Source organism: Lycium barbarum, chromosome 6 (assembly GCF_019175385.1).
Source record: "Lycium barbarum isolate Lr01 chromosome 6, ASM1917538v2, whole genome shotgun sequence".
NCBI lineage: Eukaryota > Viridiplantae > Streptophyta > Magnoliopsida > Solanales > Solanaceae > Lycium > Lycium barbarum.
In genome coordinates, this window is record NC_083342.1 from 116,604,745 (window position 1) to 116,676,833 (window position 72,089).

General features: G+C 35.2%; 5 protein-coding genes across 21 annotated transcripts; 1 reads left to right on the forward strand and 4 right to left on the reverse strand.

Moving 5' to 3' along the window:
- Positions 1-5,467: 5,467 nt before the first annotated feature.
- On the forward strand, positions 5,468-12,552 carry LOC132645744 (uncharacterized). The gene is made up of 6 exons (XM_060362907.1): positions 5,468-5,748; positions 5,822-5,881; positions 10,309-10,421; positions 10,876-10,944; positions 11,906-11,957; positions 12,074-12,552. Exons 1-6 carry the CDS (start codon positions 5,530-5,532, stop codon positions 12,206-12,208), a joined length of 648 nt encoding a protein of 215 aa, XP_060218890.1. The 5' UTR covers positions 5,468-5,529; the 3' UTR covers positions 12,209-12,552.
- On the reverse strand, positions 12,544-13,385 carry LOC132645745 (transcription repressor OFP17-like). The gene has a single exon (XM_060362908.1). The coding sequence runs from the start codon at positions 13,114-13,116 to the stop codon at positions 12,544-12,546; it is 573 nt and encodes a 190-aa protein (XP_060218891.1). The 5' UTR covers positions 13,117-13,385.
- A 542-nt stretch (positions 13,386-13,927) lies between these two features.
- On the reverse strand, positions 13,928-29,372 carry LOC132645746 (uncharacterized). 13 transcript variants are annotated; one of them, XM_060362912.1, is made up of 20 exons: positions 28,425-29,372; positions 26,579-27,133; positions 26,305-26,478; positions 24,280-26,229; positions 24,060-24,176; positions 23,747-23,929; positions 23,575-23,637; positions 22,086-22,157; positions 21,646-21,906; positions 21,370-21,489; positions 19,174-19,233; positions 17,661-17,701; positions 17,398-17,475; positions 17,212-17,296; positions 16,150-16,308; positions 15,783-15,858; positions 15,512-15,614; positions 15,197-15,380; positions 14,577-15,018; positions 13,928-14,466 (listed from the first exon to the last, which is right to left on the reverse strand). In XM_060362912.1, exons 1-15 carry the CDS (start codon positions 29,271-29,273, stop codon positions 16,174-16,176), a joined length of 4,743 nt encoding a protein of 1,580 aa, XP_060218895.1. In that variant the 5' UTR covers positions 29,274-29,372; the 3' UTR covers positions 13,928-14,466; positions 14,577-15,018; positions 15,197-15,380; positions 15,512-15,614; positions 15,783-15,858; positions 16,150-16,173. The 13 variants fall into 13 exon arrangements, with proteins under 13 accessions (XP_060218895.1, XP_060218894.1, XP_060218892.1 ...); XM_060362911.1 differs by having other exon boundaries at positions 15,208-15,385; XM_060362909.1 differs by having other exon boundaries at positions 15,197-15,385.
- A 1,685-nt stretch (positions 29,373-31,057) lies between these two features.
- On the reverse strand, positions 31,058-46,805 carry LOC132645747 (uncharacterized). 5 transcript variants are annotated; one of them, XM_060362925.1, is made up of 3 exons: positions 46,241-46,381; positions 44,245-44,300; positions 31,058-32,689 (listed from the first exon to the last, which is right to left on the reverse strand). In XM_060362925.1, exons 2-3 carry the CDS (start codon positions 44,296-44,298, stop codon positions 31,286-31,288), a joined length of 1,458 nt encoding a protein of 485 aa, XP_060218908.1. In that variant the 5' UTR covers positions 44,299-44,300; positions 46,241-46,381; the 3' UTR covers positions 31,058-31,285. The 5 variants fall into 5 exon arrangements, with proteins under 5 accessions (XP_060218908.1, XP_060218907.1, XP_060218909.1 ...); XM_060362924.1 differs by having other exon boundaries at positions 44,194-44,300; XM_060362926.1 differs by lacking the exon at positions 46,241-46,381 and adding an exon at positions 45,970-46,202.
- Positions 46,806-63,418: 16,613 nt separating this feature from the next.
- Positions 63,419-65,100, reverse strand: LOC132645749 (zinc finger protein ZAT9-like). Its single transcript, XM_060362928.1, has one exon. The coding sequence runs from the start codon at positions 64,625-64,627 to the stop codon at positions 63,653-63,655; it is 975 nt and encodes a 324-aa protein (XP_060218911.1). The 5' UTR covers positions 64,628-65,100; the 3' UTR covers positions 63,419-63,652.
- Between the last annotated feature and the right edge of the window lie 6,989 nt (positions 65,101-72,089).

Below are 72,089 nucleotides of genomic sequence, written 5' to 3' on the forward strand. Positions count from 1 at the left end.
TAATGTGCACTTTTCTTACAGATAGTCTCTGATCTTAATTGTACCATTTCTTTTGTCAGATTGATTGTACCATTATTAGTAAGTATATTCGAGCCAAGCTAGAAATTAACACTTCTTCAATACCAACATTGAACAAGTGCTATTTATTCTTTCTATTTTTCTTGTAGTAGGCGGACATGATCCGGTTGAGATTTGAAAAGAAAAAAAAAATAGAAGTTGAAATTGAAATTAAAAATGTGTTTAAACATAAAACTAAATTTGAAATTTCTGAGTGAAACTTGAAAACTCCTAAAAATTATTTTTCAAACTTAAAATTCCATGTATCAAGTTTCTAGTTGAAATAATAGTCCAATTTAAGAAACATACAATTATTTGATAACTCTAATCTCTATATATTATTTCAAATTTTGGAACCAAAATCTATGGACAGAGAGGGTCGTAAAAGCTTATCCGCACCCGTTACATTGAACAAGTGCAATCATCAAAATACATCTTCATGTACACTCTTATCACTGAATCATAGTATTTAATTAATGCAATCCGCACTCACATATTTAAAAATTATTTTATCGACGTGTGATGTCGCCAATAGGTAATGGCAACTGCGCAACGAATGACTCCCAATTATTTTGTCAACATGAGTTTTTGGCTAATTGATTCCACTAGGACTTCTAGTTTGTTTTGGAAAAAATATGCGAAGCCCAAATAAACTAAAAGTAAAATGTGCAAAGTTTAATGAGAAAATTATTGTGACATCTTAGCTTAGGAAGAAAGTCCCACATCGGCATAACACAGGAGAGGTGTTGAGTATATAAGTAATCATGCCTTACCTCCTAGTGACGTGTTTTAAAGTCGTGCCGGCTTAGGCCCAAAGCGGACAATATCACTAGTGGGCTGGACTGTTACAGATAGTATCAGAGCCACTCCTGTGTCAGCCTTGTCAATGGTGGGCCAGAGTTCAACTGGGTTTAGGCAAATCCTGAGTAGACGGGGCAAACCTAAGTGCTGAGTTTAGGCAAATCCCATGCGGTGGGGCAAACCTCAGCGAGGACGCTGAGTCCATAAGAGGGGGTGTATGTGACACCCCATCTTAGGAAGAAAGTCCCACTTCGTACATGTCATCAACCTCGATCTCTCTTTAGTCACTTTCTCTCCTTCATCTCTCTCTTTCTCCTCTCTCCTTCGTCTCTTTCTTTCTCTCCTTTTTCTCTCTCACCATAAGATCAAGTCTCTCTACATTTTTTTTTACTGTCGATGGCCGGAATTCACAACGGAAGTTTAAATCTTGTATTATATGTTTCTTTTTTTTTTTCTCTATATATATATATATATTGGAAGACATCTTAGATACTTGGGCGTTCATCTCTGTTTCTTTTTTACATATGATTGTTAATTCATATTTGTAGCTATTAACTTCTTCTTCTTTTTTCCTTTTAATTTCAGCAAATAGCGATAAAAGAACTCCAACTAATTGAATATTTCTTTTGTAGAACGGGAAAATCTTTTCAATTTTACGTAATCATTTACCAATTATTTTAGATCTGGAAATCTATCTTAGGAAATAGATTGATGACGATTGAACTTGGTTCGAACCGATTCAAACAACTGATAAATTGATGAAGATCACTTGGTTCACCATTAATTTCATGTCAACATAGTTATACATTGTTATTCATGATTATACAAAACATATACATAAGGGTGTATATGAAATGAATCATAATATATACAAGTCCATATACACAATTTACATCATATTATACATTGTCATTCGTGATTATACAAAATATATACATAATTCATACATTGCATATACAATGTATATATAATATATAAGGGTGTATACGAAATGTATGAATGTGTATATGCACTATTATGTATCATATTATACAGATTTCAAAAATGAAAAATAAAAGAATGAATAGAAATCCATGGTAGCTCGGGAAAGAAGTTAAAAACAATAATATTAAAATAGATTTGGCTTCATTAAACTTGATATAAACATATATTGACTATTCTAGATGTAAAATTTTATTGGGTTATGGACATTGCAAACTGTTTGCTCTGAATGTACATATGTGTAAGTATCCCAAGTTTAATTTGATAACCCAGCCCAAAGGCTAACACAAAAAAGAGCTATATTATAGGGAACAAATCTTCACTTTCTTAGTAACCTTTCAAACATTTTTTCTAATTTGTAAGTGCATCTAATGTAAATGTTTTGTATTGATCGCCTCCGTTTCCTTGCTTTTTGTTAATATACATTTTTGTATGCAGAACTTCAATCACATCTTGTAAAATAGTAATATGATGAGTCAACATGTCTCCAATTTCCTTATTTCTAGATCTAGTAAAAAAGATTCTCTTCGAGCCATATTTTGATCAGCCCCAAAGTTCATAACACCACCAGCAACAAGTTCAATTCGTCGATCAGTCTCTGTGTCAGCACCATAGACTAATCAAAGTTTGGTGCTGACATAGAGAGTGATCAGGGAACTGAACTTGTTGTTGGTGACGTTATGAACTTTGAGGCCGATCAAAATTTGTCTCGAAGTTTTTTTTTTTTTATTGGATCTGAAAATAAGAAAATTGCAAACATGTGGACTCATCATATTACTAACCAGGAGGCTCGTAAGTTGGCGCATGTGTCCTCATCGATGATCGTCTCCCATTTGCCGGAGGGTGTGGCAGAGCGAAAATATGGTACGGAGGGTGTGGCAGAGCGAAAAAATGGTAAGGCATAGGACGGAGGGAAGGTGGTTGAAAGGCAGTGATTGGGAGGTGGAAAATAGGAGTGTATTATGGTGTTTGCAGATTAGAAAAAAGACATTCGAGACCTGTCTTCTAACTCTTTGGTTAGAAGAAAGGAACTGGAGAAAAAAGTCGAATACTGCTATAGGAAAAACTACTGCAGTAGAAAACTTGGGAACTATGTCTACTTTATATAGTGTAAATAATTTCTATATAAATAAAAAGGATTTAATTATTATAGTAAGTTGTTTACCTTACTTTCCAAGTTCCCGAATTATGATTATTTAAATAGCATCGTAAGTAATTTAATTTGATATTATAAAAATATAAGGAAAGAATATGATGAGATTAATAGCCTTCATCAATGATTCTTAAACAAAGATTTCAAATCCAAATCACAAGACTGAAAAGTTTTTTAGTAAAATAGTGTTTTCCCTTTAATATGACCTGAATTGAACCACAATAAAGTGAAACATGCACTTATATCTTAAATTTGGATACTGCTTTATATAAGTAACTTACGACCTCTGCAAGTGAGTAATTAAGAAAATCGGACTTTATTTTAATATTTTTAATTAAAAGTATCTTTGACTTAAAATTTATGAGAGCAAACATTTTGAGCTAATTGTACATTTTTTTATACACAACGAAATATTTAAACCAATTTTTTTTGGTAATGAAAATTCTCAATTTCTCATCTTCAATTATTAAATAAATAATTCTAATGAAAATATTTTATTTGCGATTTAAATATTTAATCAATTATAGATTCCGTTTATATGCATAACGTGAAAATATATTTTATCCAATAAAGTTATAAAAGCATTATTACATCAATTTACTCAAGTCTTTCACAGATCACTTAACTAGTATTAAAACTCTCCTAATTTTATGCTCTGTCAAGAAATTATACATGAGAAAGAGGAAAAGAGACACGTGAGCCTTACTAATTTTTTTATTGATTTTTATTTTCAATTTAATTTCTTAGCATCCAGTCTTCAAAACTGAAGGTTGTTACACAGTTTCATATTGTATTACTCCTATATTGTGTTGTTAATTATTATGAGGTATATTCCTGCATTTCATTCAGATGAGTTGAACAATTCATCTGATTGTTTACATTTGGCAATTGTCTGCTCCTGGATTAAACATAAGAGCCCAATTGTGTCTTTCTTTGAATTGGTTCATTTGTTAGTGTCCACTTGAATACATTATTTGAATAGATTGTATTTGTTACATAATGTCACACATCAACAAAATAAACTTATAATAATATTAAAAAAATTAAACTATAGCGTAAAGTTATAATTAAAAAAAAAGGTAATGTAAAAGACAAATTATGATTATTAAATAATAAGTAAGCGCAAAATGAAAAAAGAAAACTTAACGACGCGACCACCAAATTCATCAGTACATAAAATAGTAAGTACTCTCTCACTATATCAATTTATGTGATACACTTTCATATTTAATCTTTCTAAAAAAGAATGATACATTTTATTATGTAGAAATAATTTAATTTTAAACTTTCTCTTTTACCCTTAATGAAATGATTTACAGCCACACAAATATCTATGACTTATTTTACACCACAAATTTCAAAAGTCTGTCTTTCTTTCTTAAACTCCGTACATAGTCAAACTATAAACACATAAATCGGGACGGAGAGAGTACTTCCATTGTTACATAAGGATATGATATATTAAAGTAAGACACCTAAAGGATGTGATGCAGCAGATTTCCCTTAACCAGAGATTTGAGTTTGAGCCTTGAGTATGAAAAATTCTTGGTAAGAAGCGCTTTTCCCCAAATGAAGCCTACGTGGCGCGAATATGCATATAGCTAGGCTTCAATGCGGATACCGAACACCGAGTGCAAAACCCAAAAAAAAAAAAAGTTAACAATCAAAATAAATATCACAATACATTTAAAATAACAATACAATTGTGTTTTTTTTCCCCACATACAATTGTATTTAAAATTAGAAAAACAGAAAAGGGCCAATAAACCACCTTACTATTGAAAAAGGGTCAAATATGCCCCTCGTAATACTATTGGATCAAATATACCCTCCCTCATTAAAATTGTCCAAGGTGTACATCTTTATCATACGTGACACTGATATTTAATGGGTGGATGTCACGTAACATTACCACCTCATCACCCTTAACCCATTTTGCTCCTCCCCGCTTCCATCACTAAGTTCAGTATTGTTCTCTCTCAGCTTTAGTCACCATTGAAGAATAATATAGTGCCAATGGTGACAGAGAGGAAGGAAATTTTATAGCCTGTTTGGCCAAGCTTATTTTTTCTCCAAAAGTATTTTATTTTTTTAATAAGTGCTTATTTTAAAAAAAGTGAGGTGTTTGACCAAGCTTTTGAGAGAAAATAAGTTCTTTTGGGGAGTAACAGAAGCAGTTTTTCAGAAGCTAAAAAGAATAGCTTTTATCCAAAAACACTTTTTTGAAAAGTACTTTGTGAAGAATACACTTAGAAGCACTTTTTAAAAGCTTGGTCAAACACTAATTACTGCTCAAAAATACTTTTTAAATTAATTGGCTAAACACAAACTACTTTTAACCAAAAATATTTTTTTAAAAAATAAGTTATTTTTATAAGCTTAGCCAAACAGGCTACTAGGGGTGAAAATTGGGAGGAGGGATATATTTATTCCAATAGTATAACGGGTATATTTGAACCGGGGGGCATATTTTACCCTTGTTCCAATACGTAAGAAAAATATGGTTAGATTTGTTTGGCAGCCGAAATTATCTTAAAATGGCACATGTATTAGGAGCAGCGGTAATGTGGCCGGCGGGTAACAAGTGTATAGGATTAAGTTCAAAAGTAGAGTCAATAGTATTATCAATCCCCCCAAATGCAGTACGAAGAAAGATGGATCCAAGGTGGAGAGGAGGTTTCAGTCTTGGTGTGGATTTGGGCCTTGCTCGAACTGGGCTTGCCCTCAGTAAAGGCTTCAATTTTCGACCCTTAACGGTAGGTAACACCCAAATTTCATCCCCCAAAGTTTGATACACGTACAAAGTGAAACGACTTTGGATTTTGTCAGGTATTGGAGTTGAGAGGACAGAAACTTGAGCTTCGAATTATTGATATTGCCCTAAAACAGGTTTCTTTCCATTTTAGTTAAACACTCTACCCTCCTCACACCGGGTTCTTGTTATTCTTATGAGTAATTTTGCTAGTTTTAAATATTTAGCTGTTTTTTTTACTGGCTATGTTGATATTTTCAGACACAGCAAATTTTTATGGCAATTTATCAATTGGGTATTGATAATATGTGTGATTTTGTTTTTCTTTTAGTTAAGAATTAAACTGATATCCCAGCATTTGGAAGTTTCTTTCTATGAGTGTGGTTTTGGTGGGAAGCGTTAAGAATTCATCACCAACTTAATGAATATCTAAGATATTTTGTGAAGAATCTAGAACAATTAAGGAGTTGTAGAGAATAGGGAGAAGCACTCTAGAAAAAAATATTTAGGAATATTCTAGACAAAGTTGTAAATAGAGGTGGTCATTTGAGTTGTAAGCAAGAAAGTTACAAGTGAGAAGTGAGAAGTGTGAGAGCTAGTAAGAAATAGTAGAGAGAAACAAAGAGAGTTGCTAGAGTGAGTGCAAAAAAAAAATTAGTGTAAGACCGAAGTTGGTCCTTACTTTGAAATAATAAAATTCAAGTTGTGCCCGACTATTGTGCCTGACGATACTCAACAGGAAGTGGATGAGTTTATAATTGGACTGATATCCCAACATTTTACATTTTAGCTTTTACTAGTATATGTACCTGCGCGATCTGCGGATTGTTTCATATAAAAAAGATACAAGATGTGTGAACTAAAGTAAAGAACCTGAAGCACTTCTTATTGAACAATATTTGCTACAGCAAAATTATTCATGATCTTTAAGACTACAAATTTAATATTTAGGACTCTACAATATATGCAATAGAAGGACAACCTGTGAAAAGTTTGATTTTATCCACTAAAGAAAAACAAATACTAAAGTGTAGAAATTCACCAACAAATCATTTTCACTTCAAACTTCATCCTTCATGTTGAATAGGATTCTAAGTAGTTGCAATTGGATTATTCTTTTCACACCAACTCACATGAACTTGCCTGCTTTCTCTGCCTTGGCTATTATTCCAGAAAGTTAACTATCTATCATAAGTAAATTTTCCCATGGATGATCATGGGCGGAGCCACCTTAGGCGAAGGGTGGTCAGGTGCACAACTTTGACGGAAAATTATGCGGTGTACAGAGGTTAAATGTTAGCTATTATGAGTATATGTATTTAATTTTGCACCCTTAATACAAGTGAAAAAAAATTGCACATCCTTCACCAAATTTCTGGCTCCGCCACTGTGGATGATAGATGTGCATGGTGCAACAATAATTATCAACATGACCAAGCAAACTCTTTACTTACTAAAGAGCAAGCTTACATAAATTATTGAAGAAGCCAATTTAAAAGTTACGTAGGCACAATTACGGACAACTCTTTTCCCTTACAATTATACTTAAGAATTTTCTTACACAACAAACAGCAGCATCTGGTTATGCACTTCATTATCCCTTCTTTTCATATCAAAGAGTTGGACAAGCATGGATCCCTTCTCTTTTATTTTTGTAATTAGAATGCTTGCCATTGAACATCCTTACTGCAAGGATGTAACTATTATCAACCAAAGTGATAAAAAGAACATGGTTATGCACTTCATGAGAATTGCACTGCAGTAATATTGTTGCCTTTCATAGACAGTGGCTGAAAGGGAGAAACTTATTTCTAGAACGAAGTTGCCCAAGTCTAATTCCAGAATAAGAGAACAAAACTCATTTTAAAAAAAAAATAATCAGAAAATAGGATATGTGCGACAGAGAAGAAAGCTGAGAAAATTCGCACTGGTTATTTTTCTTAATTGGATGTCATAATGTCAATGAATTTCACACAGAAAATACTTTCTCACTCTATACAACACAAGTTTGTTGTATATAGTTAAGAAAAATTTATAAAGTTGAGCTATTTGTTTAAGAGTCTTACCAGCAGTCTTTTGAAGTGAAAAGGTACAAAGCTCATATAACACAGGCATCTTAATTTAAAGTTTAAATGATCAGAAAAGGTCAGGATTTGTCTTCATTAAGGATTTACTGAAGTTTCTCTAGTGGTTACATGCACGTTGTAGTTATTTTTTCAATACCTGAGGAAGAACTAAAAACAGTTGTGAAAGTTAATTCCAAGTTGCATCACCAACTACATCCTCAACTCCATTAGGAATAACTTTAACATTAGTTTTTAGACCTGCAACTAAAATCTCAAGTCAGAGTTGGTGATATCTTTACGATGAATTCATATAGAAAATAATAACATATGGTAGTTGTGGCATCAGCTGCAATTGCATCTTCCACTAAAATTTACCCTTAGGTCTTAATTGGAATCATAGCATTATTTCTGTAGCTAATGAAGAAACACATACGCCAAAAAAAAAAAAAAAAAAGAGAGAGGGAGAGATAGAGAGAAGAGAATAAATCCAAATAGAAAGTCAGATCACAGATTAGGGAGGTTATGGAGGACTCAGATTAGGGTAGAAGGCTAGTAGGTAGTCGCAGTTTTGATATATAGTCTATTGTCATTTGATGCTTGCTACTATGTGTTGTTTCTTGTACTTCAATTATCTTATTTATCTGTGGTAGCTACTGCTTCCTTTTTCTCAGACTGCTCTATCATGACTTGTTCGCTTTCTTTAGTTTCATTTTCATTTTGCTTTGAACTGCTTGTGCTTATCTGACCTTTTCTTATGTTTTCTCTTGAGCCGAGGGTCTTCTGGAAACAGCCTCCTTATCTTCCGAGATAGGGGTAAGGTCTGCGTACACTTTACCCTCCCCAGATCCCACATTGTGGGATTTCACTGGGTATGTTATTGTTGTTGTAAAGTCAGATCACAAGTAATCGTATATGCAACTGAAATATATTTTAACTTCCTAAATCGATGGTTGTAATCTGATTTCATCATCTAGCATCTAAATTGTCGCTCTACGCAATTATTAAAGTGAAATCCTCAACCAAAATTATTTAAAAGAAAAGATACTTAAAGTTGTGATACTTCTCTTCTGAATACCATGATTTCTATATGTTGTTGGAGTTGCGTGTTCTTCATTTCCTCATTCTTGAAGCCCACTGTTAAGGGATAGAACCAGCCACCTTCCTTCAGATGCATGCAACACATTTGTTGTTCATGAACATTACTATTGCAAGTAGTTTTCAATTTTGTTAAGGTGATAGTCACAGCTTGGTTTATGCTAAAAGTGATACATTATATCCTACTTTTTTAGTGAAAGCAAAGTTGGACTGACAATATCAAACTGCAGTTGAACCGCATTCAACCAAATTATACACATTTTAAATGAATTTTTTGGACACAATCATAAATAACACACATTGTTCACTAATGTTGTCCAGTAGAAAAAAGTAATGGATGCAAAAACTTTGAGCAAAAAAAGAAGCAACCCAAAGGTGAATAGTACCAGTTTCAAAAAAAAAAAACAAAAAAACTGGTGATTAGAAACAAAAGAAGTATAGCAAAAAATTACCAAAAGAACTTACCAACACAAACGGCTAAGGTGAATACCAGTGGAAGAAGGTGATGAAATATTGAGACTAAGAAAAGAAAATTAATACAGAAATGAAATTGAGAAAGAGGAGAGAAAGTGGAGAAAGCGGAGAGAAGGAATAACAGAGAGAGGAATAAGAATCGTAGAACCCGAAGAAAAGAATGGTAACTGACAATTGGGTCAGTTATCAAATTCTCAACGTGTGGAAACTAAAAACACGATTAAAACTGTCCTCTCTCTCTTTTTTAAACTATATAAAAAAAAAAAATTCCTAAATTTTTGTAGTTTTATTTTGAGCAGTGCAGATAGCTTTAATTTTTCATTGAACGTGGTTTGGAAGAGGTGAAATCGTGGGCATGGGATACTTATTTAACTGTTTTGCTGAGTAATTTGCTCAATTTTTATTTAACTGTTGCAGTTTTGTAATTTTTTAATTTTATATTTTTACATTTTGATTTTTGTGGTGATGACACTTGTCATCTTTTCCTTCTTTTGCCTGTCCTATTCTATGTAGATAGATTTTGTATTTTTAATTCCTTATTTTTATGGGGATGACACTTGTCATCATATCCTTGTTTTGCCTCTCCTATTATACATAGATAGATAGGAGATAATATGATTTGTTATGGATCAGTATATGAGTATTAGCTCATGTATTAAAAGTTTTCCTTTCTGAAATTCTTGTCCAATCAAATATGCCAGACAAATTGGAATGTTTAGTTGTCAAGGTTAATATTTCCACACAGCTTCATTATGTTTAATGTAGAATGATTTAATTTTTATGGTAATTAATCAGCTGGTTTCAATGTGATTTATCTTGGATATGATTTAGTTATTCTTTCATTTTTTATTTTTATTTTTTTGTTAAGAATTAAATTGATAGTGCAGTAATTGGAGTTTTTCATGAGTGTGGTTTTGTTGGGAAGATAGGAAGTGGATGAGTTTATAATTGGACTGCCTTTGTCAAGTGATGGAAAGGAAACTCCACAATCTAACAAAGTTAGAAGTGTTGCTGGTAGGCTTGCTGTTCGAGCTGCTGAGAGGTACCAATTATTTAGCATTCTCAATCTATTTTTACCTATCCAAAAAAAAAAAAAAAAAAAACTATTATTGTCATCACCTGTGACCTTATGGAAGTTCTGAAGATTATGTGTCAAGTTGCTTGAAAATGAATATTCTAGAAAATTCTTGTGGGGGTCTGATGGTTGAACTGTCAGAGACATGTTTGTTTATTATGCTTTACTAACCAAAACTGATCTGATAATTACACTCTAGGGCTACTAGTTGACTTACTATTTTCATAAACCTTTGAGCTAGTATGCTTTGGATTTATTTACCAATTTCTTTTTGATAAGTTGGTTTTACAAATTATTGACGCTAAATTCAACTCTGCACTTATCTATAGTTATTCTCTTGTGACATGTTTAAATTCATTTTGAAAGTGGTGAGGGACCTTGCCATGATCTGTGATCTTCTTTATCAATGCTGTCCTTTTAGGGGCTGGAGAGTATATCTGCAGGAAGAGTATGGGACAACAATTGAGGCCATGAGCTACATGGTTGATAGGTAACAGGTTTTCTAAACTTGTCCCTATATTATTACATGTGTTATGAGGAAGCAAGTAATTCTCTTTCATTGTATTTCAAGTAGTTCTTATGCAAGTAAATATCTAGGATCACAAGGAGGAATCATGATCTCATTTTGGGAATGAATGAAGTTTGTCTACTTGTCTTGCTAATAAATTGATTGTCAAATGTATAAGAGAAGAGAAGGTATCTTTTAAACAGTCTGTTACCAGAAGTTATCCTAAAGTGGGAGAAACGTCTGTTAGTATTTAGATCTTTTCACCTTTTCACCCATTTGAAGCAAGACAAATTAACTAGTTAGGAGTTGGAATGAAGATCATGCCACGGTCCTTATCAAAAAAAATAAAAAATCATGCCACTGTCCTAATCCCAGTAAACAGAAAAAACTATGAGATTCTTTCTCATATGTACTGCTGAGAGGATGCAAGTAATCGATGGAATAGTTGAGGTGTGCAGAAATTAGCTGTAAAAAAAGAAAAAGGACAAAAAGAAAGCTTAAAGGTTAAACCTTTATGCTAATCTAACGGAAATATCTGTTGGTACTAGATTCACACCCCCTTCTTTATGGTCATTTAACCATTTATAATAAGATACAAATTCTTAGAATGTAAAAGCTTTTTTCTTGGTGACAATATAGGGCCATGATAGCATGCTAGTCCCGCGGGGTTGATCAATTAATGCAGAATGAACTTGGATCAATTTATGATTAGATCTAACTTACCTCGGAGCTTGTATTGCCAATACAAGCAAATTCAGAAACATTAGCAACTAGCATGTGCCTTGTATTTGTTTTAATTGGTAACTAAAGTATGTTAGTGAAGGTTTGCACAAATAGGATGCTAGTGTGGTTCATGATGGGGCACATCAGACAAAGATACATATTTTTTGATATCATAATATTATAAAAATTATTCCAAATGAACAGCATCAACATTTTTTAGGGGCCTCGGAAAATCTGCTCGTGAAGGGAAACAGGACGCCTATGCTGCTGCTGTATGTATTCAGTTCAACTCATCTTCTTTTTTGTACTTCTCCCTTGCATGTTTTTCACGTAAGACTAAAAATAGTAAACCTAGGATTAAGAAATAAGCTTTATTGTATAATTGCAGATGGTGCTTGAGAGATACTTTTTAGAGTCAGGTCAAAGAATCGAGCTAGTGTTACCCAAGCAGTTGGATCTGCAGGAGAGGCTCAAGAAGGGATGTTCCAAGGATGCTGATTATTTTACGGATGAATCTGATTAGTTGATAATTTGCAACCCTTTCAGGAACCCCCAAGGATACTGATTATTCCAAGGATGCTGATTATTTTACAGATGAATTTGATTAGTTGATAATTTGCAACCCTTTCAGGAACCCCCAACAACTTCCTAGTTGTAGGAAAGAAGGTTGAATGGATCATTACAGTGATTGTGATAGCTCTAAGCCACTTGAATAGTACTTACCCTGTTATATATTTTAAAAATATCTTGCTCCTGTATATAATGTTCGAGAGAAGAGCATTCATGTGTCTTTGTTCGAGCAAAATAGGTGTAAGTGTAAAGACATGAGTTGTGCTCAAACAATAAGATAAAACAATTTCATTGTAAGAGTCTCTTTGGGGTGTTACTGTCGTCATCGTAGCTGTTGGAAAATAAATCCCTGCATAGCTCTCCATAGAATCTGCACACAAGTTCGATGAAGACGGGGCTTTTGAGATTCTTCCAACAGTATAACAATTCTTCCAGATCTGCCAAATCCCTCATTTTCCCCTCTTCCACAACCATCTCCATCAGATAATTCTCAAAGCTCCTGCATGAGTCTTCCACATCATCCTGAACTAACACTTCTTTTTTAGTTGCTGCACTCAATCTCACGTAAGCTGGGGTGAGGGGTGATGGAAATGGTGCTCTGTGATGTTCTACTTCTGAGAAACTCTTGAGCTCCATGACTTGGTCCTCCTCTCTCCCTCTTCTTCTTAGCAAACGGAAAACTGACTGAATCTGTGGACCTCGGTTTCTAGGGGTGCTTCTATCAGTCTCATGTACTGAACGTCGAAACTTGAGTCTTCTTATAAAGAGGGGCTTTCTGAGTCTAAACTTGAACAACCTTAGTATTTTCTTGCATGGATTGGAAAGCTTGCATTTTAAGGGACCAAAAGCTTTCACTTTCATTGTTGGAACCTTTATGGTTGGAGAAAGAGTGCGGATAAAGCAAAAAACTTGAAATGATTGTTGGTATCTTTCTTTGTGGAGAGTTATGGCCTGCTGATGTTCTGAGAAAAATGTTCGTTTGTTGAAAGGTTGGTGTGGTTGATGGTAGAAGGTACCCCCTTTTCTAAGGTGGCAAATGATGAGTTGTGGGCTACACGTTTCATATTGAACTAAAGGTGGTATGCATGAAAGAAATGTCTTCAACACTCTTGCTACATCTCTCCTATGGTTTGTTAATAGCTTAACGTCACCTGCTATATTTGGTCGTCTATGAGCTAATAATTGTTTATATTAAAAGATATACCATATGAAATATTGGACCAACACTTGATGGTGTACCCCGAAGTAAGACATCGAGGAGTTCCCACTATTTGAGGTTGAAAGATGAGTAAATAAAGTGAAAGTAGGACAAATGAGAGTACAATCTGGAGTAGCTGTTTTTTTTCGTTTAAAAAAACAAAAACTTGTGAAAGAAAGAATATGACAAAATCTCAAACGCATCATTAAGGCAACATCAAATGATTAAAAAGATATCAGATTTCAGAAAGTTTGGAGTGGGTGAAATTCCTATAGATTAATAAGTCTAATCATAACGTGCCTATCAGATACCTGGAAAGACTTAACAAATTTACAGCTCTCGATCCGTATGATTGAATCATTAAAAATGAATAAATACGTGATAAGAAATCAACTAGGAAAATAAGCTCAAGGCGAGTGAGAGAACAAACGGACATCACGAACGTGCACAGGTATAAGAAGAACATTGCTTACCTAGAAAGAATTAAAATATCTAGTTATTGTTTCATACGATTTATTTGAATGAGTGCTGTTATATAACAGATACCAGGGTATTGTTACATTATTTTCAATGAAGAGACACCACAAAAATACAACTATGGCTATAGGTCAAACTAGTTGAGATTGATTTTGGACGCATTTCAGTCCAAAGAGAATATCAAGAGTTCATCTTTTTAAGCATAGAAAGCACCAGCTCAGCTTAATTTTTATCACCATAAATGGACAAAGGTATGAGTAAACTATCAAATTAATGTTAAAATACAGAAATTCCTCTCCTTTTTTGTCTTTCTTACTTTTGTAGACAATTAAAATTTGGCCTCGATCTTCTTGCACAAATGAAGGATTCCTTCTTGCAACTGCATGGCCACAAAGTGAAACCACTTTAGAACACTTTTCTGTGTGAGCATACTTTAACCAGCATCAGCCGCCCTCCTGAAGTAAGGTATCTTCAATACGAAGATGCTTAACCCATCAGGAGAAGCTAAAAGCTTACTTTTCCTATTGACTGCGAGCCTGCTCAAAGCATTAGATGAACTCAGGTATCAGACATGACTTGTAATGGTGATTATACAGGGTCAAAGTTATCATTTGCCTAAGCCTGGGTGGGTAGAATTATCCGGTACCTGAGCTGGTGGAGGATAGCAGGTACTTGGTGAAACAGTTGAGGTGCGCGCAAGAAGGCCTAGCTACCACTGTTATCAAGAGGGCGCGGACACCACCATTTCTTCACATGGTATCAGAGCCAGACCCATCCTAACTCTTGGTTTACCTGATATTGGCTCCCCTAGATGTCCATAGGGGGGTCTTAAGAGTCTCACATCGGTGTGGGATGGGGTTGTTTGCCTATGATCTTGAACAATCCTCACCTCCTTTTAGAGTTGAGTTAGGCCTAAGGTCCATTTCTTAACATGGAGGTTGAGTGAGAAATGGCATAGTGCGTCAGAATGTCCATTCAATTCTTGCAAGCATCCGAATAATGCATGAGAGTAGAAACATCTCAGAACCCAAGGACTGAGCAAGTAGAGTGGTATTGCACTCCAAATCTTATGAGCCATGATTCATCGACTAAAGAAGAAATAAAAAAGAATGTTAGAAAAGAAAATAGAAACAAAACTTACTAGACTTTTCAAAAATCTCTTTTAAGTAGCAAATTTTGTCTCGTTAGATCTAGTAGTGCACAATTCGATACCACGATTCTAGTTTGGTGAAAATCAAAATTGTAATGAGCGAAGAGTTTTCTAACCGTGGAATTACTTTCAAGACAAACCAGGTAACAACAAATTGTCTCCAACATGTTAATGCGGTCATGTTACACTGACATGGTCGAGTTCAGACCATGCTTGATTATATTGAATGGAGGACCTCTTTAACTGTTCCTTGGTTCTGACATCCAGTGGAAGTTGGTCCCATTTTTTAAAGGCAGAATCCTAATCTATATTTATAATACCAAACAATTTAATCACAATTTGCTAGAAGTCAGCAGCATAAATTTGAAAACCAAACCTGCAAATGCAAAAACTAAATATGCAAGCAACTGTAGGGCAAAAGAAGATCTTACCCAATCACGGTAGAAAGAACGGCTGTAGAATTTATTGCAACTCTGGTAGAGGCGGTTGCAAGTTGAGATTGACCTTTGAGTCTTTGATAGTGATAACAATAAGCTGATATCAAACAGATGCACACAAAGAACTGAGACTGAGTCTTTGATAGTTATAAAAGAAACAAGAAGCTAATGGGAAACAGAAGGAAAGAAAAGGTTAAATCCATTCACTTTACAGTGAACGAGTACAACATCAAACAAAACACCATGTAATATTTACATTTATTACCTAACTTATGAAGGCCCAAACTTCAATGTTTAGCATAATGGCTTTGCTTGTCACTGGTTTTCATGGAGATGCTTTTCTGATAAAATAATCAAAAATATATTAAGAAAAGGTAAAATCGCCCGTATACAGGAAGAAACACACCTCTTTGATACTTTCATGGAGATAGTTACGCAATAACTTAATAAATGAACATTCTTTTTAGAAGCGTTTTTTCTTTTCTTACAACCTAGTCTTTATCAGTTTAAGAACTTTAACCCTATGCAAGAAATCATTTCAATCTAAGAGGATAGAAAAAGATACAAGAAGATATCATATTGAAAACTATACATGTATTTATTGTTGAGCAGAAGATAAGAGCTTAACATACCTTCAAGATGCAAAACTTCTGATATTAAGACATCTCAGAAACCACAATGCTCGGGATAATTCTTGGGAGCAGCTTAACTTGTGGCGCTGTATTTGATTCATCGTTGTTAGGAAGAGAAGGTATCTCATTTTCCAAAGTAGAATAAGCATCTGCAAATGCCTACAGAAAGTAACTTTTATTAAAATAGTTATATGCAGCCAATATTCAATGATTATAATTTTTAATGAAAAGTCTAATTGGTTCAGTAGCAACTTCAGTCCAAATAACAAATTGCAACTCAGGAACCAACTTCATCCATATGTCAAACAAGATGCAGCCAAACTTTAGAGAATACCAAAAGTTTTTTTTTTTTTTTTTTTAATGTTTTTTTTTGAGAGAATACCAAAAAGTTTGTTACTTCAGGCTATATATTACTAAATGAAAAGCAGCCACTCAATTTTAAAGAACAAAGTATTTTTAGCTGAACGTCACATATTTGAGGGCATAAGAGGAATTAATGCTTTGAATTTTAACTGACGTATGCTACCTTTTCAATAGAAGCATATCCCATGACATTTGAGAGACGTCCCAAGAACTTTCTGATTCAAGCTTTTACGTATGCAAATTACCCTCAAAGTAAAGGATGTATTGTGTCAAGATTGAAACTTAAACAACTTGGTAGAATGGCGGAATAAAGCAAACTAATAGAAGGGCGCCACCAAGAGTGGAGCCCAATGCTTAGTTCTTGCATCAAAAGCTCCTACTTTAATCTACGGGTGATTGAGGGATGTCTGATTAATTCGTTGACCAACACGTCCCCGACTCCCCCCTGCTAGCCAGCCTGGAAGGAATCCTTTGCTGCCTCTTAGGAGATTCAAATACATTCAACACACAGGATATTTTATCCTATGATTTTTAAAGCTAAGAAACCTTATGTATAACAAGTTTTCCACTTTTACCCGACCCGCAAGTTTTTCTAGTTCTACTAACATTGTGATGATGGATTTATATTTCGTGCTTATTATCCATATTTCACAACAAAAATATTTTCTCAAAAATTTGATGCAAAGCTTTCCAACTAACCTTGATGCATTGGTGTATGCGAAAGCAGTTCCGCCCCACATTATTGGTCGGGTACAGAGGATCATCAATGCAAATTGGATCAATGCTACAAAATAAGACCAGGGAATAAAAGGAAGGAAAATCATCCCAAAACAGAGCAAAATATTTGCAAGAAACAAAATCAGGAGGTTCAACAAGATGCCACACCTGCACCCTCGTTCTCTATTTATGTATAGGCCGCTTCCCTGTATTGAGACACGTATTTGACGAGGATCAAACACATTCCTGGGGACAAAAAGAAGGCTTTACATCTGCAGTACCCTTTTTGCATTTTTTTCTTTTGAGGGAAGCAGGGGTATCGTAGTCGTTTGGACTTTAATTTAAACTAAAAATGTGTGGCCGCTTGTAAGAAGGAAAACATTAGATGAAAGTTAATGAAGGAAATATGTCTTCAAACTGCTCAAACTCACCCAAAGAAGTAGAAAAAATCCATCAGGAGGCTCCCCAAGTTCTACAAAATAAGATCAATGAAAGTTACTCTCGGTAACTCTGATGCATCAAAAGAAAAAAATAAATGAAGCTTGGTTCTCATGAAATGAAACAAAATTAACTTCTTTGATAGAGGCACTGCAGCATTTAACAAGCTCATCAAGTATAAAATTGTAGGAGCACCCCTATCATATTGCTATGAAATTGGAAAGGCATGAGCCTCTGTGCAAGGCTATCCTATTAACCTGCACGGACCAATGCTGTACAAGCATTGAGCAGGAGGTTGGATTTTTCAATCTTACGTTGAGTATACTAGCAGTCAAGTTCTACATCTTTTGAGAGAAAGATTGGGCTTGTTCATTCAGGTACGATGTCATGAATTATTTTATAGTTATGTAGGTAAGCCAACAGATAGGCTCTCATATATTCATATTTCTCTAACATCTAATTTCTAAAACGAGGCAAAAGAACTAATATGCAACATCAGGAAAGAAATTTAAAATGAGACAAGCAGCTCAAAGATGATATAAACCTCCATGTAATAACTCAGAAAGGTAGTCCATTCCACAAGGCTCTCACAGTGCATCAGACATGCACCTTAAGTTTCTGCTATTTGAACATATCTTCCCCAGATTCCCAAAGAGAAACCATGTTGCACCAAGACTAATCATTATCTCATGCTGACTGGTAGATAACATCTTTAAGTGTGATTTCCAGCCCTCCAGTTTCCGTAATGCCATTGAGTATTTTATTGAAGTTAAAAAGGTTAACCTCAATTTACCCAAAAAAAAAAAAAAGGTCAACCTCCTCACCTAAGCCCTCCTTTTTACCTTGCTACATGAGAAAAAAAAAACGGAATTCACCCGCTCACTATGTCCAATAATTAATCTCTCACACTTATAACCCCCATATGAGAAACTCAGCTGGCTGGGTTGTCCTGCTGTAGAGAAATGACTCGTTTCGCTTCATTCTTCACTGTTGGTGTTTACGGATGATATACAAATGTCCCTATTTTAAATCCACCATTTAGATTTTGTCTCTACTTTGAAAGCCGTGCGAATATAGCCCTTGCGAAAAACCTTCCGGACAACCTCAGACTCGAGTCTAATGTTTGCTCATATATTGGTCACCCTTACAGACAAAACAGCTGTTGTCTAATGTTTGCAATAACGTACAAATTTTAAACCATGGTCTAATGTTTTCTCATAAGATTTTCAGTTTGCTCAAAAAGGGATAACCGACGAAAATTTCACGGTGTTTACCCAGGAAATCATCTTATGTTATATTGCAGGTTCTTCTATAGTGTGAAAGGTCCTATGAATGTTTTCATCACAATATGTGCAACCCAATAACAAAAATAATGGAGACATCATCACAATCTACATTGAACATTTCATGCTTACTGATGACACCATTAACAGCAAAAACAGGGGTCAACGCCATAAAAAATTATAGGCAAAAAATAAAACAAGAAAGGGAAGAATTCGATCATACTTGGTCAATTGGTCGACTGTGATGATGTTCATGCTGCAAAAACCGTGTGATCAATAGTACCTATTAAATGGTGAAGACATTTAAGAGACGTTCAAACACATTAACATAAAGAGAGAATGAAACCAAGGAAGCAAAACCCTAAGGTAAGAATGCCAAGAATTGGAAGACAACTGAATAAGTTTCACTATTTCACTTTTGCTTGAAACGAATGGGTGAAAAGTTTCACAGATAACAAGATTTAATATATAATGGCCACAATGCAGATATTTCCACTTCCCAACAAACCACAACATTTCTGTTCGAACTTGTGTTAGACTCATACACCACTGTTTGCCCCTTAGTTATAAGGTGTTTGGAGACTCAAATGGTAGTCTAAGCCATAACAAGTTTTCTCCAGCCTGACTGAAGGAACCCAGCTTTTACTTGATGCCTACTTGTTCTGGTCTTCTGCTAAAGACTGCTACAGAATTAAAAGGAGGAACTGATACGCAATGTGACCTCATTCAACAACTGAAAGATGATGAATCAAGATAGGGAACTCTATGGAAACTCCAGTCCGTATTTCATGCAATATAGTCTAGGTTCTAGAACTTCATCAAAATGCTAGTTAGCAAAAGTCCACTCATCTCTAAATGGATAAATCAAAACTTCCACCCCGAATTTCTAATTACATGTAAATCAAGGCAGGGACATTTAATCTTCACCAGTAGAAATAGAATGAACCAATGTGAGCATAAATATACCCTATGCTGGGTGGAATAGCAAAGGAAGAGAAAGGAGGGAAAATGTAGTAAAAATAAAGAGAAAGTCAAGGAGATTTGTCCTTTTTCCTATGCATGGTTTGGGTTTAAAACAAGAATGGAAAGGAAAATTGTTTAACTTTTTGTTGTCATTGACTAAAATTTTGGCAAAGAGGAAAATAGTACTCTCTTATTTTCATCCTTAATTGTTACAGCACCAAAGCAAGAGAGAGGAGAAAACTCTTTAAGCTGTCCCTTTCTTTCTCTTCCCTTCTCTAGCTTCCACGCAAAGCATAAAAGTAGCTGCCCAACCTCCATCCTTTGCTTGGTTTTGAGTTGAAACAAGAATGGAGAGTAAAATTGTAGGACTTTTTTGTCATTGATTAAAATTTTGGGTCAAGATGAAAATGATTCTCTTATTTTCATTCCCTAATTTCTACAGCACCCAAGCAAGAGAAAGAGAACTCTTTTTTTTTTTGATGAAGAGAACTCTTTAATCATCCATTTCTCCTCCTTTTCTCTGCTTTCTAAGCAAAGGAGTAACCGGAAAATCTCCTTCTTTGGCCTCAACTGCCCTCACTAATCCGCACATAATGGAGTGTCAAGAAGGGATTGAAGCAGCTTAGCAAAGAGGTCAGTGCAGGGAATGAGTAGAGGGCAGTTAAAAAAAATAGGTGCACTGTATATTGACCATTCATGAATCATAACATTGGATACACTCCTATTAAAGACATGTGTCCCGATCTCTTCAGCATCATCTCTTCCAAAGACGCTGTTATCTCAGATTTCAGAGAAGAGCATGGTTGGCTTATCACTTTAAAGAGGAACTTAAATGATTGGGAATCGGATAGATAACTAAGCCTTTTGAACTTACTCAGCAGCACTCCCCCAGCCTCTTCTTCATCTGATTGTGAGGTAAATCAAAGGGCACCTTCTCTTTAAAGTCATGCTACTCAATTTCTACTCAAGTTTCATCTCAGAACACTCCCTGGCCATGGAAATTCATATGGAAAGGCGTGGCTCCACTTAAGGTCAAAAGTTTCTCTCGGTTGGAGTCCAAAGAGGCATGTCTCACACAAAGCAACCTTCAAAGAAGAGGTACGCAGCTACGCAACAGCTGTGTACTATGTGAAGAGGACAACATCCATCGATTCCATCATTGTAAATTTACTGATATTTGGAACATTATGCTCAACATATTTGGCATTATTTGGTGTATGCCCAAAACAACCCTACAGTTTTTGCAAGGATGGCATAGAGCAGTATGGAAGAGTGATGTATTTAAGCATGACCAAAAGAACAAAGCTTGAATATCAAGTGAGAAACAAGTACATAGACATCGGAAACACTTTTATGTAACTGTAAGGATCATTGCTTCCTTCGTGTTAAGCAAAATACTTCCTTTCAAAGTTAAACTAAATACTCTAGGAAATATTTTGATGATAGGAAAGCTTACTAGACAATATGAACTTAAACCGCCTGAATATGACTGGTCAAGACTGCGATCAGCTAGGAACTGTTTTAGTACCAAAGCAAGAGGTGTGGCAGCAGGAAACTGTTCTGTGAGCTCTTTTACCTATCATCGACAAAGGAAACACGTGATAAGATAAATCTACATGCATAACTGATTGACAGGCTCGACATAATAAAATTTCAAAGTGATAAAGATTGGGAGAATATAGTTCTGAATTTGATCCCACAAGTATTCAGATGCAATCTCTCCAAGTCTTACCAGCTCTGTGGTCTGTAATCCTGTATGTGAAGGCGATTTGAAACTAATATCAAGTCGAACTGCTTTTACATCCTTCGCACATTCATTCACCTTAGACCACTGTGGTGAAGATGAGGAATCCGAACAAGTCGAATCAGCCTGAAAAGTATTGCTTTCTTCAACAGTCAACTGAGTTGGTTCAGCTTTTGGTGTTTGTAAATTTGACAGAGCCGATGAAATGAGATCATGTGGAACTTCCACCACAAGCCTTATAATTGGTATCTGTAAAAAAATGGAAGCAACATAGCATGGAACAATGACCAAGGAGATCAAAGAACGACAAAAGGTATTTTTTTTGTGATAAAATAGAGAAGGCAAAAGGTAATATGGTTAACATAAAGAAGAACACTAAGCTGATGAGAACCCAGAAGGAAAAAGATTTTGGATTTCAGAGACATTACAGCAGTATTTTCCACGATCTTCAGAGAATCATTTTTTACCCACTCCTGGTTAGCCAGATATCTAGCTGCATGCTGCAAAGTGCTCTATGTCAGCAACAAGAAGCTCCATTTAGAATAAACTATATTTGTACCAAATTGGACAACCAAGGGTAAAACAAATACAATGTTCTTGTCTGGTTCTGTGTTTTTTTTTTTTTTTTTTTTTAAAAAAAACAATCCTCTGTCTGTCCCATTTTATGCAAAACATTTTTCTTTTAGTTTGTCCCAAAAAGAATGACACATTTCTCTTTTCTGAAACTATTTAATCTTAACATCCCTATTTCAACTTAATGTCTTGTTGGGACCCACATGATATAAAAGTTCTCACCACCACTCATTTAAGAGGATAATTTTGGTATTATGCATATATTTGATTACATGTCAGTCTCTTTTTTTTTTTGGACATAGAAAAAATAAAGAAGACTTTTGACATGACTCTTTACGCAGTCGGACACGCATAAAATGGGATGGAGTGAGTAACTTTTTCTGGCCATGAAAGGAAAATTAGTTAGTATAAGCATGAGATGGATCAACATAAAGCAAAATCGATAAATAGGATTTATAAAGCAGATTGATTTGAAATTGAGGCATAATTGATTGACTCATTTTATTTTATTTGTTAGGAAGCGCTCCCAATTTACAAGTGAAAAAGTTGTGACTTTGATTCCCTTCAAATGGCACCAACCATCTATAACATGGAATCTCAGGATCAACAAAAATTTACAAAAAACAATAACACCCGACTTTGTACAAAATAGTTTGCGCTCCTTCAACGACGCTCTTATTTCTCTCTCCAGATAATCAATATATGAGGTAGAGGGTAGAGGGACTACTTTCCACGCTCTACTTTTCCTTCTCTTCCTTTTGAAAGCCACACTAGGTAGTGATCTTCGACCAACCTCTTGCACATATAAGTACGTACTTTTGAACCTCAGGTTTAGAATGAATCTACAAGACCCCGGGGGTGGGGGGGGGTGGGGTGTGGTTCCAAAACTTGGGGCAAGCACTCGACAAGCAGATCATATTGACTTCTACGCAAAATTCATCAACGTGAGGGTTGAGGAGGGATGGTTAATTCACAATCAAATCATATTACCAGAAACTATTGGTGAGAGACAAGACAAGACAAGCTTCCTACTCTTATCAGTATAGATCCCACGGAGCCCAGAAAGGTGTATTCTTTCGCATGTATAGGAAATAGAATTTAAAAATCAGCAAGAAGATTGGTGTTGTATGAAAAGCTTTAAGTTAAGAAGGTGCTCTTTTTTTTTTTTTGAGGGGGATGGGGGTTGAGGAGTCATGAAGAAAATATTGGTTAATGATTAAAAAATCAGTGAAGAATGGTGTGTATGAAAAGCTTTAAGTTACAAAAAAATCATCACTTTCAAAGTAAACATAGCATTTCATCCTTCAATTATTAGAGAAGAATATTCCATGTAATCCTGGATACCTGAAGGCATGTTTCTTTGATCCCATTTCGCCCCTCTAAGATCCCAGCTTCTTTAATTGGCTCCTATGGGGAAAAAAAGAAAAGAATATAACGTGATCTCCTTTCTCCAAAACTCTTTTTTTCCGTACCTAAAAGATAAAACGTAAGCACATGTTAGCCAAGATATGCGTACCAGATTCCTCACAGGAGGAAGACAAACCACAAGATCCACATCACTTGATGGGAGTGACAACCCAGTAGCGTTTGAACCAAAAATGTTTGTACGAGATCTAGGCCATAATACTTGTAGAGAACGTGCAACGCGTTTTACAGCCCAATTAATGTAAGGCTTCCTGATCAGATTCTCAGAGGCGACCTTGAATATCATTATAGATAACCAACAATAAGCATCAGGTAATATCCAATTGTCTAAATTTTTTACCCTGAAAATCTAGTTAAATTACTGAAATAAGACTGCAGAAGCTACTACTCTCTTGGGACTCCACCTGTTTGCAGAAGCTCTCAATTTCGTCATGAAGGCGACTATGGATCACTGAAAGACAGGCCTTCTTTGCAGTAGAGTTCAGCGTTTCAGGAGGTTGAAGTGGGAACGCAACATCTGGCTGGAAAAGAAAAAGAAAGAACTAAAGTATAGTTTTTCACCCAAGCAGACAGAAACTTGTAAATAGAGGAGTTGCAAACGGGATTCTCAGATTTGAAATTTACATGTTCTTGATCGCGAGTTAACTGTGAAATAGCGATGAGGCGATCCTGCAGCAAAGCTCCAGGTAGAGGCTGTGTTAACTGATGGGCTGAGAGACTTTTACTCCTCCAAGCAGGCCAAACTACTTCACTACCATCCATGCGTATACAAGCTTCTTCAAAATTAATTCCATCATGGAACCAACCTTTGACACCCCACTGCCTGGGGCTGGAGCTACCAGACCGAACTGTTGGAAAACCTCTGTGCCTTCTAGAATCACCAACTGGAGAAGGAGGAGGTGGACGAGGGGCACGTGGAACGCAGAGGACCACAGGTGATGGAGGCCTCTTGATCCTAGGTTGCTCCCGCCTGCTGGGAGGAACACAAGGACTTTTATGATCATGACTGCGCTTAAAATCTGATCTCGATCTCTCCCTTGACATACTGGGAATGACAATGGGTCGTAGAATGGGGTATGGAAGTGAATCCACAGACTTTGCTTCAACATCACCAGACAAATTAGACAAAGATCCTGAAGCATTCTCTACTGTCACTAGATCTGCTGCCGATGAGGACTGCAGAACCTTGCTGCTAATCTCGCTTCCTGGTATAACATAACCAAGAGCCTGATGTCCTGAACCTAAAGGATCAAATGGCGAGCAAAAGGAAGCACCAGATGGAGAAGTCAAACCATTTGTACTGTAGGAAGAAGAGAAGGCAACCATATCATCAACCGCCCTATTCATGTCTGCTTCCCTCCATGCCCATGAGCTATCATCCGAGCTAAGAGAGGGAGGACGTGAAAAATTAGTACCGAGTTCAGAAGGATTCCAATACATAACACCACCTCCAAAGTACTGATTATAGTCCACCCCGGAAACAGCATGTACCTCTAACTCTTCTTCAGACATCCAGTGATAATCATGGTCTTCACCCACTTCATGTGAATTTGAAAGATCGGAGAAGTCCATTACGTCACCAGAATATACCCTTTCATCCTCGGTACTCACCGCATTACAGTGCATGCTTTGGGCTGCTATATCCTGCTGGAAAGAAGTTCTCCTAGAGATAAACCCAGCATCATAATTGCATGTAACTGATGGAGCAGCTAGCCTATTGATACTGCGCACCATTGGGGGCCAATCTAAACTCATTGGCAAAGGTCCAGATATGATTCCAGAGCACCCTGTTTCAATTGAAGCATTTCTTACATGACGTACATTGCGTAGAAAAGAATGACGAAAATGACTTTTCCAGTTGTGACTGACATCAAGGTGCAATCTATCAGTAGCCGGTGGGAGATGTGAATCACCGCATGGAAGATGAACAGGAGCTACACTGGGCCACTCATACGAAACATAAGATTGAGAATTCATTGTCCCTGTATCATAAACATCAACACCTCCTTGCTCCTTTAAGGAGGTAAATTTTGTGTTGGGATCACTAACTTTAGTTTGTTTCTCAAGAAAACCTGATCTGTTGTTCAATTTTTTAAACTCCTTGCAGTTTGAATGAGTGGGTGCAGAGTCAATCACAGGCATTACAGAAGATACACCAGAACCGCCATCCCTATTGGTAGTTTCCACTGCAACAGCTACTGTTCCATTTCCAATCACCCCCTCTGAGAGCAAATGGTCTGTCAAACAAGGATTCCTGCAACCTTCAGGAGAACCAGCAGAGCCACAAACCCCACCGCTTCGACTCCGAATGCTCGCTTCCAGTTTACGTTTCTCATTGTCAATAGAAGAATCTTTTGATCCGCTTTGAACAACTGAATCTACAGTGACACAATCAGATCTTGGATCCCCATCTCGGGAGTTGACAGAAATAAAGGTCTTCTGAGAATTTCTTTTCTGACATTTACCATCTTCCCCAGAAGTTATCAAGCTAGGATTTTTAATCTTGTTTCTTTCTTTCCTTTTCTTCCTTGTAGCACTTCTAACAGTTTGACTATCTGGTCCTTCACCATGTCCCTGCAGACAGACAGTCAGTTACAAACTATTTAAAACATAACTTGGATATCTGATCCATACTAGAAAGATAATTACAACCATATCAATCATAGATGGAAGACTCTTTTTATCAAGATCCTTCTGTTGTACTCTATTGACCGATCCACTAGGCAAACCACTATGTACATTATCACCACGAAGTTTAACGACCAAACCAGTAGACGAACTACTATGTACATCATCACCACACATGAATGTGTCTCCCTTATCCTGCATATATTTTGTAAAAGAAGGTAAATAACCACATGGTATAGATATCTTTCTTACTAAAAGGTATTTCTATGAGAAGTCTTCAGGATCAGAGTTGTACCTCAGTGCTTTTAACAACCCTTAAACCATCTGTAGTAGGTTTCGGCGAAGGATTTGATTTCTTCCCTTTACGGTTTTTCCCTTTTTTCTTACGATTAGAAGCACCAAGTATCTCCTTGTTTTGCTTTGGTAAGGAATTCAAGTTTTCGTCCTCTAGTAGCTCATACTTTGTACAGTCGAGAGAAATAATCATCAGTAACCCCCGTAATTTTCTTAATATACAATCAGAAAGAGTATTAACAGATTCTAATGAGCTAAAAAATAGATTTTCACAGTCAGGAGACTCGCAAACAGTATGTGAACATGCCAACAGCACAGTGGAGATATCCTGAAGCATACACAAACTATCAAGTAACTGGTTTAATGAGCATGAAACTCCAAACACTGATGCATGAGACATGCTCTGTGCAACTCTTGCATCTGACCCTCTGAGATTCACAAAGTTCCTTCGATTAGACAAAGTAGTGTTACCCCTCAGAGATTGTTCTAGCGTTGAACTGCAGAGCCAAGCTTTATCTGCTGAAACACCTCTTGCCCCCTTCAAAGTATCAGTAATCTGAAAGACATAATTGGAGATCGGGCAGCATAAGCCTGTGTCAAATTCTGACATGCACCTGTAAACTACGCAGGAAGAATAGACGACTCTTCCAACAATCAGAAGCTTAAACAGCTGAACTGCTAACATCACAATCATTTGATTGACATTGTCAGGCAGGACAGGAATGCTATGAGAAACATACTAGGAGATATCATTAATGTAATAGTTGCTATTTGTGAAAAAATATGATTATGGGAAGTATATCAAACCAAAATCGAACAATTATCACTGTTATGTTATCCTAAATTACTTGCAGCTATAACATACATGACCAGAAGCAAACATGCTAGCCTTTTGCTTTTTTTCTTTGTTCTTCTTCTTTTTTTTTTTTTTTTTTTCTTTTTCTTTTTTGAGAGAGAAAGAGAAATGAAGCAAACATGCTGTTTTGAGGTAACAACAGGAAAGGAGTAGCATATTTGATATTTCAAGTGATCTGTAAGTTGTAAGGCTTTACTTGGGGGAAATTATAGTTTATCAGTGAAGAGGAAGTTTATCTGAAAGACCTTCAAATAAGCGCCACTAACCAAACACACATTCACGGACATGCTATGGCCACTGGAGTATTTTATTTTTTGAAAGAAGAGACAGCGAGAGAGAGAGATTATTTAAAAGGAATGCACATGCATAGAGTACATAAAAGATCGAAATCCGTTTTGGTTTGAATAGACTCATCCAATTGTAAAGCATGAGAACAAGAAAAGACAGTTTATACATATTAGTCTATTCTACGAAAATATGGAGAAGCATCCTAGTTAAGAAGTTGCATGATTTGATAGTTTAGTTAAATCCTCAGTCACAGATGCCTGCAGTTTATACTCTCTTTTGCTTTTCCAAATCAAAGAACCATCCTCAGCATTCTTTTAAATTTCCTTTTTTACATCTCAACTTATTTTTTTAACACAGATATTAGCCTACTTGCAAATCCTAGCCACTTACTTTTCAGATAGATTCCTGAGGACTCTGAAACACATACTTTCTATTTAACAAGCTATTTACTATTCCACAATGTCTATGTCATTATCGCTTTCCTATTAGAGGCAAAGTTCAGCTTTTTTACATCCATGAATGGAAATGCCAACCCTTATTTAAAAAAAAAAAAAAATGGAAATGCCATCACATACACAAATAGAAACATATTGTAATCTCATCGAATGAACTCGTCGCGCATTAAATACAACATTTTAGCATCAAAAGAACAAACAGAGACCAATTTGCTAAGCAAGATAAAAGCTCAACATAAAGGAAGTACCAGTGATTTCGCTGCCTTCCCTAAGCCAAGACGAATAATCTTTCCCCTTGTTGCCTCATCCAACTTTCCCCACCAATCAACACACCCTTTCTTCCTCCAAAACGCGTTAGCTCCAACACCTACAGCATTCACCTTATCTTTCAATTTCACACCTCTCTTTTTCCCACCATTATTATGATTCAACCACGCCAATCTTAATGCCACCTCCAACCTATTCGCAATAAAACCCTCAATACTATAATACCCCTTCTCTTTCAACCACCCTAATTCCACCCATTCTGAGCTCAACCCACTCTCTTCACCCCTTAAAAACCTCCCGTTGGATACACCATCCATTACACTCACAAAACCATCCACATTTCGTACAAAACCCTCACATACAGTTAAAGAATCAACAAATTCCAATAAACCACAAACCCCATTTTCCCCTTCCCCTTCTTTCGAGCTGAAAACCCGAACCGAGTCACGAACTCTCCGTTCGGGCTCGTTAGACTCAGCAACTCGAGCTAATAACCCATGAGATTTCCTAAAACAAATGCTAGGAAGATGAGAACCATCTAAGGGCATATCAGGTAATATAAAAAAGAAACCATGACCGTTGGACTGGATTTTAGTAACCATTTGTAAAACAATTTGAAGGAAATTGGAGTGAACGATTGTGAGATGAGCTTGACGTTGAGGAATTGAAAGGGAAGTGAACCATTTGAGAATAGATAATCTAGGGTTAGGGTTATGAAATGGGGTTTTTTGTGATGAATTGTAGAGAGAAATGTGAGATGTGAGGGAATCAAAAAGCTGTTGTCTTGAAATGTTTGGGGACAAAGGTGAATTGAAGTTTGATTTTTGCATTTTTGTTGTTGTTGTGAATAGCTGATGTTTGTTTGTTTCAGGTGGTTCAAGTAGGAGTCAGACGACACCAAAGCCGAAAATATTAAGACAGATTTTTCCTTATTTGTTGGCTTTTGTTTCCTTTTTTATATACTGAAAAATTGAAAATCATGATTGCACTTTATTTGAAATTTTAAAACAAGTTTTCTAAATATACAAAACATTAGTATTTGTAAATATTGACAAATACTAAAATAACTATTAATTATGGTCAAATGAAGAACACTTAATTTTGTTTTTTTCTTGATTGTGTGCGAGAGAAAACGTACAATTTAAACAAAAAGCTAATCAATGATAGTTAAAAAGTCAATGTAATTGAAAAAAAATTATGAAGTTAGTGATTAGGCCAATGTGTACTCCCTAGCTCAATTGATCTGTCAATCAAGAAAATAGATAGGCTCACACTGTGTTGGAGTTGGCATTCACTTACAAAATCTTCAGGTTATTAGTTTTATAACCGAGTTAATTAATTATCCTTTTGATGACAAGGTAACTAAAAAAACAGAAAAATAATATCACACAATTATTTTATGTTAATGAAATTTAGATTTTGAAAATGCAAGATTTTGTAGAATATATTAGTTGTAGTACATGACAAATTTTAGAACATTTGAACTAAATGGAAATGTGATAGAATTCGGATTGAGGGAATCGGTAAGCGCAAACAAGTTGACATTCCAGGAGGCTTGTATTTTTGTAAGTTCTTTCTTCCTCATATTTCTGGTACGGGGGAAGATTTATATTGGAAAAGGAAATATCGCTTTGAAATTTTACTTTGTACAAAGTTAAAATTATCGACAACAGATTTATATTGGTAAGCGCAAACAAGTTGACATTCCAGGAGGCTTGTATTTTTGTAAGTTCTTTCTTCCTCATACTTCTGGTACGGGGGAAGATTTATATTGGAAAAGGAAATATCGCTTTGAAATTTTACTTTGTACAAAGTGAAAATTATCGACAACAGGATTAGGTTTCTTGTATGTAAGATACAAAGATAACACAAGCAACATTCATGAAGTTGATGTCAAATCTCTCTAGTGTGTGAATAAACATAAAGCAACTACATATCCCCATTATATAAAGTTTGTGACTAGTGTGATTATACTGCGCGATGACATATCTGTTCATGGATTCCTGCTGCCATTTGTCACAAAGTAGTTGATGTTTGGATGGATAAATATGGTATCTGCGATTATCCACCAATGGAAATGCTTAGGTGAAAGACAGTTCATGGATTTTCACGTCTCAGACCTATGTTAGTCCTATGGTTTTGCTGTCAGTTTGATCACATCCCTACAATGTGTGCCTCTATATGAGATGCTTCTCGTTTCATTATAGCAGCTGCAATGAACCACCATGGTTAAAGAAAAAGAGAGAATGAGTTGCACTCGCCGATACAGCCTAGCGGATAATGAAGTATGTAAAAACCCATTAGTATAAATCCCTACACATAAAAAACACTTGCTGAATTTCCCATACCCACGCATTGATGAGCAGTGTTCTTCGATATATGTGTACCAGTAGAATGTTTGTGTTGGGTACAAGTTAATTCGGACACCACCGTTATCAAAAAGAAAAAATAACAGAAAAATGAGTCAATTTGAAAGATGTGTTGTCTGTTAGGTTATGAACAGGGAGAAAATGCAAGTGACTTCTAATGAATGCAGATGCTGATGACATGAAACCATAATTCAACATCCCAAAATCAATAGCAAAACAAGAAATGGTAGACTTCACGCCCCAAAGACGAATCCAAAACCATCAAATAAAATCTAATGGTTGGCTTAAATAGTTCAAAGTGTTCTTAGATCCGCATTTATGTCAAGAGTAAGGAAAAGGAATGAACGCCACCACTGCACCTACATTCTTCGAAAAGCTGTCCACTTTTTCCAAAAGAGAAAGTTTAACCACATATAGTAAACCCTCTTGCGATCTTGCCTACCACTTCATTAGTTATTGAAGAATTAGAGACTCTAGTTAACCAATTTCCCATCTAATCCAGAATGGGCAGCGCAATCTGATGACACTACTTCACTGTTTGAAACTGAAACAGCTGCATTCACTGCTCCTGATGTAGAAGGCACACCCCCGCTAGCAGCAAACCTCAATGGTTCTTCAACAGACATAACTTTTCTCTCAACTTCTAAGTTCACATTTTCATTTTTATTATCAGTGTTCTCTTCTGGTTGAGACACAGTATTCTGTAGAACCGGAAGTTCAGAATTTCTGCCATACTCCGCAGCGGCATTCTCTGATCCTGAACCTTGTACTTGGGAACCTTGGCGGTCCTGAGTCAACAAATCTGAAGGTGGAGGAAATGCCGAAGTGGCTGCTGCTCCAATAGCTAATAATTGATCTTGAGGGATAGCAGAAAGGGCTTGTTGAGTAAACGCCGAAGTTGCTCCTGCTCCAATGGCCAATAATTGATCTTGAGGGATAGCAGAAAGGGCTTGTTGAGTCAAAATCCCCAGTATTTCATGAAGACCTTGAGGAGCGACAGAAGCTGATGCACCAGTATTCGGTTGGCATAATGCCTGAAGTGCTGGGTAAAGAGCCTGCAAGGCCGGGTATAATGCTTGGAGAGCAGCTTGTCCAACCATTTGTTGTTGGCCTTGGAAGTCCTTAACATTTGAAAGGTGTTTCTTTCCTGCCAGGTGGCTTTGGAAAACAACCACTGATTCACACTTTACATTACACAGTTCACATATTAAAGGAACCATTTTTTGGGGCTTAGGGGGTACCACAGAAGGTTTTCTTGAGCCATTCTGCAACTTCATCAATTTACCACCTCGCCCACCACCTCTTAAACTGCGCTTGACTCCACGCCCTTGACCTTGAACATGATCCACAGGAGCTGTCTCTTCAACCTTTTGTTTCTCGGTTATACTACCATCTCCTTCTATAACAGCGGGAGGTGGGAACTTCTCCTGGGGCTGCAGCTGTCCGTCTCCAGTTACAGTCTCGGAAGGCAAATGCCCCAGTGGCAGCTGCCCAGATCCCTCAACTGCAGGCTGGTAAGAAACCGTTGGCGTTGTCTGGTGACCATGCGCTCCATCCATCCGCTGGTTCAGTTTCTGTCTCTCTTCATAGGCTTTAAGGTTCTTTTTATGTTTCTTGCCATTCTTATGCTGTTCAAGAACTTCAGGCGTGTTGCATTCAACCTTACAGATTTCGCACGAAACCATACGTGGAGGTGGCCCGACAGAAGCTGAATTACCTGGGACAGATGATGGAGGTTTAACTTTGGACGGGCCTCCTTGGATCTGTGATGCTCCTTGAAAACCTTTTGGTTGTGCACCACCAAGATGGCCTTGGCCACCTCCTCTATAGGGTTTGCCAACCCTTTTACCTTTACCTCTATACGGAGATTGTACAATCTGCAGAATGCATGTTCAAAGATTTATCTTCACATCAATGGATTAGCTGGAGAGCTCAATGCTGATACTAAGTTAAACAGTTAATTTCTACACCAAAAGAACGTTTCATCATCTTAAATAAGACAACACAGAAAAATTAGACGAAAGCAAATTGGCACGCATGAATTTATATGAGCAGCAGAAGACATGAAGTAACTCAGGGGAGCTGAAGGAATGGTAGAGAAGTTGGCAAAACAAATAAAATGGATCAGTATTTCAGAGGGCAGGCTCCTCCATGATGTAAAACCAACTAATACAAGAGGATTATTGGAACAGAAAAAAAGTCTACAACAGTAGCAAGTATAAATTCATAGGCACCACAAGAAAATACTTGACTGACCCGATCATGAGACTGACCACAGAGACATCATGTCTAAGTGGTAAACGCTTGACATAGTGCTTTGGACAAGCAACGAGAATTGTCCCCACCCCTTTCGCAGCACCCCAGAAGAAAATGAACAAAAGTGAATTACCAATGCAGAGATACTGTTGGACCAACTTGCAGTTAGGAATTTAATATAGCCAGAAGTGTTTCTGATCACTACTGAGAAAGCAACAGAACAAGAGAAGCAGAAAACAGAATCCAGAACCCAAATGCTAGCCACCTCTTACAAGATAATTTCACCAAGATAAAGGACGGCGAGCAACAATTTCTTTCATTTTGTTTAACTTTCCTATAATATATAGTATGCAGATCATATTCCAGAGCCATCTCTAGCATCAATTAAAAACATAAAGCTACATAGAGAAGCAACTTTTTATCAGAATACTCTTTCAAATTTCACCCCACAAACTGTCTGCTCTGCGAACAGGATGTGGAAGAGTACTATATCTGACTCCAGATTGCATTATGATATGAGATCCAAAAGGGTAAGTTCTTGAACATATCAAATGTAAATCGCTTAAACGCCTAAAAGCTGTTATCATACTTCCCCTGCCATACTAAACACCTCTGCTAATTCGTGCGGAAGTCCCTAAAACAGAGTCACAAATCAAAGTAAATGAAATTCAATCGACTTTAGCTTCTGAAACTATATCTAACATAGGCAGCATTCATTCATCTTTTTGCGACAAATGCTTCATCAATGTAAACCAAGCCTATTTGTTCCTGAATGTAGGCACATTCGCCACTTGAACCAGAAGATCAATTCAACAAAATAAGAAAGAATGATTAGAATATCAAAACCTACTGGGAAAAGAAAATGAAAACCCACTATGACCAACAATCTTATTCAGGGAAGCTTTCTCAATGTAAAGAAGTTGGAAACCTCCATAAGGATCACTCATGAAGATTAAACCAATTCAATCCTAGACCTCACTTAATGAATAAAGTTGATGTAACTCCATCAGTGTTTTTTTATTATTGATTAAAAATGTAACTCCATCAGGATTTATAGATGTCTCACTATAATATGTCTTCAGGATCATGTACACTCAGACAAACTGGCAATGGCTTAAACATTTAGTTAAATGAATGTAATGCATTAGAAGATACAAACAATGCAATAACTACAAACAGAAAATCAGCCAATCAGCCATATTAATATTACAGAAAATGTGAGATTAAATATCTTACTCCGGTGATCATTTGAAGAAGAAACACACGCAAAGAGACAACACGAATAATGCTAGCAACCCAGCAACACATTGGTGACGAAGGCACTTGGAGGCTTATGGCAAGAGCCAACCAAACCAAAATATAGGCCATGTTACATGCCCTCAAGGCAGGGACCCAATATAGGTACAATCTCATCATCAAGTAAATCTTAGGATTCATGAATATGAACAGAAGTACGAGGAACAATTTGCTAGGATACGGCTCATAAATGTGCAAGTGTAATACATATGACAGTTACATGCGATCGTTTCAGTAAAGGTTATGTTTGATGACGTGGCACTGATGACATGAAGTAGTGTGACACTGAGGAGTGATGACTAGATAGTGACATGTCGCTTGGATGTCGACTTGGCACTAACAAGGCGCTGGTTGAAGAGCAACGTTTCACTGAATGACTAGGTAGCGAAAGCGATAACTGAGTATTGCCTGGAGAGTGAGTTGCTAACCAGGAACTCACTTGCCATTGGAAGGCAATGTGGAGCTCAAGAACGCTCTGACTGGAACTGGATGATGACGTGGCACTTACTAGACAGTGACACATTGTTGGCAGCAAAGTAACACTTGCCATTAGAGAACTGACTTGACAGGTCAGTTGAACGATGAATGGAAGACGTGGTAAGCACTGCTGAAACAGTGTCCAAAATAGTGGTAAAAGGAGAACGAAAAAGCCGACAATGCCGAAAACATCAATGCAAAGAAGAGTAGTGCCTCTAGAACAGTCACCGGAAGAGACAAGACTTATAAAATTATGTAAGAAGGAAAATCATTGGCAATGTGGGCAACCTTAAGGTAGAAGCTACTTAGAATTTCCCAAAATCGCAGAAACTCTGATACCATATTGAATTGTGTTGGCCATTTCTTTTCAAAGCTTAAGTTATAAGGAACTGTCATTTACTTAATTATATCTCTAACACGTCCATTACGTCTGGGTAAGAATTTGCTTTCATGGGCTAAGCACACGGAATTTTTTCACAAAGGGTGATAGTGAGACTCTGACCCAATACTTTTGCTTGCTCTAATACCATGAAAATAATAGAACAGAAAAGAGAACTCGTACAGAATTGGCTATGAGCTATATACAAGAGTATCCTCGTATAGATGTTTAGACTACTAGAAGTAGGAGGAGTTAACACTACATTAAACGACAATTTTAGATTAGACATGAAACAGGAGAAGTAATTATTACATGAGAAAAATACCTAAATACCAAGATTCCTAACTATGACACGACCATTAAGAGTATATTATATTACTAACCTTTAAATACTCTTACCATTGATTTTCCTTAATTTTTAATAGGTATGAATACCATACTGATCTCTTTAAGTTTTTTTTTTTCTTTTTTTCTTTTTTGGGACAGAAATAAGGGGAAAAGCACTAAGCCAGTGCGACAAAAAGTAGTTACAAGCTGTGCAATTCTCCAATCAAAGTTAACAAGATAGTTGAATCCTGTACAACAACTAGTTTGCACCAAAAGGCTAGCAACAAAATAGCTCTAAACTCAAGGCTAAGAATATTTCTCGGTTTGCTTTAAGAAATTCTGTTGTTTCTTTCTATACCCACAGTCCCACCAAATTGCCAAACTTTTAGGAGAATTTTTGTGTAGTCCGACTCTGTTCCAACATGTAAGAAGCTGATCTCTTTAAGTGTTTAGGTATTAAACCGTATTAACACCCACCCCATGTCGGGTCAATACCGGAAAGTGGGAGGAAGTGAATATTCAGTCTAACATAAAATCTAGATAATTGGAAAATGAAAGAGTTACTTTTACCTGCATGAATGCCCTCAATCCTCTTAAAATTTTACTTTAACTAACATTAACGCATAAGCATTTCAGTATCAAATATGTTCACAAAATAATATTTCGATTTCAAGTAAATCAGAATTCAGAAGATATTAACCAGGTCTACCTTAAACATGAAGAACAGATCATTTGACCATTTAAAGTGGTGGACCAAAGTAAAACATGATTTTGAATAACCATGTTTGACTTTGTAACGAAAATATATGGAGGCCATATTTTATTAATTTCCTTGGAATAGAAAGAGAGAGAAAAAATGCTAAGAAATTGAAAAGCCACCAATGCAACTTCCTGTGTTATATAATATATGGGTAACTATTTCTTTTTAATGGAAAAAACAATAACACCAACAACTACGCCTCTCTAGGGAAGTTGTGGTCGACTATATGAATCCTCACCGAAAATGTCGCTCCATTAAAGCTCATCACATGCCAATATTAAACAAAATAAAAATGATAATAAAATAGAAAACATATACATCTCTTGTAGAACTAAAAACTTCTAGAAAGCATAGGACCAAAAGTAAACGTACTAACATGACTAAACTATATTCCTCACTAATTAATATCACCTATATAATTCTTTTTCTTCAATTTTGTCCTATTTTTTTGCTAAACCTACATGGATTCCAAGAGATTGTAGATGTTTCAAGCTAACTTATCTTTATGTGATTTAGGCCTACATCGACCCTTTTAAAAACTTCACTTACCGTGATTTTACACCTATGTAACGATGCATCTGGAGGTCGGCGTAAGACATGATCAAACCATCTCAGGTGACCTCTTATTTTAACCTCAATGTGTGATACTTCTATCTCCTGCCGAATGTCGATATTTTTAATCTTGCGTGATCTCGTATGACCACACATCCATCTTAGCATCACAGAGATGTGACACTATCTTGTGGATGTATTGAACTTTAGCAGCCCAACATTCACTCACATATACATTGATGTGTCTTATAATTTATTTTTATTTTTTTGATAATGGTAAGGAATTGTATTAGAAAAGGTCAGCAAAGGATTCATGGGTAATTGATGTGTCTTATAATTGTTCTAAAGAACTTAACTTTCACTTTAGGACATAAATTTTGGGACTACTTTATTATTTTTATTTTTTGAGGTAAAGGTAACTTTGTATTCACACAAAAAACTCATCATTCAATATTGATGAGGTCTTACAACCCACAGTGGGCAGATGTTATCTCCAAAAAATAAAACTTTACAGTTGCCCTATGAAATCAACTAAAGTTTCTACTTCCCCCCCCCCCCCCCCCCCACCACCACCACCACCATATCCTGTTTGCACCAAATGTAAAGTAGGCTGAGACACTTCATCTTGATCTGCTGAATGTTGTTGCTAGTTCCATCATAACATCTTGCATTCCTTTCTTTCCATAAAGTCCACCAAATGCATGCTGGGATGCTCTTCCACCAGTCTTCCTTAGCCCCTCTTCTTCAAATTCATTTCCAGCTGTTCAACAATCCAGAAGTGGTCTTGGGCATAACCCAACTCACCCCAAGTATACACAAGAACATGTTCCACAGATTTACAGCTGTTTTTGCATTTGACCATTGACCTCTGCTTCTTGGTGACATAAAACACCTTGAGCAAATCTGTTAAGCTTCATGAGTTAAACAAGCTCTTCTGACCACTAGCCATGTAAAACAGGATACTTTATGAGGGACTTTGACCTTCCAAATTAACTTCCAAGGCCAAACTACTGTTAGTGACTGATTGTTGTTTATATTCCAGTAGCAGGAATTCACAGTGAATTCTTCCTTGCTATGCAGCTTCCAAATTTGCCTGTCAGGTCCATTTGAGATGCCCTGGAAGGAATTTAAAGTCTGGAGCAGACTTGCAACTCTATCTACCTCCCAGTCATTTAAGGCCCTTCTGAAAATCAGGTTCCATCCTTGATTGCTCCACATTTGAGAAACATTGAATTTTTTTTTAAGGCTTGTGATGTATAAATCTGGGAACAGAACTCTCAGCTTGTTATCTCCTAACTATTGTTCATTCCAAAAATCTGTTTTCAAACCATTTCTCACTTTGATGTGCATGTTGTCTTTGAGTAGAGGCCACAGTCTTCTGATTGTTTTCCACGCACTACATCCAAACGTTCCATCAACTTCCTCCGTTGTCCAATGGTTCAAAAGCCCATATTTTGTACAATGAACCTTTTCCACAGAGCCATATCTTCATTGCAAAATCTCCATAGCCACTTCTGCAAGAGACAAGCGTTATGTAAACTGAGATTCTTTATGCCCAAACCTCCTTGATGTTTGTTAAGGGTCACCACATCCCACTTCGCCAGATCATAGCCTTTTTTCTCCTTGTTGCCATGCCAGAGGAAAATCCTTCTCAATTGATTAAACTTCTTTTCAATGCTCTTTGGTATAGGTAATAACTCATCATATATGTGGGGAGCCCATCCATTACTGATTTTATAAGTGTCAATCTTCCCCCCATTGATAAATACTGACTCTTCCATCTTGCTAGCTTTTTTCCACATCTCTCCAGTACTTCACTCCAAATTTCCAATTCCTTGTTCTTGGCACCCTAAGGCATGCCAAGGTATTTTGTAGGCAGGAAAGCTACTTGGCAGCCTAGGTTCTCAGATAACTCTTGCATATCACCAACTTGGTTTACAGAGAACTCTTATGCCAGTTAACATGTAATCCAGAGATGCCCTAAAAAATGGTAAGAATTGCCCTTAGATGTCTAATTTGTAAAACCTCTACTTCACAAAAAAAAAAAAAAAAAAAAAAAAAAAACTAAAGAGTCATCTGCATACAACAGATGTCTCACTTCCATAGCATTGCCCTTATTTGTCTGAGCACAGATGCCATTCATCCATCCATTTGCATTTGCTTTTCTGAACATGTGGTTAAGCCCCTCCCTGGCTAATATGAAAAGAAACGGGGACAAAGGATCCCCTAGTCTCAACCCTCTTTGAGATTAGAAGAAGCCTTCAGTGTTTCCATTGATGATAAGGGAGAATTTGACACTAGATATGCAGAATTTGATCCAGTTAACCCATTTGTTACCAAAACCCATGTCTCTAAGAATTTTAAGAAGGTAATCCCAATTTACATGGTCATAGGCCTTCTCAATATCAAGTTTACAAAGAATTCCTGGTGTATTCTGTCTCACCCTAGAGCCAATAAAGCTGCATCTAAGATCTGTCTACCCTTCAAGACAGCCATCTGGTGAAAATCCACCAATTGGCCCATAACAGTCTGCAACCTCTCAGTGATTAGCTTGGAGATGATTTTGTACAAACCACCAATTAAACTTATTGGTCTGAAATCTTTTAGCTCCTCTGCACCATACTTCTTGGGAATTAAAGCTATAAAAGTAGAATTGAAAGATTTCTCAAAGAATTCATTTTGATGGAAGTTCTGAATGGTCTGCATCAATTCTTCGTTCAGAGTATCCCAGCAAGCCTTAAATAAGCTCATAGTGAAACCATCCGGGCCAAGTGCTTTGTCACCATCACAATGTTTAACAATGTGAAACACCTCTGTTTCTGTAAAAGGTCTTTGCAACCAATCATTTTCTTCCTGGGAGATTTTAGGATAGTCTACAAACTCAAAAGAGAGCCTCCAATCCTCAGTTTCTGAATAAAGCTTCTAGTAGAACTCTATCATTGCCATCTTGATCTTTGTTGGTACTTTAATCTCCTCCAACTACCAATAGTATTGTATCTTCTATGACCTGTTGCCATTCTCTAAAAAAATCTAGTGTTATTATCTCCCTGTTTGAGCCATTGAACCCTAGATTTTTGCCTCTAACTACTTTCCTCAATCTTAGCCAACTCCTCCATTTCAACTAGTATTGTTGCTCTTATTAATAATACATCTTCAGTCAGTTCTCTTTGGTCTTGTGCCAAATCAATCTCAGCCAGCTCATTGAGAAGACCATTCTTCTTAATAGCTAGCTCTCCAAAAGTTGTTTTGCTCCATTCTTTAAGCTTTTTTTTCAACATTTAGCTTCACACAAAATTTGTAATCTGAACACCCTTCTACCAGAAAACCATTCCACCAGCTATGAATCAGATCGCTGAAACCTTCCACCTTTAGCCACCAGTTTTCAAACTTAAAATAGGATCTCTGCTGTTCCCAGTTCCCACATTCTAGCAAAATAGGGCTGTGATCAGATACTACTCTAGGCAATATCTTCTGTCTAATATTATTAAAAGTTTCCTCCCATTCCATGGAGTAGAGGAACCTATCCAATTTAGTTGCACTGTGGTGATTGGCTCCCCTAAACCATGACAACCTCCCTCCTTTCAAGTGAGGATCATGCAAATCCAAATCATCTATCCAACTGGAGAAATCAGTCATTGACATTTGTAATTCTGCTGCATCCTCTTCTTTCCACCATGAACCTGACTGTATTGAAGTCTCCACAGGTGACCCAAGGTCCTTCACAAAGTTCTCTAGCTGCTGCAATTTCTTCCCAGCATTCCAATTTCTCACTTCTGGTATGAGAGGCATAGACCCCAGTGAGATACCAAATGAAAGAATTATGTAATGATTCAAATTTATAAGAAATGGAATATTTCCCTGTTTCCATAAGACTGTCAGCCCAGACCCTACTATCCCACATAAGTAATATCCCTCCACTACTGCCAATAGCTTCAATGAATCCACACCTCATCCACCTGCAAGGCCATAATTGTTTTGCAATGACCTCCACATCCTTATTCACCTTTGTTTCTTGAAAGCAATAAACATCTGCCTTCCACTTTTGCAATGAACTCTTAACAAGGCTTCTGTTGGATATCTTGTTAAGTCCCCTAACATTCCATGTAATTAGTTTTACATTCATTTGAAGGCCAGAGTAAGGGCTCTCCCTCTACTTCTACATCCTTCCACCTCTCCATTCAAACTGGATTGCAAATTTTTCAACTCATTTTTCCCAATTCCTCTGTTTCTAGGAGTTGAGATCAGTGTTATCAAAGGCGCGCTTAAGCCTTGAAGCAAGGCTCAAAACATGTTGAGCCCTTTGCCTCCCTTTATGTGCGCTTCAGTGTCATCATCAAGGCTCTAAGACATACTTTTCCTTGCCAAAGAGCCTCTCTTGGAGAGGTGACACTAGATGATTGATATTTCACTTTATCATAATATTTTTACAATTTCTTTGTCCATATATTTGTTATTCATGCTTATTATTATCAATCTTGGACTAAACATTTATATATTTGTACTTTTGCACCATTGCGCTTTTTTTTCATTTGCGCTTAAACCCCCAACAGACCTTAGGGTTTTTTTGCGCTTTTGATAACACTGGTTGAGATTACTCTTTCTTGACTCTCCTTCTCCATTGCAGCCTTCCTTGCATCAACCTTCATGAGCAGAGCTTGAGTTTTCTCCTTGAGGCCCTCAAGATATACTCCATAAATGCTATTTATATCCAATATGTTGTCACCTACCAATTGAAAGCTTTGATTTCATTACTTTCCTGATTTTTCGGAATCTGTATAGGTACTGGTTCAGCATCATGGATCTGCTGAATTTGCATGTTAATATCTTCTACTTGTCGGTCGTGGGTTTCTGTGCAGTCTTCTTTCTCCTCTACTTGAATGATTTCGACCCCTTCTCCACGGCTTTGTTCTGTTTCCGCTATTTTCAGAGTGTTTTCCTCTCTCAATTGAAGTTCTGATGAGAGTTTGGAGCTTGTAACTATCGAAGAAGCTTCCCAGTCATTGTACGCCTCTAGGAATTTAGTTGCTAGTGATTTAATTCCTTTCAGTCCTTTTAAGAGGTCCACATGCCCATCACGTGCCTCTTCTGGCAGTTTAAGAGACTTAACAGGTGGGCTTTTTGAAGTTTGGCCTATTGAAAATTTTGAGCTTCGGTCCTGTGTTATTTTCGGAGCAGAGGCCCCCAGACCCAATTGACCTTTAAAAAATTTCCCTGGATTTTCACGTGCCTCTGCAGTTTCACGCGATTTCTCCCCTGTTTTCTCTGTTGCCAGACTGAATAAACAGCCTTCCACCTCTTTACCCTTTGGTTTAAAACTTTGTGACTGCTGGCTAAAGATTTTTGAATTTCTTTCTTCTCCGGTGACCACCTTTACCAGAGCCTTGGCCCAGATCTGCACAGTGTAGCAAAAGTCACCATCATCAATACTCACATCCTTGGGTATGCTGGTTCCGTCACCTCTGATTTTAATTCTCGCCCATTTGAGATGGTTAAGTAATTGTGTTCCCTCTTTCGTCCTACCTAACCTCAATAATGGTCTCCAATGGCTCGAAAACCTTCTGAGACCAGAAGTGTAGTGGTAAGCCTACAATTCTGACCCAAGTTGAACTGGGCCTATTTTTCTCCCCCATTGAACCTATCATCAGATTCCACCATTGTAGTTTGATTGGACGATTCTTCCAGGCGCAGTCCCCTATAATTACTTGCTCCGCCGTAACCCTAGAAGCGAACTCAAAGAGGAAATAACCATTTCCCATCTCATAAATGTTCAATCCATGTGCTTGTTTCCATAGGCTGATGGACCATCTCCTGACTTCTGATAGGATTGGTGTGTCACTAGTTTTGGTCTCGAAAAAACCCACCAAGCTCCTCTTTAAAACTTCACTTTTTGTTGTTGAAAAATCATTAATGCATAATCTTTCAACCCTCTTTAATGTGCATTCTGCATTTGTCTCCTTGTCCTCCCTACTTGCCCATTTAATGCTCTTGACTGCTTCAGCATAAGGAATCTTGTTGTCAACTAGCCTGCACTCCTCTAGCTTGCTCTCATTCGTATGACTATTAATGAATCTACCAACTTTGTCTGCGATAAACACCCAACCTGAGTTAAACGTCAGTTCAGGAATAATTATAACTGACCTCTTTCTGCCCCTCACATTGATCAGACAGATGTATCTTCCATATTTGTTAAAATTTCTGGCGCCAAACACTTCTGAGAAGTTATCTTTCTTCTTCCATCTTTTAACCAGATTTCCCCTCGTCTTGGAAGCTTCTTGCGAGATCTGAATGATCCATTCCATTGTCTTCTTGTTGAAGGATGTTCTCGTGATCGAGTTTCTGCTTCTTTCAGTCCAGTAGTACTATTCTCCTGCCGTTCCTGTGGTTTTTGTAACGCCATAGGACTTGAAAACTGTCGCAAAGTAAATGGTATCTTCCATCGTTAGCTTCGTCGAGAGGGAAAGAAAAGAGAGAGAGAAAAGAAAGAAACAGAGAGGAACAGAGAGGTTGATTCCGGTGATCAGAAGGATCACCGGAGAGAGAAGTGAGAGACCTAAGGTGACTTTATGTCATTTTCTCGACAAACGTGCCTGGGAGCTAGACTATCATGTTTTTATATAGCAATTAGCACTAATTCCAGTGAATAAATTTTGGGACTACTTGAAAGAGGATTTTGAGTAACATTTAATCAATTTGGGAAGAAAAAAAGGACCAATCAAAATTAGTGGTCAAAAAATTTGACTAGTGGAAAACTGTCATATTGGAGGAGTTGCAGCCTATTAACTGCTAAATAGATGAAAACAGGTTAAATCATCTAGTAAATGTTGCATCAACTTTTCAATAACATAGATAAAGTTAGCTTACATTAATTTGATATACATTTTCTTTGAAATGGTAGGTAAGGAGTTTATTAAATAAACAGCCAAACAGTAAGGTGATGTTTGTCAATTACATAGTCTGATCTCCTACATAAAAATAAAAAGAAGGGACCCCATCAATGCAAAACCTCTATTCCCTTTAGTGAGTTAATGAACTCTAACATACTGTCTTCATCCTTCACAGCATATAGGTTATACCAAAAAGCCAAAAAAACATCTGTACTTTTTCAATTGTACAGGATAATCAAACTTCTCACTGTTTTTAGATTTAAAGGTGGAAACGATACGAGAGTGCTTGATATTAGGCATGAGTAAAATTTACTTATGGTTTGGAAGATCCAGGGCTTAACCTAATGGAAATCTCCTCTTACTCTTTCAGAAGTGATCTAACTAGTGGTGAGAATCACACAACAATACATGGAGCACCCACCAGAATGGTGAGATGGAAGGAGGAAATACCAAAGGAATAAAGAAAAAGAGTACTCCTCTCGAACTAGAGAGATCTTGTACCATATCAAACACCAGTAAAATCTTCAGGAAATCCCAACTCTTGTGACTAAGCATTTCTGCAAAGGAGAAAAGCAACTTTAAGTGGAAAGATAGTTATCCATGCTAAATTGAGCCATGATATCAGGCTGTTTGAGCTTGGTCTGATTGACACTGTAACAATCCGCAAGCTGGTATTAGCTCGAGTGCAAACTTGAGCCAATTCCATGATATGTAGTTGAAGCTCAAGCTCACCTTATCAGCTTGCCTAGTGTGACAGGCTGTTTGCTCAGCTAATTATATCCTTTAAAGATGCCGATTTAGAGTCTTTGAGGGGAAACTGTTGTTTCTCAATCAAGAGATAACTTTTACCCATTTCCTATACAAAGCTCGTATAAAGCAGGGGAAATACAGTAGAGATCTTGTATAATTAGCTGAGCAGAACAGACACGGCACACTTGCTCACACTCCGCTTCTTCTGGCAGGAAGCTTAGCCTTGTTATCAATTTCAAATGTACCAAGCTCAAGCAGTTCAGTCAAATAATCAGTGTGTTTTAATTTGTAAGCATATAGCTAGTGCTATGAAGGTCTAAGTAAAAAATGCAGGCAAAAATGCTCAGAGAATCATAGTATAGTTTATATTAGATGCTATGTTTCACAAAAAAGTAATAACATAACGAACTTCACAAAGATATAAAGGAAAATACACATATAGATTTCTTCCCTTCGGTTCCTTGTCCTTTGATATACTTTCAACAAGTAAAATACTCGGGTCATCCCAAGACTGCCCGCACCCGGTGTTTGTACCCAACCATACAATCATGGCATATGTCATCTATCCAAATTTTATTCTTCACAATGATTGATCAACACATCAATTTGTGACTAGTGCACCTTTAGAGTTTAATTAATACTCCCTCCATCCCAATTGAAGTGTCTTCCTTTCCTTTTTGGTCCGTCCCAAAAAGAGTGCCTCTTTCTATATTTGGTAAGTATTTGATTTCAACATCCTACGTGGCATGTTTAAGACCACAAGATTTGAAGGGAATTGGCCCGCATTACACATTCCTTTAGTTTTAGACCACATGATTCAAAAGTCTCGTCTTCTTAAAATTTGTGCCTAGTCAAACTAAGACACTTAAATTGGGACGAAGGGAGTAAGTTTTTAATATATTATTTTAAAGGTCACTACAGAAATCCAAACAACAAACACTTCAAGATTAAAAAAAATAATCTAAAATCATCCAAATCAAATATACCCAGATAGCATTTCAACAATATCTACAATACCACAGCTCTCAAAGACCCAAAAAAAAAAAAAATGAATTTCATACTGCAGGTGTATGGGACACATTGTTACATTAGCAACCTCTCTGTAGTTAATTCCTTGTTATCGTTGTTGAGTATAATACAAATACTGGGGTTGCTTCTCTGTGGTATCCATCTAACATTTTATTCTTAACAACGATTGATTAATACATCAATTTGTCACTATCATTCTCCCTTTTAAACAAACACTTCAAAAACTCAAATTCCCGGTCACCTAGAAAGCTACTGATGTTTGGCCTAAAATGCATATAATCAGCCGTTATTTGCCTCACATTTTAGTACTTCTATCATCGTCTAAGCATAAATTATATACCCACCTCAAGAAATTTAAAATCATCCAAATCAAATATACCCACATTGCATTCTAACAATATCTACACTACCACAGCTCAAATACCCAAAAAAAACTTAATTTCATACCGCAGGTGTGTGCAAAACATTGGGCATTGTTACATTAGCAACCTCCCCATAGTTAATTCCTTCTTGTTGTTGTTGTTGAGGATAATACAAATACTGAGGTTGTTGCTCCTTTTAGAGTTTAATTAATAAGTTTTTACTGTTATTTTGAAGGTCATTGCTTAAATCCAAAGCAAACTCCCGGTCACCTAGAACACTATCCACCTCAAAAAATTCTAAAATAATCCCAATCAAATGTACCCAGATTGCATTCTAAAATAATTTACTTTCATACCGCAGGTGTATGGGAAACATGGGGCATTGTTACATTAGCAACCTCCCCATAATTAACTCCTTGTTGTTGAGGGTAATACGAATACTGGCGTTGCTGTTGTGTGGCATAAGGATCCGAAACGGGTGTAATTGGAACCCCAGGTGGGTGAATTGAAGTGGGTTCAGCCTGGTATTGATAGGGATTTGAATAATAGTCTTGAGGATAGTATGATGAGTATTGGTACTGTTGTTGTTGATTGTAATCTTGATGATATGCTGCATAGTAAGCAGCCTGTGTTGATTGATCGTATGGTTGGACTTGAGATGGGTCTGTAGATTGAGGTGCCCTATATGTTGATGGATCGTATGGTTGGATTTGAGAAGAAGGGTCAGTTGATTGAGATGGGGCTTGTTGTTGTGGGTTGTATTGGTATTGAGGATATGTTGATGATGATGATGGATCATATGCTTGTTGGATTTGAGAAGAAGGATCAGTGGATTGAGATGCAACCTGATGGTATTGAGCGGAGTAATCCATGGAATTTCCTTTCTTCAATTTACGTTTCACTTGCACATTATTAGTTTGTAAAATTATATAGGGTTTTCTTTTCGGGCAATGGGATGTCGTTTCCTCCCTTTTTGGCATTTCTCTTTTTTTTTAAAAAAAAAAATTGCAATTATCTACTTCAAGAAATATGTATAAATCAACATATTTTCTTATGAATATCCACTTAAGTATGCTAATTTATTAGAGAAAGTTAATTGATGTTTGTTTTGAGGAAGTTTGGTATATGAAATTAAATTTTATTAATATCCTAGTTAGGAATTTATTGTTATTGTGATTCGAGGTACCAATTACGTATTATCGAACTAAGACCGTTTATTTTTTTCTCTTTTCGCGCACGAGTGTAACCATGATTCATGAATAGTGAAGAGGAAGATAGAGAGAGAAAAGGAAAAGGTGGAATGATAGAAAAGGAACAAAGTTTAACTTGAAATCTTGCACTTAAGTGTTCTAAGAAGAGGTAGAGAAGGAGAAGGGAGAATGTGCCGGTAAATCTGTGATTTCATTGATTCCACTAAAACAGTCTTGAAGTTGCAATATTGTATGTTGTATCTTTTGAATTTCTAATGTGCAATGCATAGGATATTAAATGTACGGCCTGGAATTTCAAGTTCGTGGATACTCAAACAAGTACCTTAAATAAATATGTTGATCTATTCTCAACTACGAGCCATGGCATGAAAGAGAGAAGAACCATTCTTCTTAAGAGAAGGAATCATCACTTTACTTTGAGATGGAAGAAGAAGCAATTTCGTGGCTCGTGATTTTTATGAAAAAACTAGGTCCAAAAATAAGCAAATACAATTAAAAGAATTCTCAAAAAATAAAAAGTTTGGTTTCCCCCGGAAATGATGGAATAAGCTTTTCTTCCTCTTAGCTACTACGAGCTCATAGAGAACTGGAATGAACTTGGTTAGTTGGGACTAAGAAGGGATAGGATTTGATTAGCGCGCTTTCTGCCTGTCCTTTCCTTACTCTGTCGATGGTATGGCGGTATATAAGGCATACCCCTTAAAACTTACAAGTAAACCAGATATAAAGATGGCGACTAGGGCTATTGTTTTCATTCTTATCATATTTATATAATTTCAAGACCCAATGAATCTATGATAGGATCGTTTAATTTACGACGAAAAAAAAGAGGTAATTTTTAGATAACAAAAATAAGTTCATCATATTTTTGTCATAATTACTTTATACAAAGAATAAATCTTGTGGATTATTGAATATTATTCAACATAAGGACACAATCAAATAAACCGAAAAGAAATCCTTATGAAAGCATTATTGTTTCAAAGAGAATTCATCCCTTAATGTGGCGCTTTTAAGCATCCCATAGTCTTTGTTATTATAACCCAATACATTAGATTTTGGGAGAGAAGAAAGAAATGGTTTAGCAAGCAATTTTTCCCCATATTTAGTTTATACTATAATATACTTCATCATTAATAGTAATATTACAAGCTGCCTTCGTTAATGCTTTGCCGCCGTAATGTTGCACGTCCTGAGCAGATTGCTTGAGTTTTGATCATGCAAGTAGCTCATAATAGCGCTGGGCTTCTAAGGAGCATATCTAGCAAAGGATCAACGTCAAAGGAGACGATCACTTAGGGAGATATTGCATTGTATAGTCAAATAGTACCAAAACAATTTCGTAAAAACTCAGCTTAAACCCAAAAAGCAATTTCGTAGAACATAACCCCTATTAACTAGCTTTTGCTGGGTCGCTATGTCTATGAGTCGAGAAATCCATATAATTGTGATGTCATGATCATGATCAATCACCTATTCTAAATCACGAATGAGTGAAATTTACAAAAGAATCATTGGAACATGCATGTGATTCAAAGATGAAATAAAGTAGACAATTGCGACAAGAAATTAATATAATCATCTATTTGCCTTTATAGGTCGTAGATTTGCAGAATTAATCCCTGTATATTTACTAAAAAACCTCAAGATATTAATCTACGTACGGAAACTGAAACTTTAAAATTTTAATAGCTCATATTAAAAATGTGAGCGCATACAAGTCATAAATTTGGTGTTCGTAAAGTCTCGTTGAAGTTCACTATCGACTTTAATTAAAAAAAAAAAAAAAGGTTAAATTTACTTAATTGCAAATGATATGTTGCCAACTGAACCAACTATAAGTAGGACTGTAGGAGTGTGAAACGCCTTTATTTTTAGTTGCTGACTAAATTTGGGCTAATGAATGGCGAGTAATGTGGTGGACTTTAATTTATAGGTTGGGATCATCTGTATAGTGGTGGTCCAGAACTAACTAAGATTTTTCAAACACTATTTGAGTGGGAAAATTTTATTGACAATTGTCATATTCTCATCCTGTAAAAATTCCATGCCAAAAAAGGGTAAACTAGATGAGCTAAACGCATCCTAGCAACATACTCCGTTGGTCTTACAATACTTGTCGCTTTAGCAAAAAAAAAAAAAGTTATCCCGAAATAAGTGTCGCTTTAGGAATGCAAAACAAAAAATAGTAATTGCTTCCAATTATACCCTTATATTAAAAAACTACTTCTTCTTAATAGTGCTCAATTTTTTTAAGAAACATCTAATAAATAAGGGTAACTTCGTAAACTACACCTTGTATTTATTGTTTTTCTTAATGGGCTTGAAATGAGCTAGAACGACACTTATTTTGTGATGGAGGGAATATTAAATTACATTTATCTTTCCCATCTCCCAAAATTTTAATTTCTCAAAGCATAAGAAACTTGATAATCACTTTATGAAGTACTACTAAGTATTAAGGAAGAATATAATATTGGTGAACAGAGGGGCATGGAATCATGGTCTTTTTGGAGCGTGAAGCTGAGTAAATGCACCTGAAATTTTTGAAAAAGAATACTCGAATTGGAGCCCCATTTAAATAAATTCCAAACGTAGCCCAAAAGAAGGAAATAAAAGAGAATCAACTATGTAGTCTGTTGAAATATGCAAACCAAAGAGGCAAACTTAATCGGATAAGCTGTTGATGGTACAAATACAACGTATTGCTGTCTAAGTTAATTACTACCTTACTAGCTAAACTAAGTATCTTTTAATATTTCAACTCTATCGCTTACTTTCCTCTTAGAGCCTGTTTGGGTTGGATTATTACAGTTATAGTGTTTGGGTAAAATAAAAAATGATTTTAAGCACATGTTTTAAAGTCAAAATAACAAAAATAAGCAAAAAAACATAAGTTAGGAATTCAACACAGACTCTTATAGTCTCATTCTCGATCTCTTACCCACACGCTGATGAAAAATGGGTCTATTGGTCTTGCAGCCAATTTATCTTTAATTTTATGTCTTTTTTGTCAGAAATTTTTACAAGGTTATTTTCTTCTATTTAAATAATAAAAGAAAATATTTTCTTGACAACAGGTTGCAATTAATTGAAGATTATACAGTTGAATTGTTTACAAAATTCTTTTGGAGAGTCATCTTTTGAATATTAGATGTCGGTATACTGCCAAAGTTATATAACATACAATACAAATCAACTAACTATTTTGGTAATTAAGGCAACTATTTTAGTTTTTTTTTTTTTCCAACTATTTAAGTTCATTATTAACTAGTGAGGATGACTATTTCAACTTCAAGGGATGCCAATCAAAACGAAATCACAGGTATCATGGGACTCCCATGATGGGAGGATGAGATTTTTTTACCCTTATCAGATGTGAATCTTGAAAATAATAAATTTATGATAGAAAAAGCTTTATGCACTTTATTTACGCCTAAATTTAGATTAATCTAACCATTAAATTGTGAATTATTGAACAGTTAAACAAAGAGCGAAATTTACATCAATTTTTGGTATATTGCCGATAAGTGGATCATCCTCAAAATATTAGATTTTAGGTCACGCGTCCAGCAGTGAATTTTTTTGCTAGTCATTTACCAAAATTATTGAGATCATTTTTCCATTATACAAAAGTCAACATCGTCTCTTAGAAAAGAATTATAATTAAGAGCTACTTATATTGTGTTCCAAAAGTGGGAATTGGGTGGAACTCTCCAATCTTCCATTCTTCTAGTTGACAAAAAGAGACAGAAAAACGTGGAAATTTAATGTGTTGAAAATTTTGTTGTGCAACACTAATCAAACTTCAAAAGACCACTACAACGAGAGATGGAGAGACTGTAAAGTCACCTCAGAAGACCATGAATTTAAATTATATTAGCAATGTAATTTAACGTGTTATAATAAATTATTTACCTTGTTTTTTATACTAATAATTCCAATTAGTCGGAGCAGTTATGACAATTATTTTTATCAAAATCTTTAATTATTTTTTAGGTAGTTTGATAATGTAAAAATTATGTTACACTTCAAGTTTAGAAGTTAAACTCCATAGGAAACTAGCCGAGCTAATCCATTACAAATGAATTATAACTGTCACATCATTAAATATGTATTGCAGATTATATTTTCGGCTAAAATGACTATGGAGACAAATTACCCAAAGTTAAGTGACTATAGAGGTCACTTACCCAAAAATTGAGTGACTTTTGGAAGATAAAACAACGTTGAGTGACTATAGATGTCACTTACCCAAAGTAGAGTGACTTTTGGAATACAAAACAAAGTTGAGTGACTATGGTGGCCATTTACCTAAAGTTGAGTGATCATATGAGCTTCTAACTACCTCAACTCTGGAGTAACAATACAAACTTGACATATATAACACATGTTCAATAATTAAATGGTGAAACTGTTAACAATCATGTAATTTCAAAATATTTACAAGTAAAGCAACGGGATTAAAAGTGATCATTTCAAGTAATTGAAGATTAAATGTGCTTAATCGGATATCATAAAGAATAAAATTAGAATTTATCAATAATGGTGAGACCAAAAGTGGTATTACCACAAACAAATTAAAGGACCTGGTCAACAAAGAGAAATTCAAGGTTGTACATTTTCTTGATGGACAAAAACCGCATACGTGATATATGGTTTGGAAGTTGCTAAGAAATATAAAGTCAGTATAAGTAGGCGTTTGGCCAACCCATGGTTGGTTTCAAACCCCTAATCATCCAAAATGGCATGATTTGGGGTTTGAAATCATGGTTTTAATTTTTTAAAATATAAAATTTAACTCAAAAGTTTATATTTTGTAAAAAAAGACCCATAAGTTGGTAGATATTTTTAACAATTACCCCCATCAATCATTTACCAATCTCATTAACTTCCACCAACCTTTATTTATGTCTACCAACCTTTAATTTATGTGGGAAGATTATATTAAAGAGTAGTTATATTACTATTCATATTAAATTTTTGTTTTTATTGAACTAAAGTTTGATTAATTGATGTTGCATTTTTTAGAAAGGTCTTCTAGCAGTGTACTATTTTGTTATAAATTATGATTTGCTCATTTGGTAAGATTATATAAGAATTGAGAATGTTTTGATAGTTTTCACAATTTGTGTGGTTTTATGTCTATAAGAAAAAATACAACTTAAAATGTTCAAATTGTATGTCCAACCATGATTTCAAACCATGTCCAAACGGGGCCTAAGTGATTCAAACATTGTGGTTCTTGTCAAAATTGTATGGATTCATGACGGGTATTTTCATCTCTTCTGCCTTTTTGTTTGAATAATAATATATGTGGTAATTTAAGTGCCGCCATCACAGATAGGAATTTGAACTGTACACTTGACTACGCTCCAAGTAATGAGAAAAGCTATAGTACTAAATTCATGATGACTCTCGTGAAGTTATAGTCCTCCTTACAACTTTGAAGAGACAATAAAGCTGTATGCCAAATAAACATCACAATATTGACTCACACATTTTGAAGTTGCATGCTAGCAAAATTAGGGTCAATTCTTTTTTCCAAAACCTTGACAAAAGGAAGGAAAAAAGCAGAGCCCACCAATATATATACTGTTATGAAATATATTATGGATGTCCAATACACAAATATAATACTTATCCTCCACAATCTTAATGGTTCCTCCGTTTTCCTCCACCATCTTAATGGTTCCTCCATTTTCTCATATATTGAATGCATATATAGCACTATAATAGAGGCATAAGTTTTCATATGAAATACACTTGAAACACATTTTGGAAGAATAGTAAAAATCTCTCCTCTTTTGTCATTCTATTTCTATAGTTTTCATCCTTTAATATTGTGACTCTTGTAGCTTCATTTTATAACACGTTATCAGCACGAGACTCTGCCGTTCCGAGCAAATACTTTAAAGCCTCGAAGGTATTGATTTTCTATCTTTCTTTACTAATGGCAAATCTTACCAAACGTGAATTTGTAGCTTTAGATATATCCGGCAATACCTATATGTCTTGGATTCTTAACGCCGAAATTCACCTTAATGCGATGGGTTTGGCAGACACCATCAAAGATAAAAATGAGGCATCAAACCAAGACCGTGCCAAGGCTATGATATTCCTCCGCCATCACCTTGATGAGGACTTGAAAATGGAATATCTCACTGTTAAAGATCCTCTTACTCTGTGGAATAATTTAAAAGATAGATATGACCACCTGAAGATGGTCATACTTCCACAAGCACGTTTTGATTGGCTCCATTTAAGGCTACAAGATTTTAAATCTATTAAGGCATATAATTCCGCCATGTTTAAAATTATTTTTCAGTTGAAATTATGTGGTGAAAATATTACTGATCATGATATGCTGGAGAAAACATTTTCCACTTTTCCTGCCTCGAGTATGCTCCTGCAGCAGCAATACCGAGAGATGAAATTCAAGAAATATTCTGATTTAATAGCACATCTTTTAGTGGCTGAACAACATAATGAATTATTAATGAAAAATCATGAAAGCCGACCCACTGGTACTGCCCCATTCCCTGAAGTGAATGAGGCAAATTTTCGTCATTCTAGGCGTGAAAGAGGTTGTGGCCCCAGTCATGGTCGTGGTCGAGGAAGGAATTTTAATCATGATTCTCGTCTTGCACCAAATAATATCCTTCACCACCAGCAGTGTAAAAGGAAGGATGAAAAGCATAAAGTTGTGCAAAAGAAAAATTCAGAAAATAAATGCTTCCAATGTGGAGGAAAGGGGCACTGATCACGTACCTGTCGTACGCCAAAGCACCTAGTTGATTTGTATCAAGCCTCTCTCAAAAGGGCAGAAAAGGATGCCGAAGCAAATTTTATTTCTGAAGATAATGTTGATCCCATGCATCTAGATGTGGCAGATTTCTTTGAACTCCCTGAAGGGAAAATAGATCATTTGATCGGTGATGGATCTGTAAAAACTTAGATATTTCATACGTGTCGTTTATATGTGGTTATGTTTCCATGTTTATGTAAATGAAGTGTGTGTAATGCTTTGTTAAATAGTAATATATGTAATAAAATGTGTGTAATGCTTTGCCTAATCATAATATCTACTTTGATATTCACTTTATCTATTATTTCATTTTGAAGAATCTATGGAAATTCCTCAAATTTTATTTGGATCAATGACCAATCATGAAGATATTTGTGTGATTGATAGTGGAACAACACATGCCATATTCAAAGATGAGAAATACTTTTCTCACTTGCATAGAAAAAGGGGAAATATTAATACAATTTCTGGAAATTCAAAATTGATTGAAGGCTCCGGAAGAGCTACTATATTTCTGACTAAGGGAACGAAACTTGTTATAGAAGATGCATTATTCTCTTCTAAATCCCCAAGAAACTTGTTAAGTTTCAAAGATATTCGCCGTAATGGATATCACGCTGAGACATTAAACGAAATAAATGATGAATATCTTGCCATTACAAAGAATGTCTCCGGCCAGAAATATGTTTTGGAGAAATTGTCAACTTTGTCTTCTGGTCTGTATTATGCAAAAATTAGTACAGTTGAAGCACACTCGATCGTAAACCAGAAGTTTAATGATTCAAGTACTTTTATGCTTTGGCATGACCGAATAGGTCACCCTGGATCAATAATGATGAGACGAATTATTGAAAATTCAAATGGGCATCCACTTAAGAACCTGAAGATTCTTGAAAGTGGTGAATTTTCATGTGCTGCTTGTTATCAGGGTAAGTTGATAGCTAAGCCATCACCAATGAAAGTTGACATTGAATCCCCTGCTTTTCTAGAACGTATACATGGGGATATATGTGGACCTATTCATCCACCTTGTGGGTCATTCAGATATTTTATGGTCCTAATAGACGCATCTTCAAGATGGTCTCATGTGTGCCTCCTATCGTCTCGAAACCTGGCATTTTCGAAATTATTGGCACAAATAATACGCTTAAGGGAACAGTGTCCGGATTATCCCATTAAGGCTATACGCCTCGATAATGCCGGAGAATTTACGTCTCAATCTTTTGATGATTATTGTTTATTAGTTGGGATAAAAGTTGAACATCCTGTAGCACATGTTCATACCCAAAATGGCCTTGCTGAGTCATTTATTAAACGACTACAATTGATAGCAAGACCACTACTTATGAAAACACGGTTGCCCACTACCGTCTGGGGACATGCTATCTTACATGCAACATCTCTTATTCACCTCAGACCGACTCATTATAATAAATACTCCCCGTCACAATTAGTATTTGGTCATGAACCAAATATTGCTCATCTACGAATCTTTAGCTGTGCTGTATATGTGCCTGTAGCACCACCACAGAGTACTAAGATGGGCCCCCAAAGAAGGTTAGGTATATATGTTGGGTTTGAATCACCCTCTATTATTCACTATCTTGAGCCATTGACGGGAGATTTATTCACTGCCCGATTTGCAGATTGTCGATTTGATGAAACAAATTTTCCACAATTAGGGGGAGAGAGAAAAGAAATCAAAAGAGAAATTGTGTGGAAAGTTTCATCACTATCCCATTTTGATCCACGTGCCCCCATATGTGAACAGGAGATCCAGAAAATCATTCACTTGCAAAAAATAGCAAATCAAATGCCAGACGCATTTACTGATTTGAAAAGGATAACTAAGTCACATATCCCTGCAGAGAATGTGTCTATCCGAATTGATGTCCCAAAGGGAAAATCTACTAGTGTCATAGCCTCTGAATCTCATGCACGCCTGAAGCGTGGTAGGTCATTGGGTTCTAAGGATAAAAATCCTAGAAAAAGAAACACGAAAAATGATCAAAATGACACTATGAAAGAATATCATGAAGATATTCAAGATCTGACTAATCCTGATACTCCTGAAGATATTAGGGAACCCGAGACTCAAGTAAATAAAGAACTATCATTGAGTTCTTCTAGTGATGGGATAAATTTGAATCGATCGAAGATTATGGTGGATAATGTTTTTGCATATAATGTTGCCCTAAATATTATGAAAGACATTGACGATCAGGAACCCCAATCTGTCGAAGAATGTTGACGAAGATATGATTGGCCAAAATGGCAAGAGGCAGTTCAATCAGAATTGAATTCACTTGCCAAACGTGAGGTTTTTGGACCTGTAGTCCAAACGCCCAATGGTGTAAAACCAATTGGCCATAAATGGGTTTTTGTGCGAAAAAAGAATGAAAGAAATGAAATTGTGAGATACAAGGCACGCCTTGTTGCACAAGGATTCTCTCAACGACCTGGTATCGACTTTGAAGAAACATATTCACCAGTTATGGATAGCATAACATTTCGATATCTCATTAGTTTAGCTGTACATGAAAACCTTGAAATACATCTGATGGATGTGGTTACAGCTTACCTTTATGGCTCACTTGATAATGAAGTCTATATGAAAATTCCTGAAGGATTTAAAATGCCTGAAGCAATTAACTCAAAGTCTCGGGAGATGTATTCAATCAGATTACAAAGATCGTTGTATGGTCTAAAACAATCAGGACGCATGTGGTACAATCGCCTCAGTGAGTACTTGGTAAAAGAAGGTTATATAAATGATGTCATTTGTCCATGTGTTTTTATTAAGAAAGCAAAATCGGAGTTCGTTATAATCGCTGTTTATGTTGATGAAATAAACCTAATTGGAACTCCAGAAGAGCTCCAAAAGGCGATTGAATATTTAAAGAAAGAATTTGAGATGAAAGATCTGGGAAAAACAAAACTTTGTCTTGGTTTGCAGATTGAACATTTGACAGATGGGATCCTTATCCATCAATCTGCTTATACCGAAAAGGTTTTAAAAAGATTTTACATGGACAATGCGCATCCTTTAAGTACTCCAATGGTTGTTCGCTCACTTGAAGTGAGTAAAGATCCGTTCCGACCTCAAGAAGAAAATAAAGAGCTTCTTGGTCCTGAAGTACCATATCTTAGTGCAATTGGTGCACTTATGTATCTTGCTAACGCTACAAGACCTGACATAGCGTTCTCTGTTAATTTGCTAGCAAGATATAGCTCTTCTTCTACACGAAGACATTGGAATGGAGTTAAGCATATATTGCGATATCTGAAGGGAACTAGTGATATGAGTATGTTTTATACTAACAAAGGTAGTACAGATCTTGTTGGTTATGCAGATGCAGGTTATTTATCTGATCCACATAAAGCTCGATCTCAAACAGGCTATCTGTTTACATGCGGAGGTACTGATATATCATGGCGATCCACAAAGCAGTCCATTGTTGCTACTTCTTCGAATCATGCTGAGATAATAGCCATTCATGAAGCAAGTAGAGAATGTGTGTGATTAAGATCAGTGATACATTTCATCAGAGAAAGATGTGGCTTGAAGTGTGATACAAAATTACCCACAGTATTATATGAAGATAATGCTGCATGCATAGCTCAATTAAAAGGAGGATTTATAAAAGGAGATAGAATGAAGCACATTTCACCAAAGTTATTTTTCACACATGATCTCCAGAAGAAAGGTGATATTGATGTGCAACAAATTCGTTCAAGTGACAATCTTGCAGATTTGTTCACCAAATCTTTGCCAACTTCAACTCTTGAGAAGATGATATTCAAGATTGGAATGCGAAGACTCCGACATCTGAATATTGGTCTTCGTCAGGGGGAGTGAAATACGCGTTGTACTCTTTTTTCCTTAACCAAGTTTTGTCCCATTGGGTTTTCTTGGTAAGGTTTTTAATGAGGCAGCTCTCAAAGCGTATTACTAGATATGTGTACTCTTTTTTTCCCTTCATTGAGGCTTTTTCCCACAGGGTTTTTCCCAATAAGGTTTTTAACGATGCACATCATCTATGGACATCCAAGGGGGAGTGTTATGAAATATATTATGGATGTCCAATACACAAATATAATGCTTATCCTCCACCATCTTAATGGTTCCTCCATTTTCCTCCACCATCTTAATGGTTCCTCCATTTTCTCATATATTGAATGCATATGTCGCACTATAAATAGAGGCATAAGTTTTCATATGAAATACACTTGAAACACATTTTGGAAGAATAGTAAAAATCTCTCCTCTTTTGTCATTCTATTTCTATAGTTTTCATCCTTTAATATTGTGACTCTTTTAGCTTCATTTTATAACATATACCAAAATTTAAGAATATGAAAAAAGCGTACTCACTCTCATGGAAGAGGACCGACACACCGACTAATGACAAGCCATAACTATGAAGGCCAAACCCATGCCAACCATTAGAAAGGACAGCCGAGCTAATCTTAATTATATTGTTCTTAGTCAGATTCACTTCTATAAATTAACAGTAAATAATTATGTAATATTAGATCACTTAAAATATAAATAAATATACTTTTGATAAATAGAATGTTGTTGCAATAAATTACATCGATAATATAGAAAAATAATACACACAATAAATGTATATAAGTTAAATCCTTCTTAATAGATGTCGGCTTATGGAGTCGAGATTTTCACTAAGGGACATTCAAGATATAAGGAAGTACTGAGAAGCTAAAAGGATTCAACATGTATTATATATATATATATATATATATATATATATATATATATATGCATAAAAATTTAATTTTGATAAACATAAAAAAATAATTTTGATCTTATATATACAGTATTCGGATGAACCCCTCGCTCCGTCCGTAGCTACTTAAGAATGCATTTGTGCGAGTCTTGATCAGGGGCGGAGCCATGTTAGATCGAGGGGGTTCCCCTCGGCAAAAAATTACAGTGTATTTTCAAAGTTAAAATTATTTTATTATGTATATATAGTAGATGTTGAACCCCCTGACTTGTTCGTGTATTTACTTTTTAGAATTTTTGAACCCTCTGGATGAAAATCCTGACTCCGCCACTAGTCTTGATTAGATGACCATTTGTAGATAAACAAAGGTTTAGTTTTTGTTGAACACCCATTAAAGAGACAAAGAGTTGTCCTTGACGATGACTTAACCACTTTTGAATGTGAAGCCAAGAATCTATTGATTCTTAGTGGAAAATTCACTTCCGAGAAAGACAAGAAGAGAAGAAACATAAGCAATCCATTTGGTTCGCCAATTAACCTTTTTTGGTTAATATCATAGTGCAACTCTTTAATGCTCTTTTGCTTTGTGAAAACGTTGTTATTAATTCATGTACTTGTTGCTTTATTTACTACTTAAAACTTTTTTTGGACAAGTTTCTTATTAAAAAATTGATTTATTTTAGTCGTGGTTTCATGATTCATCTATCTAAAAGTATGAGAAGATGGAAACATAATCATATTAATTTTCTTAGCAATCCTCACAAAATTCATGTGTGTTACATCAATTTTACTACATATACGTTGAAGTTTGGTTCTGTTTTAATACGTGCTATAACATGATTAGAAACAAATTTGCCAGTGGGATTGTGATGGAGGTTATAGTGGTGGGAGTTGACTTTTGTTTACAACCAGAAACATAAGAGAATGGACTAAAGGAAAAAAGAATGAGACACAAACGACACTGTGTGCAAGTTGGATGTTTTTTTTCTCTTAAAAAGTTATGGTAATAATTTAGTTAAAATCTCCAGAAAATCAACCACCTTCCAATGATCGTAACGAATTACTTACTAATTTTCTTTTTCAAGTGACTCGTGGCACTCAAATCATTAAGATTCAAACATTCAAACGACGTGGTTTATGTTTAACAGAAAAGGTCAAATTCAATTATACAGTGAACAATGAGAATATTATTTTTCCGTGTGTGAGAAGAATAAATAATGTAATTTGAATTTCTAACTTGATTTTGAAAGCCGGACCCAAGAGTCTTCAATCTAACTTTTCCTAGCCTTTTTTTTTTTAAAGCATAAAAAATAAAAATAAAAAAAGTTTGTACTTGGACATGCTACTTCTGATCCAAACACAAAATTCACGATTTTGAGACACTACACATAATCCGACATGACACTATGACTGTCGACGTGATCTGATCTAAACCACAACTCAAATGAAAGAAGAGATTCAAATATTAGGATAATAGTGCTCTTTTCTATCTTTGAGGTAAGGTTGTTGCGGTAAGTAAAAAATATTTATCCTTGCACTAGATAAATTAGTGCAAGATATTGTATGTTACATATATATATATATATATATTTAAACGTGATTAAATAATATGTATTTATAATGATTAAATTATTAGATTTGATATAACTATTGAGCGCGGGTAAGTATTTTCTATTAGTTTCCTTACTCTAACAATGTTACGATCGACATGTAAAAATATGACAGCCATGACCCAAACACTTCCCAAAAGGCACCTTCATTTGATCCCATTCTGTTAACTAGGCAAACCTGAATTTAAACCTTAGGAACAGACTAATGGCCGTGCTTTCTTCTATGAATTATAAAATTGAAACCACCACATTTGTTGTTATAGAAATTAGAAACCCCATTCAAATGACAGCCAAACCGTGTTTTTTTTTACTTATATCCCGTGCTTATACCAAAATATAATAATTTATCAAAATTATTGATAAGAAAAGGTGAAAATATGTACTAATTAAGTGTGATTAATCGAAAAAAGTTTTTATAAAAACAGTCATATATTTATTAGGTTAAAGTAAATACCCGGACTTAAGTTTGTCCAACGAACCATTATGACCTCATCTCCCAGACTCCAACAATTAAATATTCTTAAGATTTTAATAATGCAAGAACAATTTTAATATTAGTACCCAAAATAAGTTACACTTGTCACAAGTAGGGGTGTACAAAGTAAACCGACAAACCGCACCAAACTGATAAACCGAGTCAAACCGAAAAAAAAACCCGACTAGTGGTTTGGTTTGACTTGGTTTGGTGTTGAAAAAAAAAACGATCATAATTGGTTTGGTTTGGTTTTAGCTAAAAAAAGTCAAACCGAACCAAACCAACTTGACATTACATGTATTCAATTTTAAAAATATTTTATACATAAAAATATTTATTTGTAATGTAATTTATAAATATTTCTTAAATTTTTTCGTAGTTTTTTTAATCTATTATCATATTATTTAAGCTTGAACTTAGAATTTTGAATGTGAATAAATTTTATATCCTATGGATGTTAGTAACTCATATAAAGTCCAAACAAAAACCAACTCAACACTAATACTAACAAAAGAAATTCAATTTACCACTAGGAATGACAATAATGTTGGATATCTATTCTTTAGTTTTGCATAATTGGTTTAGAGAGTGAAAGTACATAACTTAAGTTTTTTTTCTTGTCATGTAATTAATACTTATTAGCCGTACTTATTTTAGCATGACTTAGTATTTTTAGATTATGGTCATTTTCTTTATGGCTTATTAATTAGCAATATTTATTTTAACCGATTTTATTATCTTTTGTTGAATATTTTAATACAATGTCATCACTCTTCTCACATTTTGTGTTATTTTCTTATGAAACACCTTAATTACATAGTTATATATTACTAGGATTAAAAAAATATTTGAAGTAAAAATTATATGTTTTGTATCAAGACTATTCCCAAAAAAAACCCGAATAACCCGAGAAAATCCGAGGTTGAAAAACCCGAATTTTATTGCTTTGGTTTGGTGTATAAATTTAAAAACCCGACATAATTGGTTTGGTTTGGTGTTTAAAAAATCCGAACCAATCCGGTCCATGTACACCCCTAGTCACAAGTACATTCATTAAAATCTTAGTTATTCAGTATCTACAAGAGCTATTCAGTTACTTCTTGCAAAAGAAAAAATCCTTAATGTCCATTAATGAGACTCTTTTAGTAACTGCTATACGTAATATGACACTTTAGTCTTCATACAACTTTAGCTTATCTTTTGATGTTTAATGCGGGATAATTAGAATTTGTTCTATAAAACTAGAAATATTTATTTATGAAAAAGAAATGGCGAACGCACACAATTGAAAAGGTTTTTGTCCGACAAATAAAAGGAACCCTGGTCCATTTATTATGTTCTCATGAATGTGACATAACAAAACTCTACACATTAAAATATCCTTGTAGTCTCTCTCAGTAGAACCTGCATGAACCAGATACTTTGGGTCATGCCAAACCAAACAAGCAATATTCTTTCAGTAAAACAATGGTGATTTTGCCAACTTTCTCTTTCTCCTTTTTCACATATAATCCCTTTATTAAGGAAAAGGGTACTTCAATCAAAATTTAATGAGACACTAAAATAGAGTTTAGTTCTATAACGTTAGAGGCGGAGCTAGAATTTTGAACTTTATGGATCCTAAATTCTTGGATAGCTACATCAGGTGTTAGATAATTGAGTTCTGAATTTAATTTCTGTAAATTGTTAAGACGAATATAAAGTTTGGACTAAAGCAATTGATTCTAATGAAAATGTCTAAGCTTCTATAGCTCAACCCATGTTACTATATGTCGATAGTATAAAAGAGCTTTTTGCACAATTAAATAACTGTCCACAATAGATGAAATTGATAATGTCGAATATAAGACAAGTTATATGTTATAATAGGTTAGGGACCCGTTTGGCCATAAAAATTATTCACTTTATTTAAAAATCAGTGTTTGACCATGAAGTTATTGGAAAACATCTTATAACTTGTTTTCTAACTCACTTTTCACTTTCAAAGTTGTGTTTAGTACATTTAAACATTAACATCATCCTAAATATCCTTTGCAAGAAGTGTCACCGAACACAACTCTATTTTTAACTCCAACTCCGTAATTCCAAATAAAGTAAAAAGATTTAGAATCTATGGCCAAACGACTACTAAATACTACTAACATTGATAATTCAAAAACACTCGTGAGGATAATATAGTCAAAGAAACAAACTTGAGGTCCTTTGAGTCGAATGTGAACCATTGGCTATTCTGAAAAAGTATTTCAGATCTGTAAGGTTCTAACTATTGAGTATGAGACAAGTGTTGGAAAGTCAGACGGTGACACAGAGAAGAATGAACAAATGGATTTATAAGAGAGAGACACGGAAGAGGAAGAAAAACATAGAATAATTAGTTGCGGCTTCTCCTAAAAAACTAACACACAGGTGGAATTTTAATTTAAAGTATAAATTTTCAAGTAATTTAATACCATGTTTTTATGAAAATACAAAAAAATAGAAATTGAACAAAAGAAAAAGAGAGAGAAAAGGGGTTGTCTTGCGTTCAACAGGTGGAACGTTATTTAGGCCATTAGCAGCAATACAAACAGGCACCATTAACTACAGTAGCTGCTGTTTTTAATTTTAAAAGTCCACATTGTTGGTAAGCTAAAAAAAAATGTGAAAATGAATATATGAATTTAAAGTCATTAACTAAACTGGAGAAAGTGATCTGATATTCTCCTCTATCAGTAAATGTTGTAAAATTAGCTGTTACATTTTACATTAACAGAACACTCTCAACAGTAAATATGGATTACAGTCAAAACTATTGAATTGAGTAAAAGCTAATGGAAAATTAACCCCAATTTTCCCAGGAAAATTTCACTTGGATCCATAATCCCTTCCTACATAGCCTCTGAAAATTAACCAAAATAAAAAAAGAATAAAACTTTATACCTGATTTTTGATGGGGTTGACAAATTCAACATCAGAAATAGCAGAAACTTCAACTTGGCTAATAATTTCATCATCATCTTCCATTGGAGGTGGAAGATTAAGATCTATTAAACTTGTTCCACCAGTTCTTGAAAATTCTATTTTTGCAGCAACAGGAACACTAACATTTGTTGCTGCAACACCCATAACATGTGTTCTTTTATGTCCACCTAAAGCTTGTCCTGATGAAAAAACTCTGTAGCAAACAGGACATTCATGTATCTTCTCTTCAACTACTACATTTCCACTTTCCACCACTTCATTGTTATTATTAACACTTGCAACTTTAATCTTCTTGTGACTTGCTCTATGTCCCCCTAATGCTTGATAAGACTTGAAAACTTTGTTACATGTTTCACATATATACTTACCTCTCCCCTTAGTCTTTGTAATTATTTTAACTTGTTCTCCAGAATCCTCTGAATTATCCTCTTCTTCATCAGAGTAGTCATCAACTTGTTGTTTAGTAATCCATTTATCTCTAGATAACATCATTAAGCAATGTGCAACATCTTCTTCAGGTGAAGTCTCTGAGATTGAACTAACTGGCTCAGGTTCAACCAGTGATGAGTAGTCTGTTATCTTCACAAAATTGAGTTTTCTTGATTTTCTTACCCTTTTGGATCTTTTAGAACGAGTTGGATTTTTTGATGATTCAGTCTCACTTTCTTTATCTGGAAGAACAACAACTGAGTCATCAGCAGCACCTTCACAAGAATTCAAGATTTTACCTTTTTCTTCTTCAGACAACCATGAAGATGATGGAATTGAGTCTGTTTCATCACTGATTTGCTGATTAATCTGTTTCTCTTGTTCTTGCTCTTGTTGTTGTGTGCGTAAATTCATCATGTGAGATCTCATATGCCCACCTAAAGCTCTTCCATTAGCAAACTTCCTTGAACACAACTTACATGTCTTGTGTTTCTCCATCACACACAAACTAACTTCAAAGAAATTTCAACTTTTTTTTGTTCACTTTGTGTGTGTGTGTGTTTTGTGGAGAGTGGAGGCTTATAAAGGAGTAGGTAACAAGCATTCCTCCACAAAGTGATATATACAAATGGAAATACTTTTAAAGACTGACCATAAAAAATCTGATTTGTGATATTTGTTAAATTGGATTTGGATTCATTCTGGAGTAAATTAGTTTTACTTAAAACGGCAAAAGGTAATTAATAACGAGGAAAAAAGAGAAAAGTTCAATTAAAGCGTATGCATGAAGGCAGAGAGAGTGAATGGGAAGGACATGTAACATGCGACTTTTGCATTTATTTCCATCCCATCTCTACATTTCTTAAATAGCCCTTTAATCTTTTTTTCTTTTTTTTTTCTTATTTGTTTTTTTTTTTCCAAATGAAAATTTATAACAATTTATTTTTATTAACAGAAAATAACCCATTAATTTATAGTCCAAAAGTGATTTACTTTCTCTGTTCCAGTTTGTGTGGCATAGTTCGCAGGGTCAAACTGACTAATTTTCGATTGAATTTGAACATAGCATCTTCAAGTTTTTTTTTTTTTTTTTTTTAATAAATTTTATTTAAAAACTACATAAAAATTACTACAAGTCATTGTAGTTAATAGTTCAAAAATATTAAGAATTATAGATATTATTATCGAACAATTTAATATTATAGTGTAAAAGATTTATACTGATAGCGTATAAAACTTAAATTCGTGGAAAGAAGGCGATATGTGACCTGCTAAAAGTTGGCTAAATTACACCAAGAGTGTAAATTTCTTTTACTAATTACTAGTTGATAACTTAAAAGTCATGTACTTTTCATATTAGTGGACGAGATGGGAACAAGATAGGAGGTTAACTAGAATAAATTTGGTTTAACCTTTACTTAAATCAGTCAAGAAAACAGTTGAGTTGTTGTAACGACGGATCAATAATAAATTACTAGGTGGACCAAAAGGGCCCTTTCTGTTTGTAAAGGGAGCTTTACGGATTAATCTAACAAGCTATTAGCAAAATAAAAATTGATAGACCAATAAGAATTCTGGTATGTGAACTCCATTTTTTGTTTTCCTTTTTCTATTGATGCAGCAGTGATTATTCTTTTCTAGAATGGATTTTAAGACATATATCATACTCTCTATTTTCTTAATCTATTTATTACTATCAATTGTCTGAAAGAATATTTGTCAAGACTCCAAGGGACCATATTAACTATGTAGAAAATAAAAGCAAAAAAAATATTTGAAGGGACAAGATTATTGAAAAAGAGATAATAATTCCAATAGAAGGGCTACGAAAAAGGGAGGATTTTTGGCATGGAACTAGCTGGACATACAGAAAGTGTGGCAGCTTATTTAATTCAACTTGTATATTTAGTTAGAAGGGGAATAATTAATGTTTTGATTAATAAAGAGTTGCTATTTGAGAAAAAAAAAATGGAAGCCCTTTAATTAAGGATCTTGGGTTGAATAGTCTAATGGGGAATGAATGGTGAGGAACTAACTTGCTGTCCCCTTTCCATTAAGAAAGGAGTTTCTAAGGGAACTGTGTGGCGTTTCATTAGGGCAAAATAATGGACCTAGTCTTGTATATTTGGTTTTTCCCCCATTTCAACACGCTTAATTTTCAATTAGTCACAGTAAGGGTCTGTTCGGTACGAAGGAAAATGTTTTCTTAGAAGAAGTTTTTCAGGAAAATAAGTGGGTGTTTTTATTTATTTTCTTGTATTCGGTACGTTAGCAAAATATATTATTTTAAAAACATTTATATATGATCTAGACAAATACTATGAGGTGGTGGGGGTGGGTGGTTAGGGGTGGGGTGAAGATGAGGTGAGTTCGAGGGGTGGGAAGAGACAATTGATGTTTAATGCCACTGGCGGGACTTGTGTTTCCTCCTTCGAAAGTTATTTTCCTCATCTTTAAAGAATTTATTTTTCTAAAAAATATATTTTTTGAAAATTTTTGACCGATCGAGCATGAGAAATTGAAACATATTTTTCTAAAATTGTTTTCCTAGATACCGAACACACCCTGAATGTAATTATGTTTTTGTTGATCATTCACCATTCTCTTTGCCCTCTTTTTAAACTTACGTTTGGTGCTTTCCATGAAGATGGTTTCATAGAGTTTGTTTGAGAAGGGGCCCTCATCCAAAGAAAATCTTTAACAAAAACGAGGCGATAAATCGCAGAATTTTGTTGTTAGGGGGTGAAGTTAGCACCACATAAACCTAGGGGGTCTTTGCTTCAAATTAAAGACAACTCCAAAAATTCCTCTGAGGTTTATGCTTGTTGCACTTGTGTCACTTGTGGCTAGGGGTGTACAAAGGAAACCGACAAATTGCACCAAACCGATAATCCGAACCAAATCGGTAATCCGAACCAAATCGAGAAAAAACCCGACTCGTGGTTTGGTTTGACTTGGTTTGGTTTTAAAATGAAAAACCCGACCACTCTTGGTTTGGTTTGGTTTTAGCTAAAAAAAAAGTCAAACGGAATCAGACCAACCCGACATTACAAGTATAAAATTTCAAAGATATTTTATGCATAAAATTATTTATTTATAATGTAATTTATAAATATTTCTTAAACTTTTTCATAGTTTTTTGTCTTTACATATTATTTCAAGCTTGAAATTAGAATTTTGAATGGTCCAATAAGTTTTATGGCCCATAGATATTAGGGCAATTCGCAGAATTGCCCTTCTTTTGGGGTGGTTTTTAAATTTTGCCCCTCATATTTGAAATCTTTAAGTTTTGCCCTTCGGCTAAACCCCATGGGTTCCAGGTTCGAACCTCCACACAGTCAAAATTTTTTAAAAAAATCGCAAGGCAGAGTTTAAATTCGCTATGCCCCAACCGACATACACTTGTGAAGGAATTACCAAAGTTATGCTGGACCCGGCATACTTATGCCTTATGGGCAGACTTGGCATAAGTATGCCGGGTCCGGCATAACTTTGGTAATTCTTTCACAAGTTTATGCCTAGTCCGGCATAAAAGTTTGCCCATTAAAAGTATGCCCCCACCGGATGAGGGTACCTAGGAAGAATTTCATTGTCCTCCTTTCAATATTATTACAGAACTAAAAGGCTTCATGGTAAAAACTTTGTGCGTGGCCTCTTCCACTCATCGTTATGCAAATGTTGTCAACAATTATCATAGTGTTAATACTCATGAAAAACTAGGCTTAGATATAATGGAACAAAATCACGACAACTACTCTTTTCTAACACTACCCCATAATATATTAACAAGAGCAGTTATAATATATCCAATACAGGAAATGTAGCAAAGAAAGTCTTTAGGACACATTGACACAAAAACCACTTGAATTTTAATAGAGCATTTTGATGTCACTAAAAATCTGTAAAAAGTTGACATGAGATCTCAAAGTTATGCCGGACCCGACATAAACTTATGAAGGAATTACCAAAGTTATGCCGGACCCGGCATACTTATGCCAAGTCTGCCCATAAGGCATGAGTATGCCGGGTCCGGCATAACTTTGGTAATTCCTTCATAAGTTTATGCCGGGTCCGGCATACATGCGACCCAAACCTTGCCTTGCAGTTTTCTTTTTTTAATTTATGCTTGAGCGGGGGTTCGAACTCAGAACCTCATGATTTCTGCGTGAACGTTCAGTGTAGCAATGCGAAGGGCAAAAATTAAAGACCAGCAATATGAGAGGCATAATTTAAAGACCACAAATATGAAGGGCAAAATTTAAAGACTACCCCAAAAGAAGGGCAATCCGCGCAAAAAAATGTAGATATTAGTAACTCAAATAAGACCCAACAAATATCAAATCAATACTAATGCTAACAAAAAGAATTCAATTCTAACACTAAGAATGATAATAATGTTGGATATCTATTCTTTAGTTTATATTGGTTTAGAGAGTGAAAATAAATAACATAAATTTACATTTTTCTTTAATATTTAGTCACATAATTAATACTTATCAGCGGTACTTATTTTAGCATGACTTAGTACTTTTATTTTCTATATGCCTTATCAATTAGCCGTATTTATTATAGCATGACTTAGTACTTTTAGATTATGATCATTTTATTTTATGCGATTTCATTACTTTTTTGTTAAATATTTTAGTACAATGTCATCTCTCATTTCACATTTTGTGTTATTTTTTTAAAAATATCTTAATTAGATAGTCGTATCTTACTAGAACTAAAGAAATATTTGAAGTACAAGTTATATATTTTATAGAAGACTTTACCGGAAAAAAAACCCGAAAAACCTGAGCAACCCAAAAAAACCGAGAAAATCCGAGGTTGAAAAACCCGACTTTTATTGGTTTGGTTTGGTTTATAGATTTAAAAATTTGATGCAATTGGTTTGGTTTGGTATTTGAAAAATTCGAACCAACCCGATCCATGTACACCCCTACTTGTGGCGTCGAATATTACAATTGACTATTTAAGTCATAATTGACTATTAAAGCCACTTATGCCATCCCTCATTTTTTTTTTCTTTTAAGCATTTAGTACTCGAAATATATTGATACTTTAAAAGTGTGCTAATTTTGAAAATATTCTTTTGTCCAATGTAGTCCAAGAAAATGGATTTTCGAAAAATAATAGTTTTGGTCTGATCTAATAATTTAAAAAAAAAATGCTTTGTTAGCATTACAGAAGCAGTTTGTGTTTGAACATCTTTCCAAAAGTGTTTCTAGCGATGTAAAGACCCACTTTGTAATTAATATATTTAAATTGATAATATTAAAATATTTATTATTTGATATTTTAGTTTTATTTTTCAATTTCAATTAATTGAAAGATAAAAAATAAGACCATTAAATAGAGATAAAAGGAGCATGTTTACAAGACATTGGCTGTAGTGTGTTATCGACAATGCATGAGGTTAGTTTTATTATATTGTTTGGATAATTTGGTGAATATGATTTTTTTTTTGAAAATTAAAAATAACTTCTGCTTCTGAGAAGAATTTACTCTTTCTAGTTTTTTTCTGCGTAACCAATTGAAGAAAAGAAGCTTCAACTACTGTTTAAATTTATTTTATTTTCCCCGAAAGTTGGCAAGTATCTCAACTCTCCAAAATAATTTTTTTTAATAAGCATTTTTTGTTTCTTAGAAGTTTCTCAAAGTAAGTTAGGTTCTTCATTTTCTGATTTCAACCGGACATCTTTAGTTAAGGATGGAGAAATTTCATTCACCCGCCACACCCTTTTGCAGTTATCATGTAATATTATAACGTGCCATGTTTTAAAAATCTGAACGTGTCTTAATTTCACTTCACGCTTGCCAAGCCTAATTATATACACTTTCTAACTAAATTCACCCAAATAGAAAACTATTTTTGAACCTAATCAACTAAAAAAAATGGAGTTTAAGTTATACGTATCACTAGTGTAAACATTTTTTTTAAACTATTATGTCACTCTATCGGTAAATTTTCTTAAAAAGTGGGATTAGTAATCTTAAAAATAAAATAAATTATTTGTGATAACATGTAAAGATGACCAGATTTAATGTGAAAAAAAATATAAAAAATATGCCACTTAGCGGCTACGTTGAAAAATTAAGGTGGGACATGTGGATTTAACAAAGTACAGGTAAATATGTTTTTTTTTAGAGTACAAAGGCAAATATGTTGAAAAAGTATAACGCATGACAAACATAACTTTATTTGTGAGAGTACAAGGACAAATTTGACAATTTTCCGTTATGATAATTTCAATGCACATAACTTAAATTCAAACAAAAAAAAAGTGCAAGGCTTTTAGAGTGGAAAAGCAAGGTCTATACACTAATCCAAAGGTAAAAGCAAGTGAAAAAAATAATCTCATGCTAAACTTTACTCCAAGAAAAGTTGAAAGTGAAGTTAAAAAAGAGCAAAGCTCTCGGTAAAGGAAAAACGAAGTAATGAATGCAGTGGCCTGTGCTAGTGCTACTCTGCTAAAGTTGTAGAATGTGTAGTTTTGCATGTTTATTGGACAGTCTGATTGAGGAAAAATATTAGTCTGGTTGTACTTTTTGCTGGGCTGATTTCTCGAATAGGAACAAAATTATGATATTTGTACTATTGATCTGTTATATATCAAGTCATGTCACTGGATAAAAAGAGTAAAATTTTCTTCATAGGAATTTCATGAGTAACACAAAAAAAGAATCAAGAATTACACAAAGTTTTGGAGCTCTAACTTCTAAGGGGGAAGAATCTTAAAATCTTTTAAAGCAAATTGAACTTTAAAATCCAAAAGAAGGGCATGGCAAAAAAAGTTGTTAATTTAGTCGCTCAATTTTCACTTTATTGCACTAGATTATTTTTTTGTAACAATGATTTCAACTTTGTCCAAAGTATCGCGGAAGTTACTATACTATTTTTTGAAACAAAAAAGTTACTCAACTTTGCCTAAATATCACATAAACCCACGCGGAGGAAAAAAAGAGTCATTTTATGAAATTTATTAAAAGTTCGGTGATTTTTTTTGTAACAACAGATAATTTAGTGATACGGAAAAGTTGAATAAATTTTTTGTTACAAAATTAATTAGTGACTTTGGTGCAATAAAATTTTAGTGACCACCGTGAAATTATCCAACAAAAAGGAATATTGTATGGAGTCCAATTTGGGTAACAATTGCTTGTTTTTCTTTATTACTTTGTGAAAATTCCAGTAAAGGACTCTCATTTTGACTGTTGAATTTCAGGTAGAGAGGGTTTAATTTCTTTCGTCCTGTTCAAAATGTGAAGGGGTTATTTCTCCTAACATAAAATGTAAAGGGGAGTTTACTCTATAGTTAAGGTTGTTAATTACAAATGCCTAACCTTCTTGTATGATGTATCTGCAAATTTATGAGGATCACCTTCATTTTTCAGTTCGCAGAGTTGTTGATTATTCAAATTTAAGGGTGAACTCTTTTTTACGTGCAAATATGCATACATCATTGGCAAAATTTAAGATGAATTAATTAATTAGGAGTTCGATTAGTAGTACTCATCATAGCCTATTGTTTCACCAATTAAGCTAAAAGCTTTTGGCTCAACCTAAGAATAAGGCAGCTTTACTTTTATACATACGTACTAATTTGATACACCTTTGTTATCGTATGAAGCACTAACATGAATTAAGGCTAGTAACTACCAGAGCAATAGAAATAATGGTAAAGTAGTATTAATTCCTTGTTCATGCTATTGTATTGTGTAATTGTTACTGTTTGTTTGCTAAAAACGAATAGAACCCGGTGATTTTATCAATTCCTCTAAAATAAAGGATAAGGCAAAAACTTTACGAAAGGATTTTATGTTATATGGTTCATCTGCATCATCTATTTTTCTTTACAAGTCATTAGCGTAAATGAAACAATATGCATATATATTTCAATTTACAAGTCATTAATACATAATGGTAAGAGAAAGAAACCTCCATAACTGGAGAAATGCT

Coding starts and splice junctions, on each gene's coding strand:
- LOC132645744 (XM_060362907.1), top strand. CDS start 5,530: ATGGCACATGTATTAGGAGCAGCGGTAATGTGGCCGGCGGGTAACAAG. Junction 5,749..5,821: donor TCAATTTTCGACCCTTAACG/GTAGGTAACACC, acceptor GGATTTTGTCAG/GTATTGGAGTTGAGAGGACA. Junction 11,958..12,073: donor AGGACGCCTATGCTGCTGCT/GTATGTATTCAG, acceptor GTATAATTGCAG/ATGGTGCTTGAGAGATACTT.
- LOC132645745 (XM_060362908.1), bottom strand. CDS start 13,116: ATGAAAGTGAAAGCTTTTGGTCCCTTAAAATGCAAGCTTTCCAATCCA.
- LOC132645746 (XM_060362917.1), bottom strand. CDS start 29,273: ATGCAAAAATCAAACTTCAATTCACCTTTGTCCCCAAACATTTCAAGA. Junction 27,134..28,424: donor GGAAGGCAGCGAAATCACTG/GTACTTCCTTTA, acceptor TATGTCTTTCAG/ATTACTGATACTTTGAAGGG. Junction 19,234..21,369: donor GTTTAAGTTCATATTGTCTA/GTAAGCTTTCCT, acceptor ACCATTTAATAG/GTACTATTGATCACACGGTT.
- LOC132645747 (XM_060362923.1), bottom strand. CDS start 46,756: ATGGATTACTCCGCTCAATACCATCAGGTTGCATCTCAATCCACTGAT. Junction 32,690..46,240: donor ATGTTTCCCATACACCTGCG/GTATGAAAGTAA, acceptor TGCATTCTGCAG/ATTGTACAATCTCCGTATAG.
- LOC132645749 (XM_060362928.1), bottom strand. CDS start 64,627: ATGGAGAAACACAAGACATGTAAGTTGTGTTCAAGGAAGTTTGCTAAT.